Below are 60,948 nucleotides of genomic sequence, written 5' to 3' on the forward strand. Positions count from 1 at the left end.
CAAATTGTTGATTGAAGGCGTCACTTCCCACTTTGTGATTTATCAGCGCGTTGACTACAAACTATAGCCGTTCGAATTCTTCCCACTCTCTTTAAATGCCGTCTTACGTCGCTGCTCTCTTTCGCTACCTTTCGCTAAGTCTCCCTTTTGCATGACCAAAAATTTAGAATTTCGTGTATTTAGAGTCGTGGGCGATGAAAGTTCACTAATTGGCGTAAAATGTTGTGACTTTCATCGATCCACCAACACTGTTTGTTTTTCGTCTTCTCACAGCCTTCCTGCGATGGTGTAGTATGGGGCGAGTTGCTGATTCTCTTTCGTCAAATTTCGTTTTTCTTATAAAAATCACCGCTGATCTATGCCGTGATTATTACTATTGTTCTTATTATGGTCGCCTGCATAATTATAGGCGAATTTCTGGTTGATCTTATGCGAATGTTCGGAAGTTTCAAACTAGGCGAAGAGATTTACCGCTGTCAATTTTCATTCGATCGTATAAAGATTCCTGTATGTCTTCAGATATTTCGTTCTGCTTCGTTTCCCTTCTGCTACAGTGTTGATGTTGTATTGGTGTTTCTAGTGCCAGAACCGTCTTGAGATTATTTTAAGCTGTTAAATTGAGAGTTAGTTTTAGCGTCTGCTCACTCTCTGTAAATTTCTCTAGAACCGTGAACACAATGTTTTCAAATGTGCGCTGGGCGAAATCCTCCGAAACTGCCACCACTTTATTTGTTATGCGGTGCACTTTTTATTGGTATTGCGTTGCACCACATATGAATGACTCCGTTTCTGTCTGTTGACTTTCATGATAATGCGCAGGGGACTCAGTAAGTTCGGTTGAAATTGTCTATCAATACTTTCTACTTTTCCAAGAGGGAGTGGGAATTCACCGGGCACGGTTTTTCATAAGTTTAATCTTAACCTAAACCTATTTCTGCTGACCAGCCACACTGGACTTAGAATTTCTTGATGTTAAGAGAGGAAAGCTGAGTGACACAATCTAACAATTTGGTTTCAAGTAACTCTGGACTAAAATTGATCAGAATGAACTCTGGACCTATGTTGAATAAACTCCGCCTCCTTGAGGACGTCTACTTTACTCTTAATGGTTCAATCTGCTCCCACTTTGTAAAGGACAAAATCAAGGTCAATTTGCTGACCTTTTCACTTCTTAGTCTATCCTCTAACTCCTCCTTCCTTTCCACATCTTGGAGGAGAAACTGGTATCAGTTCTTACTTCAATTTACTTGGTCTCATGGCAATTTACGGTCTCATGGCTCATCACTTTAAATTATAAACATCGTCTCTCTCTCTCTCTCTTTCTCTCTCTCTCTTTCATAATCCCAATCAGTGAATCTCATACTTATTCACTGCTATTTCATTAAGTGCAACACCTTGCGCACTCACACTGTTTCAAGCACTTAAATCTTGATCATGAGCAGGAAAGCACAAATTCATGCATCAGATACCTCTCTGTATCTAACCGTGTAAACCTCCAACGTCGACACAACTGCACCTGCACATAGTTCGTCAAAGTCGTCACAAACGTAACAGGAGCTAGGTCCACCTAACACTGGGCGTCCCCACCCAGGTACGATAACTGTTCAATCGAAAGTTCAGTAAGGGCCAGCTCCAAAATCATAGCAAACCTTATGCACTAGATACAAAAATTATTTGTCTCATATGCACGATTGTTATTCTAATACACAGTTCATTGTAGAAGCATCACTTCACATTTTGCATTCTTGATGGTCTAAATATTCTGGGCGACTTACCTTTGCTTGCAAGCCCATCACTTCTTCATCTTGTTCCTGGCAATCCTAACCATGCTGAAACGGCTTGCGGTGCACAAGTATGTTGAATCGCTTACAAATCCTTTGCGCCAAGAGATGTCTCCCAGCAATGACAGTTTGTAGGCGTCCTGCCGACATCTCTCAAAAGATCCTGGATCCTCTCATGAGGGTGCAGGTGTAGAAACTCTGGTAATGTATAGACGGCCCCATATCTAACGTGTATCCTTGTATCAGCTGAGGCTCATAGAAGTCATCTGTAAGGCACTGCTGCGAGGAAGTGGTGTATAATGTAAGTTGGTCGTAATGGGCAGTCAACCCAAAAGGTACCTAGTCTACTACTTCATCCATACTATTACTGAATCATTAAAACCACTAAGGAAAGGTCGTATGATAAAACTGTGGAGACAATTCCAAGTTACTAACTGGAATTTCTGAAAATCAGCCCTCTGCTCGGAGTAAACTAACTTTTAGAAACACCCATAAAAATTCTTCCCAGTAAAATTTACCTGAGGACCATACTAATATACTGAATTTATCAAAGGCAATTCTAAACATCCGAGAGGTAAAATATCTTGCAAGGTCATCAAAGTTTTACCCTGGTTAGCAAATACTGTCGATACTCGCTCAATTCTCAACAAAATAGCAATTGACATACTAGCAATCGCTCCTATAATCATAACAACTACAATTACCAATGGTGCAGCCCTCTTATTCCTTCTAGAAGAGAACTGAAAAATCTAAACACATAAATTTGGAAGCCATATTAAAGTCTTCCTAATCCTATCCTGAACCCTAATTGATTTTCCCCAAACCAATAACAGATCAGACAAATTCCGTCCAGTATACAAATTAACCCCCAAATATTCTAAACAACAGAACTTTATTCGGAAATTCTATTCTCAAAGACATTGTGAGACTACTACACATGTAAATTCTTCGTAATAACACAAATGCCTAACCTCACTACAAGTGGCCATGCCGCTCCTAGAGTCATGTGGTCGAGACTTCATCATAAAAACAAAAGAAAGAATCTCAAAGATACCCGATCTCGAAAGGAAAAGAAAAAAATACGCAGAAAGCAAAAAAAAAGAAATTCATATATCACTTAAAACCCTGCGGTATTTTGCATTAATTTCGACTAAGATTTTTAACACATAAGAGCAAAAACTGAACTCAAACAATTAAAGATTTGTATAACTCTATGGACAACGTCCTCCCCAGTTAAAAAGCAACAACATACATGCATTTAAAACCCTTCTTCTTCGTTTAGCGTGCTTTTTCCCATTTTTTATACGGGGTAAGCACGATGCCTTCTTTTGAAGGACTTTGATTTGGCGTTAGGGTAAATACATAGCCTCCGATCCAGGCTGCCCTGCCTGACACCGTAGACCCGGTAGCATGTGTATGTATCGTGCCAATCTAGCTCCCCTTTCTCCCAGCAGCGAAGAGACATGGCGGTTTAGGCCAACAGTTCGAGGCGTGTAGGTGTCTGTTGTATTTTTAGAAGATGTTGGAAATTAATTTTTGTTTTGTGTGTATGATGGTCTGTAACACCCATTTGCTTTCAGCAAATCTATCCAAGTGATTACATACATAATCCCGGGGTGACTACACGGATAGCAAAGTGTCCGCCCTCTGACCGGCCGGCTGTGAATTTGAACCTGTGACACAGACTTCTTATGAATTCCGAGTCTGCTGCTCTACCGACCGAGCCATCAAGGCTCCATACCCATTTAAAACCATTAAAAATAAAGGGAGAGAAAAGAAAAAAATTACCATACCACAGTACAACACAGGAATTAACCTGTATTTCCCATTCACCTGTCTTTTAATTTTAGATGTGTCAGCCGAGACACACCCGTATCCTCATCTAGAACAACAAATCAATTCCCCTTCTTTGTTTCCACAACACAAAAAGGACCTTCAAATTTAGGACCTAGCTTATAGTTCAACTGATTCCTGACATTTATTTTCACAAATACCCTATCTCCCACAGCAACTATAGCTCTATCTAGCTTTTGCTGACGGTATGCATCTTCATTTCAAGTTTCCTAGCAAGACACACATATCTCTCTTTTGCCTTTGACATGAGCGCTGTCGTTTCATCCCCGATGGAATAGGCAACAAATCGAACCTTACGCTGGATTAACCAAACAGCGCTTCATTGGAAACATTCAGTGAGTATGCTAACCAAGGAATTAATGCTATGCTGCACCTGTGGAATATATCGATCCCAATTTACCTCGTTTCCCCCTATGGTCATCCAAAGAGCTTCAATGACCTTCCTATTTACCCATTCACACAGCCCATTAGCTTCCAGTCTATAGGGGATAATAGTGACCTGCCAGATACCCATTACATCCACAAGACACTCTAACATCTTGTTCATAAATTCCCTCCCATTATCTGTAATCAGAGCCTCAGGAATCCCTGCCAACAAATATATCCATTAAGAATGCGACTGCCACCTCTTATGCTGTTTTATGCTTCAACAGGAAAATCTCTACAAACCTAGTTAACTCGTCAACAACCACCAACAGGTGCCTGTGGCCATAACTAGATTCACAGAAATTGCTTAAAAGGTCCATGTAGATTTGGGACCAAGGTCTGCTAGGAATTGGGAAGGAACCCAGTTTACAGGAAGAACTTGATGACTTACACGTACAAACTGAACAACCTCTCACAAAGTCTTCCACTGATATAGTATATTCTTCAAAGAATTGTCCTTGTATATTCTTATATGTTTTCTCAATCACCAAATATGGACTGCCAGACCTGCAGTGATCAATAACCAGTTCCACCATTTTTAAACTCCTAGGAACAACTATTTGTATCTATCACCCTTATCCTCAGTATTCCTCAGTCAGTATCTAATCTTCCTAACTAACAAATTACCCTCTAATTCAAGCCCTGCAAAGGAAACACAACCATACCCCTTCCTAACTAATTCCTCTAAGAAACCTTTGCATCTGTAAACCTCATCTTCATTCTGCTTAGCTTCCACTAAACTAATATCCCAGTCTATGCAATCTCCAGATACATAACATGCATGAGTAACATCTGTACCAGAAAAACTTCTACTCAGGGCGTCTACTACAACCTAAGCTTAGCATCTAAATCCCTGATTGTCAGATATCCACCTAAGCTCTTTTTGGGGAAGATCTGGCTAATTTAAGGTCAACAATGGCTTATGATCCGTAAGAACCCTCTGCATAGTGCCCCATCAATAACATTTCCGTTATCAACCGAACCTACAGCAAAGCCCTCTTTACATTACCACTACCAACCACCTTTATTTCATTACTACCCGTATCTTAAACTTCCCATAGCAAATGCAATCGGATGGAGTCTTCCATCAAACTTCTGTATAAGGCATGCCCTCATACCATCATAACTAGGGTCCATTACCAACGTGAAAGGACATTCCAAATCTGGAAGTTTCAAGACTGAGGGGATTCATTAAGGCACCCTTAATCTTCTGTCCATCTCCCATAAATTGCACATCATCCTCAGGACATCTGTCAAGGAGATGCTAGAATGAAAAAACCCTCTGAAACTACGGAAAAATCCAGCCATGCCTATGAATGACCAAATGTAATTTCTTATTCTTGGGAGTAGCAAAATCCACAACTGCCCTAACTTTGTCATCATTCATTTTAACACCTCCTTAAGGCCAGCATGACCCAAATATACTATCTGCCTCTTCAGATAATTACACTTAGCTAATTTTATCTTCAAACCCAATAACCTAAGCCTCCTAAAAACCTCCCTAAGAACCTCTAAATGTTCCTCTACCGAATCAGTGGCAACTAAAATATTGTCTATATATGAATAAATGGACTTCCCTAACAAGCTATGCAAAACAGTATTCATTAGCCTAGTAAATGTCATCGGACTGCCTGATAGACCAAACGGCATCCGAGTGAACTTCATGCCCCTTTAGCAAAGAGAAAGCCGTGGACTCTCGACTCTCCTCGCTAGGCAGTACTTGCAAATACCCTTGCATCAGATCAATTGAAGAATAAATATTCTTGCCCCCAATCTCAACAAATAAATCCTTAAACCTTTTGTTTGGGGTAGGGATCAGGAATGGTTTTCTCATTCAACTTCCTAAAGTCCACACAAACTCGGACTGAACAATCCTTCTTAGGCACTGCCGACAACGGGAAATTAAAAGGTGAGGAACTGGGCCTAACAATGCCTTCCTCCTCCCACTTATTAACCTCTTGCTCTACCTGTTCTCTAATCTTAAAAGGAATCCTATATGAAGGAACAAAAATGAAGCCCAGTCTTGTCCCTCAACTGAACCTTGTGTTCTAACACATTTAAGTAATCTAACTTATCCCCTTGAATGACACTATGTCCACAAATTCAGCCAGAACATCTTCCACACCCCAGCATACTCTTTATTATCAGCATTGGTTAAATGATCCTTAAAAACCTGCCTTCTAGCCTGTAAATGCTCTTCTGAAAAACTACAAAAATCCCTGACAATAGCAACTGAATTATCTTCATCGACCCAGTCAACAAAGTCAATTGCATAAGTGCCCTTCTGATAATTGTGAACTGAGTCATTACAGTTTAGCAATTCCACCCAGGTATCCCCTGAACTCGATACCTTGTTTATAGAACCCGTACACACTACCTGCCTCAGCTTGTTGCTACACTCATCCACACATATCTGTCTGGGTTTATGCACTCCTTTCACTCAAACTTTCACCATAGCAACCATACCAGGACCAAGAACCTCATCATCCGACAAAAAGCCCTTATAACACTTCTTACCCACCGACACCTGTTCAGCATCCACCTGCAGATTCTCATGTACACCCAATCCATCATCATCCACTACACTCGCATTCGCCCCTCATAAGGCACAAACACACCAGGTACTCCCACAGTTATACCACATAACCCTGTATGAGCCAAGATTTTTCGCCTCCGGCATGCTGGATGACCCAGTAACAACGTATTCCCCAAAGCAGCCCCTTGTATAACCAAAAATAGTTCTGTAAAAGTTCTACCCCCAAGAGACAAATCTACATCTACGTATCCCAAAACCCTAACCTATTTGCTTGAAAATCACATACAGTCTCTTTAGCAGGTCTCAAAGAACGATCGGAAAACATCGATCGGAACAACTCATAATTCATCAAATTAATAAAACACTGTATCTATAAATATATTTATCCATGCTGGACCTTTTCTTGTGGCTTTGACCCTGAGGTTCCCAGAAGTCCTATATCTCAAGAAACACCCATCCAGTTTTCCCTTACAACTGACTGGTCTTTAAACAATGCTCGCCGATCATAATATCCCCTCGAAAAATTGCTTGAGGAACTTGCTTACCAGGGCTCACAAAATTCTGACATACAGGCCTGTGAGAGAGGTGCGAAATAATGAGCAGGAAGACAAGTACTGCTGGTTTATTGATGAAGCGACCCACTTATAAAGCGGCGTGCAGACGTCTGCGTATAACGACGCGTTTTGTTTCCTCATAACAACATTTTCAAGCCTAAGAGAGACATTACAGTATTTTAATAGTTAAAAGATTATACAGTCATTATTGGCTGACAGAGCTGAGTAAAGGTGACAACAAAAGAGATTGTTGATAAAATATTTAAAATGATTTACAATAGCATATAAACTGCTTAGTGGATAAAACAGAAATTGAGCGGTTTACATTATAAATGAATTATTGAATAATTTATATCAAAAGCAAGGTATAAGGTGAACTGTCAAAGTTAAAATCTGGTTTCCTAAAAAATATTTCTATCGACTCAGAGATTCTCAATAATGATTCTTCATTAAAAGTACCAAGAACACTAAAATTTTCTGATCTTCTACCTGTATTCATTCCTCTATATGCTGTAAAATCAGTGATCTGGTTGGCTTGGCCAGCAAGCAACCACAAATGCCATAATATTCTGAAAATCTTGCCCAGACGAACCTCTTTGACTGGCGTAATGAGTATTTATGGTCTCTGTGAAAATATGGGTGATGCCTGACAAAAGTTCTGAAGGTAATTTATCCTTACAATTTATAATCACTTGAGTAATACAGTTTGTTGGTAAATATTAACTTGGAGTTAATGTTGGAAAGCTATATTTGAATATATTTTTTAATTCTCTCGTAATGTATTTAAAATGTAATACAGATAGATTAGTGTTCTTGGTACTTGTAGTGAAGAATCACTATTGAGAATCTCTAAGTCGATAAAAATATTTTCTAGAAACCAGATTTTAACATTGACAATTCATCTTATCCCTTGCTTTTGATATATATTATTCAATACTTCATTTATAATTAATACTGTTCAGTTTCCGTTTTACCCACGAAGCAGTTTATATGCTGTGTAAATCATTTTAAAGATTTATCAATTATCTCTATTGTTGTCACTTTTGTAGCTTTGTATAAAATCACCCAACTATTTAAATACTGTAATTTCTCTTTTAGGCTTGAAAATTTTGTTATGGAAGAGAGCGACAAAATGCTTATGGAAATAATATATATATATATATATATATATATATATATATATATATATATATATATATATATATATATATATATATATATATATATATATATATATTACATATCTTTCTTGGGTTTATGGTTTTACAGGCCGGCAGCGAGCTTTTATTTAATTGGCATTGGGTTCTGACCTAAATAAAGGAAATCGTAAAAATAAGAAAGGGGAGGAATTTAGGAGCTGGCTCTATATAGGGAAATGTGCAGTAAACACTTGGGCTAAATTAAAATTATATTTACAAAAGCAAGTATTTGAAGAGAAAATGGTAAATGTTATATGGACTTGTCCATGAAGATCCTTCTAAGGGGAGTCTTGATTAAAGGTAGGGCACAGGCCAAGATGGAGTCCACTGCAGTGGGTCCCTCTGCAAGAGAGATTTACACATTACACGCCAGTAAGGAACAATTCAACACAGGAATATGACTCGAGTTTCACTGGGTGCCAAAGACTCGGAATGAATAAGCCACTTTACTTGAACAAAGGACATTGGAAATAGCATGGGATAAACTGGCACAGTTAGAAATGAAATGCTGGTACTCAGGGCTCTAAAGGGCAGAGCTTTCGTGACCAGAGGATCTTTACTCACTTTACCTTGGGAGCTGGTCTGACGAAAATAAGGACGAGGAAGATCACACATATGGCGGTTTTCTCGAGGATGACCAGAAGACTGAGTCTGGAGTCAGAGTCGGACAGGGATGGAAGGTGAGCTCTCCAGCGAGATTACCATCACGCCCGCGTGGAGGACTCTTACTGCGTCTGCATGTCTTATGCTTCCACAACTAACTCGCACTAATGTAGCTATCGCACTAGGAGCACGCGGCTGGGGTAGGGGCCGTGTACAAACGCTGATTCACCAGCCAGGTAGGCAGCGATTTGTTGCCCTGGGTTTCCTGTGGAAGTCAAGACAGTTCGGGCGGCAACTGTATTTAGAAAGTCCATTTAAGAGAAGATTGGATTGGACCTAATCTTCTTAAGGGGTAAATATTCTCTGGCCCCTGTTATCTGAGTCATCTCAATATCTGTTCCAGGTAAAAAAAAGGTTGAATCGGAGTGTTGATAATACGATCGGCCATGCAGTTCTCAATAAACAGGGAGGTAAATTAGGTGGGGAGGTGCACTGTGCGAGACTGCTGAGTTATTATGCTTCCCATGGAAGAAACATAACGAGCCACTCATTCAGGCTTGTATGTTGATATCCAACGATCTGCAAAGCTGATTCTGTATTCTTCTCCCAACGGAAATGGAAACTTTTACTTTACTCTATCCTCATACAAAATGAAATACTTCATCATTAATACTAAAGTACTTTAACATGGACCAATAATTTCTTCAAGTTTACGGTATACGTTACTTTAAGATTACGTGGACAAGATAATTTTGAGGCAGGAGGCAAAATTTACGAATTAATTTACATATAAGTTCCTTAATTCTGAATAAACAAGGCATGCGGTTAGTACAGTCTGCCTTGAAGAGGCTGCGTGAATGATAAAACAGTGTTTATATTTGTAAGTGACATCCTCTTTATGTGATACTGTAATGACGATACATATTCGCATTGGTAATTGCTTCGCTAATAGTTCAATGCATCGCCAACTTCGACAGTTGATGGCTGATCCTCACACTGAGGTGTTTGACAGTTGTAGGTGCACAAGAGTATTCACGAGTTTTAATTCGCTAACCTTAAACTACGCTAATTTTATGCATCCACTGCCCACACTCGGGTACAAGCTATAAATAGACACTCACTGTTATGACAGGGTGGGCAGACAAAAGACGTGAGGTCTAGGACAAAACAGAGTTCCTAGAAGGAAGGAAGGGAAAAAAAATAATAATAATATAACAAAGAAAGGAAAAATTAACCGGATGTTATGAATGAAAACGAGACCGCATATGAGCAGGACATGTACTCTCAGAGCTTACGAAAGGGCATTTAAAATCACAAGGGCAAGAAGTCTAGGACTCGCAATTCATTAAACAGAAAGATAAATAAATAGCTAAAAGTAATTAATCAACCAGCGAAGCTGAAACAGGTGAGATTTATTGTGTTGAGTGGAATTTATCGTCCTTCGGCTATAAATTATGGCCCGGACTATCACTTCAGCCCCAGGGCGAGAAAAGTGCACCTGAAGGGCGTGACTCCTTCAGGAAGAGCTGACACGCATGTCCTGTGCCAAGGTATGGGCGCAAGGGTGTGCCACTTCCCACTCTGTTATTCTTAATGATTTATACATTTGCAGGGAATGGTATCGTATAGTACTCTTATTGGATAATTCCCAAGAAAAGTTAAATAGGAAATGATAAGGATAAGTTCCTGAGGAACGAAAAGAAGATACTGGAGGGCTAACATCCTTCTGGATTAGGATGCCAGACCTTCGAAAAATGAAATGGTGGCACAGGTGACGGGGGCTCTAGAGCTCTTTGTACTACCTGGAAATTCCCACGCCCGTGTGTTCGCCTCGAACCTTTCCTAATGGGACAGTCGTCCTCGGCTACTTGATGGAGGCCCGAGACCAGAGGCGGCATGGAGTGCCTGGGCCTGCTGTAGCGACAGCGGGCGCGGGAGTTTTCGTGCCGGTTCTACCATGATCCGTCGCAGCTCTTGTAGTTCATCAACCAAGTAAGATATGGCAGAATCCTGACTTACATTGCGCGTCGGCGTGGACTGAGGGCAGAGGAGGCCGGCGGGGCGGCGTGGCCCGGCTCACTGGTATCAATGACCAACTCAGGCACAGGTTGCGAGGCCGCACCTTCAGGTGGGCTTCCGCTGGGGTCGAGAGGAACCGTCTCTCTTACCGACGCTGGTAGCTGAGCCAGGCCGGGAGAAGAGAGGGGGTCCTGAGTTGGATCCTTGGCATGGAGATCGGGGTGGTGCTCTGGTGCTGGCACTAGGGCAGAGTCAGGCACTATCCAGGGTTTCTTGTGCTCGTCGGTCCAGGACGGACAAGCGCAGCTGCTCGGTGCATGCAGAGTGGCACTGGCAGGCATTTGGCATCCTCGGGAGAGAGAGATCTGATTGGGGCCCTGGCACTTGGGGGCAGGACCGGGCACTGGGAGTAGATTAGAGCGTCCGAGGCAGCCACTGTACATCATCTCCAGGTGGCACTTGTGGGGACGGCTGCCGTCCTCCTGGGACCAGAGCGCCAGTCTTGACGGAGGAGAAGCGGGGAGGATTACTCGTGCCAGAGAATGATTTGGGAATGTGGACCCCTAGATTGCTTCATTAATTCTGTGGGGACTGAAAGTCCTGTCCCAGGATGACGTCATAGCCTCCGGGAGATGGCTTGCTACTCTGGATTATAGGTGTTGATTGGTGAGGTCTTGTGACTCTCAATTGGACCATAAGGAGTATCATTTTAAACTGATTTACTCCCTCGATCATGATAGATTACAAATCTCAGCGATAGCTCCATAAGACTCTGTCCCTTTGGATGAGGAAGATTGCTCGCCGGGTCCCGAATGCCGTGACTTCGGCTTGCGAGTGGCTGCCTCATGGAGGGGCCGCATATAGAACACCAGTGGGAGGGCCTAATGATTTGGGATTTGTGGCGGCCCAAAGCGTGACAAGTGTTGATTATTATTGTTCAGGCATTTTTGCCCATGCAGGAGAATGGCCATAAACCTTACGCCATGCAGAAGGTTTGGCTAAATCTTTCGCGCAGCCTGTGGAGGGCACAGGTGGCGAGGTTGTAGTGGTTTCCAGAGAGGTGCCGTTTTCTTGTTTCTGGCACTGTTCAGGAAAGTACCCATCTGCTTTACCCAATAATGGCAAGTTAGGGCTTGCCTGATTTCCATTTTTGTAGAATTTGATCCTCCGAGGAGGACCAGGGGATTTATCTTCACGCCCATAGATCCTTGAGTGGTGAGTCTCCAACATGTCTGCTATCCGACAACACTGGGGTGCAGTTGAGGGTTGCTGGAAAAAGGAACTCTCCACTGCATGGTGGCGAGGGCAGGCGCGTGGCGTAAGTGCTCAAGCAAATTTCAGAGTATCGAAAGCAGCCTCGTGGCTCCTTCGAATCGAGCCATTTGCTAATGCCCGCTCAGATGGTACGCCCAGTCCAGACCAAGTATGGCCTGCTTCTCTTAATCACTCTCTCAACGTCTCCTCCACCGCCAGAAATCTCGTATGCCTTAGTAACTGCTTGGCGCCTTATTTAGTTTCCTATATCTTCTGCTGAAAGGGCGTGGTAGGCAATGAGGCCTTTCTGCCCAGGAATTTAGTGAGAACAAGGGAGAGTTCACGGGAAGAAGTGCAGCACTCAGGACTAAGTTGACCCTTTCAAGCCATACTTCAGGCCTCAGACTCTGTCTAATTTGGCATGAACGAGTGAGCTTGGCTGAGGGCACTCATTCCCACCGCAGGAGGGGGAGTGACGTTCTGTCGTTCTAGCATCTGGAGCTCATGGGCCCGCTGTCGCTCTCGATCTTCCAATTCTCTCTCCTCCCGTTTTTCTTGGGCGATTCTCTCCTTTTCTCGCTCTTGCCGTTCTTTCTCCCATTCTTGACATTCTAAGTCTTCTAGTCTCTCTTGGGCAATTCTTTCTCTCTCTCTCTCTCTCCTCACGTTCTTTCTCCTTTTCCTGCCGTTCTTTCTCATTCTCCACCTCTTGGACAATTCTTTCTTTCTCCTGGGCGATTCTCTCTTTTTCTCGCTCTTGTCGTTCTAACTCCCTCTCTGCCTTGGCATCGTCCACTCGCTCTTGAACCCAGTCTCTCAGAACTTGCCCTGATAGTCCCATGTCCTTTCCAGTGGACATGTAGAATTTGAAGTGCTCATTTTGTTGGGCTCTGGTATTAGCCATCTTGAAATAATGGTTATACGGACTGGACTTTCTAACAGATCAAATACGTCTGAAAAGACTCCAATTGCAGGAATCTAGAGCACTCAATTCTTCAGATTACGAGACCTGAATCACGTCTGAATAGACAGTTGATGAATAAGTCTGAGGAGACTTTGCTAAAATTTAATATGTCTAGGAAGACGTAACTGGATTTTATGTCACACTCGGACTTGGCCGGCTGTAGCGTGAAATTAAGGAGTTGTTCTAACGAACGAGAATGAGCAGTCCCGTAAGGGCTTAGATGTATGTGAAATACACTAATATAATGTCTCAAAGACTTAATTTTGGGTTTTCCGCGGGAATTAGAAATTCATGTATGCGACCATTAATTTGGAGTCTCTCAGGACTTAGAATTTGGTTGAGGAATTCTCGCCATGTGCAACGTAGAATTTTAGTAGGAGTCTCTTAGGACTTGGAATTTGGTTGAGGAATTCTCGCCACGTGCGACGTAGAATTTTAGTAGGAGTCTCTCTTAAGACTTCAGGAATTTACTAACAGGAAAACCCTAAAAAAATTTTGTGAGAATGAATGAAAAAGGTTACACACTTATGAGGGCAGGGTGGAGGGTAAGAGTCGTCTGATACTCACCAGGTTATTTTGAATTCTGTGAATGAACCCATCTATTTATAGACCATTAATGGACTAGAATTTCCCGGGATGATAACAGTAAAAATGACCTAGATATTTCCCCTATAAGCAGAGTTTACATTTCGTGTTCCTAACACCTAACTCGATTTTTAACTACACTGAGAGAAGTATCTTCAACAATGCAAGTTGATCTTTTCTTGTCCGCAGTGGGAGTTTATTCCACGCCTAAATGTGCTCTTGATCGAAATCACTGATAAAATTATCGCGGAGGAATTTAGCACCTTCTCGAAGCAAAAGAATATGGCAAAAGATTTTTAACATAGAGAATTTCGCAGTATTCCTCGAAGCAAAGAATAGTTATACTGGTTATTTCTAACTACCTATCCTGAAAGGCATGCATTAAGGAAATTAATATGGCGGTTCTCTTCTCTCAGTGAATACATGCGTCCCTATTTCTAATTCCTAGGAACAGTCACAATTGTAAAAAAAAATTTGCTAAGATAAACACATTACTTACGTGGAACTCTCTTGGTCTGTGCTCTTGATAACAGTTTCGGAATTTGTCTCACACCCAGCTTAGCTTTGCTAATAGCCGATCTGGCAAGTTGCAAATGCAGTAAAGCAACACTAGAGGAACTGCTAACTCTGGGTATAAGATCCTATGGCCAGGTCGCCATTTTTACATATTTCCCCTGGAGTTTATGGTTTTTACAGGCCGACAGCGAGCTATATTTAATTGGCCTAGAGTTCTGACTTGCATAAAGGGAATCGTAAAATAAGGGAGAGAATTTAGGAGGTGGGCTCTGCTTCATAAGGAAATGTTACACACCAAACATGGAAAGCTAAATTAAGGAGTATATTTACAAAAGCAAGCATTTGAAGGAAAATGGATAGAAGTAAATTGATAAAGGGCTTGTAACGCCTGAAAGATCCTTCTAAGAGTCTTGATTAAAGTAGGGCACAGGCCAAGATGAGTCCACTGCAAATGGGTCCTCATAGAAAGATTTTATTACATCAGTAAGATAATTTAACACAGAATATGCATTATTTACTAATATCCCTGTTGAGAAACTATTGAATTCAATTTTAACAAGCTGCTCTCTGTTCCTGATTCTACTTTAATAATTTTAATCGCACGAATTTTAAAACTTTATTTAGAACTGCAGTGCTGGACACTGCATTTATTTTTAATGGTAAATTATTCAACAAGTAGAGGGCATACTAAGGTTCCTCTGGCCCTACATTTGCTAATATCTTTGTGTTCCTGGAGGAGCGCATGCTTGATAATTGCTCATTAAGGTTCTATCCCCTTTTATTCCATGTTTGTTGACGATACGTTCGGCCTCTTTAAAAGTGAATATTTAGTTGACCTTCGTCGAATATGCCAATACTACACCTGAGCATAACGTTTACTATCGAGAAAGAGGCGAACGACCGTCTACCATTCCTGACGTTCTAGTTTTTAGAGAACACGACAGTTTTAATACCACGGTTTTAGAAAGAAGACTTTTACTGACTTGGTACCAACTTAGCTCTGCTTCGATAATTTTAAATCCAACTCGTTTCGTCCTTCAGGGCACCTGTCCTGACGTCGAACTGGAGCCTTTTCTTTAAAAAAGGCAATTTCTTTTTAATTGACTTTTTAATAATAACTGTTTCCTGCAAAGCTGGTGTATAGGATATTACATAAATTACTTAACAAACATTTCATTACAAACCAGCAGTTTTAACTGTCCAAAAATTAAATTTTACGCAAGCTTTCATTTACCATGACCCCAAGTTCCACAAAAAGTTCACTCAAATTATTCAGGATCATTTTATGCCATTGATGTCACTCTTTAATCCTAAGAACCCTTTCACTCATTGGTTCACTCTTTAAAAACCAAAGATCAAGTTATCACCTTATATGTCATTCGGGTATCATTTACAACATACTTGCCCTGAATGTCAAACAGGGACCTATGTGGATCCACCAGTAGACCTCAAGGTGCGTATCGATTCTCATTGTGGCGTAAGCCTGTACAGGTAGTACATATATGCAGATGAACCACAGAGGAATATGAAACACTGGGAGTAAATTCAGATGGTTTCTTCTGTCATATGTAAGACATCTACAGAGCTAATGCATAGTGGTAGAAACTTAAATTATTTATGCGAACAAATAGACAACTGGCAAACTGAATATTCTCACCTGACAATTGGAAAAAAAAGGGATGAGCAGTAAACCAATTAGTATCCGAGGTTAATATTATATTATTCTATTTGTGCATGCTTTGTGCATGCAGGAGACCACGCCTGTTGCCTTCACCCATATCAACTAACTTTTCAAAATTTGTACATTTTACATATTTCTTTGAAATTAATAGATCAATTTTTTACATGCCTTTACTGAAGTTTATATTCTTGCAAGGGCTTTTTATTAATCTGGAGTTGACATTCCCATTCCACAGCATTAGTGCGACATTGTGACACCTCAGGTGGTTGAGAGCCCCAGGAAAGCAAGTGCAGGGGCACTAAAGGCATTAACTTAGGCCCCCTGTTGAAATATAGCTTAATAAAGGTGGCAAAACTGTGAAAAAGGAAACCACCACTTCAGGCAATTATGTCTAAATGTAAAGATCCGAAGATTTGCTAATATTTAGACATTAGAGCAATATCTCAGTAATAGTAGATGTGAAGCAAATGCAGTTAATGCAGTCATTCTGAACATAACAGATTACCTATGTATAATTCTGCATTTAGTTTTCGGGTAGATTCAGATATAGTTCCAGTTTTGTGAAATGTTCAGAATCACCAAGTACAGAGCTACCTATGCGAAAAATAAATAAATAAATAACTCAAGGAGCAAAACAATGGTGAAAAGTCAGGTCTCTGCTACGCCAAGCAATACTTTCACTTGGCAAGGAACTGCCATCGGCTGCAGACTGTACTATCCAATTTATTGAAACAAGTTGTATATTTTTAGAAAATATTAAGACCAACAAAGGTCCTAGAGCACTAACCTGCAGAGCGCCATGTCAACAACAACTATACATTAATGGTCACTTGAGCAATGGCTAATATGGTCAAGTGAAAGCTTTTACTTGCCAGCCACGGCCTTGGCAACGGAATGCTATAGAATGGGTGACAGAAATACAAAAGAACTGAGAAGCATAAAAGACAGGGAATACTAACCATTATTTCTCCTTTAGTCAAGTTACTGTAAGGTGTAATTACTGTATGCTCAGTTAACGATTAACTACATTTACTTAACAAATAATAGCAATAATCCACAAAGAGTTATGCAACTGGCACACGTGTTAATACAATATATGAAATGAAATTTTTATAAATATTCAGCGGTACTGGAGAAAATGGAAATCCCTTGTTTCGTCACACGTGGAACACAGATGGGTGATGGTGTATGAGCTAAGATGGTCTTACATCACACACGATAAAAACATACTTCCGAAAGAGAGAGGTGTTGAATTAACTATATGAACAGCATACATTTAAGCCCTAAATATACATCATCAAGTTACCCTAACTCCTACAATATCGTGCCCGAATGCTTAAAGATTTCTCTAACCACTCAAGCAGCACATGGACGGTAGGCTACAGCCAGGCAAAAGACGCCTTGGTATCACTTCCAAATCTTGAAATGAATTAAGCATGCAAACAGTGGGAGTCTTTATGCAGAAGAGAGGTATGGTGGTGGGACATACAGTGATAAAGGGAGAGAGAGATAGCCTACATGTGGGAGACCATGGGGGAATTTATGAAGGTTTCTTGATAAAAAGTAAGGGAAACAGAATACAGTCGAAGGAAAATGGGCCACCGAATTCCCGTGTACGTTTTAGACTTACCTTGGGTATCCAAAATTATCACTCCTTTATGAGTTGGGGTCCCAGAGTTGGTGTCACGTAGTACTAGGCAAATAGCGGCCTCTGTGAGGTAGAGTGGGAATAGACATGCACTCGAAACAGCTCCTAGTAGCAGAATACCTAGTCTCCCTGGGCCATGCTTCTCTGGACTGAGCGGGGATCGCCTCAGGGCAACTCACAAAATGGCGGTGGCTGCATCCATAAGCCTAAAAGCACAGATACAGCAGCACAGAGAGTGGGTAAAAGGAGGGGTCATTGAGAAAAAGGAATGCTGGTTTGGACGCCATTGCACTCCCATTGTACTGGTCAGCCATCTTACGTGAATTCGGTCACTAGGTTAAGCCCAATACCCGTAAGAAAGATGAAGAGCCCTAACTTTGGAAATATGTGTAATGTTTTATTGTTCCTTTTTTTTATGTTCTTTGTTATATGTTTGCATAGATTTTAGTCTTTCTCTTCTTACCTTGGTTTCTTTCGAGGTGTCTTCAGATCGCCATTGATGTGCTATCTTTGTATATTTATTCCCTTTTAAGTATTGATATCTCTCAGAAAGGCGTATAGAGACGAGATCGGGTAATTTCTTCACTTTAATTAGTACTTAGTATTATAAAGATCAGTACAAAATTAACAAGTTACAATGATAGAAACGAATCACTCTTGAATCAGTCTATATGGGGAACACAGAAGCGATTGGGAGAAGTACTCTCCTTTGAAGGACACAGTTCTAAACTCTCCTCGTCTCCTCGTAGGTCCCTCAACTTCCTATCTGAATCTCCCCCTCCTTCTAGCCTTATTGGAAGGATTAATCAGCAAGGCCTCCCTTCAAGTAGCTGATTGGAAGGACTGTAGTGGGTATGATTCAAATCTCTCCTTAGAGGACTTGATAGGAGGTGATCTTAGGAGGGTGTGTGAAAGACCCCTACCACACATAATTGATTGGAGGTTGAAGAAGTACATCACTTGTGCCAACCCCCAAATTCCTGGAACTTCCACGAAAACACCTTCCTGAGAAGGCGGGCTATAGAATCAGCTGTTGTAAGCATTTAGACTGTGCTGACTCATGTTTTGGTTAGCTTCAATCGCGAGGCCATTATTTCCCATTTTTACGACTGTTTTTATGGCTTAAACACGATATACTGCAATGTAAACATCTCACGTATTGATAGCATGACACAACAGAATTTGGCCGTTATCACTGTGTTCTTTGCCTCTCTCTTTATTCTTATTTCTCTCCTTCTCTCTCTAACTTTTCTCTTCTCTCTCTCTCTCTCTCTCTCTCTCTCTTTCTATTTAATTTCCCTATCTATTCTACACCACAACATATGCAATGCAATAGATTTAGGGTCTATAAAGTCAAAGGTAAGACTTAAACTTACCTGAATAAATCTGTACCCCTAACAATGGGCAAACTTATCTTGGATGTGATTATTAGTAACTAAAAGTATAGATCTTTTAAACTTTATAGTGACAATATAGTGTGCTTATATTATATGCCCTCACACGAGTATATAGGTGTGTTTATATATTTGTTTGTGGTTGTCTGAAAGTCAGATATGTTTGAATATTTTAGCCAAGAGTCTGGTTTACCATTTCATAACTAAATCTTTTTACTTTGAAGATTACTGTCTGAAAAGTTATTCTTTTAAGTATAGCTTTGGCAAGATGAATCACTGAAGAAAATTGACATCTACAACTGACCAGCTGAAGCGAAATTTTCTTTCCTCTAAATATTCCCAAATACAAAAATAAAATTTAAGACAAAACAGAAATATTAGTCTTTGACTGCATTGTGAGACTAATGATGAATTATTATACAAACATTTTACCCTGATGGTATCAGGCCTTATCTATGTTCTTTCCCTCTACCAAAGTTCTTACAGCATTACTCATCACAATACGACTGAAAGATAAGACTAAAAATATAAAAGGGCTTTACCGACCGTTTTCTTTTCAGTGAGCAATTTTGGTTTGTTGCGGTACCTTCACCCGACATCCTCTGTAGGCCTACCTTCCAGTTTATCTTTGTTGACTTCATTCCTGTAGAAGGTATTCACCAGATATTTATTTCTTCTTTTGATACATTTTACCCGTTTATATCCTTTTACAAACCTCCATAGTGTTTTAGCATATTTATGTGTTGTGTTCTGTTTGAGATTTGCAATGATAATAGTGACTCATAAGTTTGCCACAGGGGCTTGTTCTATAGGAATTTGTTAATGTTTTAAAGAATATCATATTCGTGGAATTGTTGTAAATTCAAATCCTAATTAACTTTTGCGATAAATATTCTGCGAATTTTTGCACCCCTTTGAGCGATCATTCTAAAATTGCTTTCACATTTATAACTGGTATTCGGATAAGGTAACTATTCTCAGTATCAGTTATGGATGAACTGCAAGCAGCTTCAAGCATCGAAAGCTCAGAGTAATTTTTAGTTTTGAGAGCATACTTGACTATCCTTTGAATGAAGAGGTTTTAAACATCCTTGATTAAAAGCTCATAGATGTATGGTGAGGTTTTGCCTGTTGTTTATTTAAATTTCAGTTTTTTCAACATAAATAGGCAAATTCATATTTGTATTAAGATAAAGCTTGGTTCAGTGTAGATTATTATAAGCATGCTTATTTGGAGAATCAAATGGCATATAATTCATGGAAAAAGAATAGATATGTTTTAAACATGGAACAATCATACCCATCTAAGAGCTGTGGCTCAAATAATTTATGCTTCAAATGAAACTAAATACAATTTGGCTGTAAAGGAAACTTACAAAACAGGGTCGTACAGTGCATAGGCGTAGGAGAAGGAATTTATTTCGAGGGGGAACACCAAATTTGCCCGAATTTCAGAAGCCCCCACAGTTTTTTTCAAATTGCCATATATCTTTAATAAACACCCAAACAGCTGTTAAATTTTGTACAGTACGTACGAATTTAAAGAAGTTTAGCAAAACCATGTAGCTACTATTCTATTCTTCATTCGGTGTTCATGCATACATCTAATGTGTGTTTTAAAAGTACCAAAACTCTCTGAAATACAACAAAATGCACGGGCAACTTTTAAAATCTTATGCAGCTTACAAAGGAGCATAGTATCAACAGATTATTTTTACATTATTTTTCATGATAATATATGCCATGAATAACAGATCACCAATTACATGCAGAAAAGATATAAAAATACGAATGAAAATCTATATTACACTGGTACAGGTTATAGCGTATTTGGGGATAAATTAGAAGAACATTTTGTCTCTTCCCTTTCGCTGGCCAAATAGATCCACAACGGTGTTAATGTCTACCCTGTTGGCAAGACCCCTTTCAATGCAGAGAAGTCCTAATCCTGAGAGCCCATCTTGGCCCAAAGTAGATCTAAGGTAGGTTTTGAGTCTTCTTAAGCACGAGAATGACTTCTCCACTGAACAAGATGTTGCAGGTATAGTTGCCAGGGTTTTTGCAACCTCACTGAAGCGTGGCAAAGTTTCACACAGAGAATTTGACTGGATATAGTTTACCACTGCATCATTGTGCTGGCTTTTTCTGTTGTTCTGCACTTTTTCCTGTCCGCACTTTTCCTGTCCGCACTCAGATCTTAAATACTACTGATGCTAGAGGACTGGAAATTAGTATGTTGATCATCCACTCTCAAATCATCCAACATACCAAATTTCAGGCCTCTAGCCTCAGTAGTTTTTATTTCATTTAAGGTTAGAGTTAGCCATAATCATGCTTCTGGCAACTCAACAACTCAGGCCACCACAGCCGGCTGAGAGTTTTTTTGGCTGTGGTTCATAGAGCATTATACCGAGACCACCGAAGGAAAGATCTATTTTCTGTGGCCTTGATTATATGCTGTACAGAAAACTTGATTGTGCTGAAGAAACTTCAGCCCATTTTTTACTTGCTTTCAAAATTTTATTACGCCGTGAGGCAGCCAAAAAGGTTTTTTCTGCACTTGTTGAGGAATTGGTAATGTTACTCACCAGCTAAACATCTGAATGTCTATGCTGAAAGTAATCATCGATTCCCTAGTGCCCAACTCACACATTGACGATTCAAGACCGCACACGTCGTAATGGCTGGTTTTGGCGATCATCGACATCAGTCACAGTCCTTGGGCCAAAAAAAATAATTGTCAGCTGATTACGACTCCATGGCGTCATTCGCAATTAACCATAGCGACAGCACTGCGGACATTGAAATGAGATTACGTATGTACGTAGTCATAATCTCATGTCGCCGATGATTTAGGCCATACCCACATTTGGTGGTTGCAACATGATGGCACAGTGCGTAAAGGCATGGTGATGCATGGCAATTCAATTGCAGTATAGTTACATCACATGGTGACATGTGCAACAGCACATGTCACCATGTGCAACAGCACAGGTTCAGAGTGCTTTACATGCCCATGAATTAGTTGGAGACAAATAAAAAATATTGATTTAGTTATTAGATAGTATACAAAAGGTATTTCATATTACATATGTATTTCAACTAGTAAACCAGATAAAGACATTCATAATAATTGTGAACAATATCTGCCTGCTTTCTAGGATCCCAAAGGCATTCCCCACTGTACATCTTGCCCTGCTTAGTCGATAGTTGTAGATACGTTCAGGTTTTGTCAGGCATCGTGCAGGGTATGGTTTCATTATATACTTCTTAAGAGCGAAAGCATCATCTCCAATGAAGAAATAGTCGACTGGGGGTTTATCTTCAGTTTCGTTTGGCAATCTTTCAGGGGCAGGCAGGTTGGCTTCATATCGATCTAGCATTTTGCCAAGTTGTGTCTAGGCAAAGATACCACCATCAGACTCGGACCCTATGCCACCTACATCCACGTACAGAAACTTGTACTCAGCGTCAACAACTGCTAGTAGAATGAGAGTAGAACTTCTTATAGATAAAATAATGAGTTCCTCCAAAGGTTGCTTCTGGATGCTAATGTGTTTCCCGTCTATTGCTCCAAAGGAGTGTGGAAAATTCCATCATTGCTCAAACCCATGTGCTACCTCCTTCCATTCCTCTGGGGTGCTGGGTACCTGCATGACCTCATCTCCATAGACAGCCACAATGGCCCTACAAGTCTCAGGCACAATACTGGAGATTATGTTGGAAGCTTCACGGAATTGGTAGGACAGGCTCTTGAAGGATTCTCCAGTTGCAAGGTAACATGTGGTAATTGCAACATGCAGGCCTAGCTCAACAGGTCTCATCCGGAATATGAGGGTCTTCTTTATGTAGGGTGTGACACATTCCACAATTTCATCGTAAAGGTCCTCCATAATCCTGATAGAATTCCTGTACAGTACTGGATTTTTAATTGCCACTTCTTGCACCAAGTTGTCATAGTATCCTTTCTCCTGTCTGCACTGTAAGTAGGGCCAGACTCAGCAACGCCTTGGTTTTCTATACATCTTCGTTTTCGTTCCTCCAGGCACCTTAGGATTCTTAAATGCAACATGGCATTGTGAGAATCCAAAATGCATTTTACTAATTCAGGGTTATGTTGGTTCTCAGGTATGAGGTGTAGCAAATCCACCTCCTCCATGTTCTTGCTCTGTCTGTGGCTGCAACTAGAATGATCAGCGACGAGTTCACCTGGCACTTTATATGTGGTGGCATCCATGTTCACAACACAGTTACGATGCTGTTGCACAATTGAATTGCCAAGTGGCACTTGAAGTAGTGGGTATTAAGGAGTCTAAGAAACTGGTACTGGGGAGGATGACATTATGGAGATCTACAGCAGGCGAAGGTGGCATAGTATGTATGGGTGTAGATGACACACCAACAAGAACAGTGCTTGGCCAAGTAGACGTGAGCTGACCTGGGCATACATAGCCAGTTGTTGCCCTGTCAGCCGGTAAACTTGCTCCGTTTGAGCGTAGGATGTTGAAGGCATAGGTGCAGGGGGCTGAGACAGAAAAGATCTCATGAACGAATCTTGCTACATTTCCAAAAATGTCTGTCTGATGCTTGGGAATAAATCAAAACTTGCTTTCAGTCTCCCTTCTTTCGTGGCCTTCTGCAGTTTCTGCATCAGAAACACGATCTCTGTCTGCAGGTATGGATAGAAGACCGGGTCAATCTCTCCACAATCCTACGTAACCTTCTTTAGGTGGAGATTCTAATATGCCTCCTTTGGGTTGGATTTAGTCCTGTCCAATATTGCCTTCTTTGCTGCTTCGGCATTTTCAGTCACCTAAAGAAAATTAAAAAGAAATTAGTCATTATAGAATGGTGATTTATTATATAGAAAATCGTAAACAAATCACAGGCACAATGAAAAATCTATATAGTTTAATGATAAGAAAATCAAATACTTTATAAATGTTAATCAACATGATTGTAAATGCAATGTTTTGTTTCAAGATTGAAAATAATAAAATATTTACCTTCTCAAGGACAAAGCCTTCGATTTGCTGACATTTCTGGTCAAACTTTTTCTTCTGGGGCCTCTTTTCCTCGATGGCAGGGATGGTCGTCACCTCGTCATCGTCCCCACCAGCAGACAAAAGTTCAGCAGGGTCCTCAAGAGGGGCAGCAGCAGCAGCAGCGGACTGTAGGGAAAAAAGGAAAATGGATTAATAATTTTCGAAGCAGCATATATTACTTTGGTTGATCTGTTTATCATTAGTGCAACAAGAAAACTTATATTATGAAATTTAACAATATTGAAAAACAAATTTACCATATGAAACCGATACAAGGCAGAACAATTTTCTGCCATACTTCTTTCAATCAAGGAGTCTTGGGCTTCTTCTGATGGACAATGCGCTTCCTGAAGAATTTAAATTCCGAGAAAATCCACTTCTCCCTTTCCGCCAGGTCCCTCATTGCTGACTGGCCCCCTTTCCCCTTTCGTCAGACGTCCATTCCTGGTGCAGATCGACTTCAACCAGGTACTTAGCTGAGGTCCTGTCAAAGGCGGGTCGAGGGACTTGGCCTTCTCATCAAGGAGCCGCATCTTCTTGTCCACTTACTTGAAGTCAGTGAGCCCCCTGTCATACAAAAAGGGGTGCTCCTGCAACCATTCCCCCAACATCCTCTCATGGTCGTCTGTCAGGAAGACGCATGGAGTTGTTTATCCTACGCTTCTGAATTCCTGACCCCTCGCCGCCCTTCTCTGCATCCATCGTAAACATATACTCGTCGTCGCCTTTTACGTCATCCTCAGACATGACCTCGGCATCCTCCCCGAGTTCCAAGGGATTCAATTCCTCATCCTGGTCAGTTGGGGCCATTGAAGTTGACAGAGACAATTAGCTTTCTTCGGAGGCTTGATGAAGTGCCTGCTGACCGGGCCACAGTCAGCAGAAGCAGAAGCGGGGACAAAGAGCCCTGCAACTGGACGGCTGCTGCAGAAGAGGAAGGAGCATCCTGAAGAGGGGAGTCCTTGTAGGGCACAATCTTCATCGTCTTCTTCCGCATCTCCTTTACAAGGGCACATGGCATCCTGACGGTTAATCCAACAAAGGGCATCACAAGGAGAGCAGCAGAGGTCACAGTGAGGTCTTTTGTGAAAGACTGGTTGACCTCTCATGTCAGCCGCAGACACAGCTGGTCTGTCTCTTCTTTCAGGATATCTGGAAGCCTGTATATCCTGAGGAAATGTTTTAATTCAGTTATTCTTCCATGTTTTGAATACTGATCCCCATTTGGTCTTCAGTGGCTGACCAAAAAAAAACTTGAAATCTACTGAATGTCTTATCCCTGGCTTGACATTAACCTCTGGCATTGCCGTTCGAAAAGGCCATTGAGCATGTTGTATCCACCACACAGTACTAAATTACTAAGCATGTAGCTAATTCTAACAGTCTTGCCTTTCCTTTTATGAGATTGAGTACCATCATAGTTTTCTAGATTTCTTATTCCTTTTGTGACCAAGTTATGGAATGATTTCTTTATGCTGTAGCTGAATCGTTGGAAGTTTTGTTGTTCATGTGCAGATTTTCGAATTACTATAAGGATAGGCTCCTTAGGTTAACGAGTTCCCCAATAATGCAGATAAAGTACGTTAGCACATGTATGATTGTTCCCATGAGGAACCCGATTTAAGAGTTGATATAGATAGGTACATTTCAATTGCCTAGTATTGAAGGATAACTGGTTCAAAACACTGTCTCAGTTGTGTAATCATGAGGACATAGTAGTTCAAAATGCTTAATTGAAGGCACTTATGAAAGGACTATTACGATTTTGCATTTATTGCAACAAGTCAACATTAAATGACAGTGTAATTATTCCCAACAATAAATGACAGTGCAATTACTCACAACAACAAAAAGGATAAGTAAATTCGAATCAGCGCGTGCCTGCCATTAATCACTAGTCTAAATAAAAGCATGATAACACGGCCCCATCCCTTGGACAATGAACTAATAAATATTAATAAACAACTAAACTGATGGTCCGAGGAGAAAAGAGGTCAAGGTGGCTCTTCCACCTGCCTTTATACCCGCAGGGTACGATAGTTGCGACATGGAAATGGCAAATATCAAGTGAGGATTGACTTGTGACTTTACACAACTAAAGGACAAAGGATGGGGCTTTCTTACAAGTACACATACGCAAAGTTAGAATCTAGGATCATCTGGTGAGCATGATTTAATCGTGGTTTCGCAGACAAATAGCACATGAAATTGGCGCTAACACACATGATTTTGGCGCCAACACACGTGATTTTGGCGCCAACCTGAAAGTTATGTAGTTTTGATGCAAGAAAAATATTCAAAACACATGAAGTAAATTGGGAATCAATTAATACAACCATACTACTTATCAAAATTTCCTCAGTGATACATACACAATCTTTTAGGAAATTCAACTTCATAAATCTACGACAATCTCGCTTAGAGATGGGAGATGGCTAAATTGGCGCTATATTCAAATATTGGACAGTTCAAACTGGATGCACATTTCAGGGTTTATATGTTATTTGCCTTGTTTATTTTTACTTTGTTACTCATCTTGTGTGTTGCTATTTATTTTATTTATTTTTCTTTGTTATTTCTCTTCCTTTACTTCTAAATCTTTTTATCCTATTTAATTTATCATTTTTACTTGGTTGTTCCCCCTTATGGGGCCATAGTTTTAACTTTCTGGGCTGTAGCTTGTTTTGTAAAGTGACCGCGTCATCCAGAGAAAACACTAGTTTTCTTCATGTTGATAATCACATATGGAACAGGTACAGAAGTCTCTCTCTTTAAATCGCTTTGTAACTGTTTTCGACAATTCCTCTGGCGATCCATGAAAAAGACTGCAAGTTTACATGCACAGAGAACGGGAATATATCAAGAAGACGTACTTGATGCGACGCATCTACTTTTGCCTTGTACTGTAATCTCATGCAGAAGTATAGAAAGTAGAAAAGCTCAGTATACAGATTCAAAATTCCATCAACTAAATTTACGGAGAAGACTTTTTTTTGTGTTTTTAATTAGGCCCAGCATCCATAGAAGTCTGGTGCACACTTGTTACGTAAATCAAGAAGCACAATTCACTTTGAAACTATCAGTTCACTTTGCTAGAAAGTTATATATATATTTTTTTTTAAATAAGTCTGGATTGGACCAGGTTCTTGCCCTGAATTCTACTAGATACTTGAAAAATAAATATGCTTCTGTTTTTCTGTTGCTCTCCCTTTCTGTAAACTGCAGAAAATTTTCAGTGACCTTGCACTAAACCCTAGTGATATTTTCTTTTTTTTTCAGAAAAGATTTGAAATATGGCATATCTGGTAAAGAAGACGATTGACACAGCATACCGGCAGTCACTGTGAGTTTTCGCTTCAATTCAGGCATGAAGAGGGCCAGTCCTATCGGTTTTATCATACTGAAACAAATTCATAATCATTTATATCGGATCTGATATTTCAACCGACTGTTACTGTAAAACAGACAATGCGGATTTAACACATTTGGAGAATTCTTCCGAATTCGAAGAGATTTTCCCTGGGCAATGATAAATCCTCCCTGAAAATATCATCAACGTCAGTTCATAAGTTTTGCAAATAACCAAAGCAACAAGTTCATTAGGTTATTTCCCTTGAAAAGCTTGGTTTATTATATAAAATTCTTTACCAAATGATTTCAATTATAGTTGTCCTTTGATACTTTTCTAGAATTATCACAAGCTGCTATGTCATCCAACTTCTAGTAACTCTACGCCAAAATTCATCTATTCCAAAAAATGGATTTACAATACCAGTGTTGTTCCACTGCAGTGCTTATTTTATGAGGTTCATATTTCGGAAACAATGAAAAAATTATAAGGGGTGTGCAATACTAATTCATGCCTTCCATACATTTCAATTTTCAGAAAAATTTCAGGATGCGCTGCAAGTCGGACATTCTTCACAAGAAACTTCATACCGGATCAGGCTAAACCTTCAGATTGTATACCGTTAGTTTAATATTATCCACTGTTGTTTTTGCATAAAACCTTGGTGTTTTAGAATAGTTCAACAGTAATAAACATCTCTAATATTTTTAAAAACAGTCTGCTGAATTCGCTAGTTTTTGGTTTATAAGATAATCTCTCTATATCTATTTATCTAGATATATGTGTGTATGTGTGTGTGTGTGTTTCTATAAGTACATGTTACTAGGTGACAACGTAGTGTTCAGCACATTCAGTGCATAGATGATCGCCTGATGGTCTGTGGAGCTCAGTGCAGAGTGCCTGAATGAAAGTCACCTTAAATACAGCTGTATCAGCAACACATGGCCAGAAGTGCTCGTCAGCTTTTTGTCTCGAATGTTCTAGAAGCTTTTATCCAGTTAAGATCTGAAGGTGTTCATATGTTTGTCGGTAATGAAAAGTAGCTTATAGGGCAAGTGTTGGGAGCTTTTGTGAAAAGCCATACACTCCTTTCAGAGGAGCCAAGTGAGAAGGACTTGGAGGGCTCTGGACCTGGTTCTTTGCTGGAAAGGTGAGTGTAAAGACAAATAGTAATTTCACATTTTTTTTTACTTATCTTTTTGCTATCATTTCTTTCTATCTGGCATGATGGTGTAAGTGTGAACCAAGTGGGTTTCAATTCTAATAGGAAATGATTTCTCTCTCTACAGGTGTTTCATGTTCATGGCTAGTCATACATGTTTATGGATAGTCGTGCACCTGCACATACCCATAGCCACTATGGAAAATGGCCACTTAAGTGAACTGGTGATATAAGACATGAAAAGTTAGAATGGAGACAGAATAGGATTGGGCAGCTGAGATGGGAAGAATCATGCTTATAGTTCTTGTGACTAATAAAACGTATGGGGAAAATTCATTTACCTTTTCTTTCCATTCTAGTATTATGCTTATTTTTCATTTAACCTGTCATATGTTAGATTTGCTGAATAAAGTATTTTTGTAAACACGGTTTGATTTATACACACTAGTTGTAGGATATTTAGCCCCTGAGAGAGAGAGAGAGAGAGAGAGAGAGAGAGAGAGAGAGAGAGAGAGAGAGAGAGAGAGAGAACTGTTCAGATCATATCTACCAACATATTCGGGTAAGTCTGTTGTTTTTGGTCACAGATATGTCTGGTGGCAGCAGTAAAACAATTAGTTTTTCACAGTGTTATGAATTCACACGGAAGAATGTATGAATGGTGATAGTAGTTGGGATTCAGGTACATGGAGACACTGTAGAAATAGGATTTAAGCATAGCTGGGGAGTTGAGAGAGGTTGGTAACTTCTTGCTGAGAGGAACACTGCGCTCTGCATTTTTTTTTTTTTTTTTTTAGCTCGGATGCAACCGGGTGGTGGCAACTGTTCAGTTTAACTTAGTTGGTGTCTTAGGAAAGTCGTTTATCAAGTGCGTTAGCACGGATCTAAACATAATCGTATAATTTTGGGCCCTAGATTACAAGTGCAGTTACGATTTCATGAATGTCAGTGGTTGCAGTGATATAGAGGGGAACAGTAAAAGTCAGTTATTTTAATTTCAGTTTATTCAGAAAATTTCTTTCCTCTTTCTTTTTTGTTTTATCGAGTCATTTTGGGCTGAAACATATCCTTATGTGTATGTAATAAATGGGTTGTAATGTGTACAGGATAATTATAACATGTGGTTTCTCTGCATGGAGACAGCAGTAAATCGTGTGGTTTGCAATTTTTGCATGGAGACAAGCGGTGGCAATATCGAAGGGTGAATTTTACTTCTGAGATTCTTCTTCTTCTTTTACTTTCTTTTCTTGTGGGGAGATCGCGTTAGTTAACCTTGTTCATCAATGGGGTGGGGTATAAGAAGTGATTCTTTTCCATAGTGCTTTGTTTTTCTTTTGGAGGTTATTGTGCAATGTTTTAATCTTATATGCTTTTAAGGTCATGCAGAGTTTTATCGGGGGGAGGGGGGGCAGGGTCGTTTTCATTTAGGTAGAAAGAAGAAGGGGAGAGGCAGCAAAATGGCAGGTGGGGATTCAGGAGACAAATCATTGACTCGTAGGATTACGATGTTTACGTCACCTATCCAACCCTTTGCGGGCTCGATAATTGGAAGTTTGAGACAGCCAGTAGAGATATTTATAGCAAGTGTTGATAATCAATTAACTACCAAAAATATCACAGATGATACAGATGCATTTAATGAAGCTAAAGGGTTTCTTGCTTTAGATATTGGATACGTCGGTAAACGCTGTCGCAGGTGTGAGTTCAGAAAATGTAGTACTTGGGAGGATTTAAAGAAATTTCTAAGAGCCACGTATGGGGCAGATGAATGTGAAGATTTGGTTCGAGATATGAAAGCATTTTATAAAATTAGGAAAGGCCAGAGTTCCATGGTCGATTATAGCTTGCAGCCACAGACTTTAGTGGGGAAATCGAGAGGCTCGGACTGGTAAATGGCGATTCTATTTCATTAGAAATTTTTCAAAATTACTGAATTTCTTGTGGTTGTTAAATGACGTGCCAGATGCGATAGTTAACAGTTTCGATAGTCCGATAGAAGCTACTTCTGAGGAATCTTTTATCTTTTTCCAAATCAGGAAGCACATGTCAAAATGCCCAACGGTAGATAGCACATTTTTCAATGGGATGCCTAAAACCTTGGCAACAGGCCAAAGGAACTTCCTGCAACGAGAATCAAACTTTGCCTCTAATAGTTTTTGCAGTAAAGTGGAGAGTGATAGAAAATCTACGAATCTTACTCCACAATTTCGTTGCCTTCGTTGCAATAAACAGGGGCATACTAAGAAATATTGCCGAACCAGACATTGCGGCATGTGTAAGAATCCTTCAAATAATTGGTGGCTTTGTCCATTACTGATAAGGGGTAATGATAGACCAGTAAGTCAGAATTTTGGGAGTAGCTATAAGAAAGCCCTCAGGAAGGATATCCAAAGAAGCCCCAAAATAGACAGAATTTTTTGGAAAGGACAAAATGCTCATGTCATATAGGACTTTTGGGAGATACAGGAGAACGGAAGCCGGTGGTGAAGGAAGCCGTGGCTGGGTCTAGTCTTCTCATTTTTGTGGATACAGGAGCAACAGTCAGTCTAGTGGACTTTGACTTTTGTCAGTCGAAGTTCCCTCGGTTTCACCTAATGCGTTCAGAGGATAAAGTGCGTGATGTCCAAGCTCATAAACTGTAGGAGCAGCAGATATTTGTTTCTCGCTAGGGAACCAGTTAGTACAGGAATCAGTTTTGGTGGTGAGAGGGGTTAACTTGGGAAACAAGGTTTTACTGGGCCATCCAGTGTGTAGGAGGATTGGCAGTGAAGGAGTTATAACTGTTGGTGAAAACTGGTGGTTTTATCCCATACATAGGTACTGAGGAAATGGAGGAGGGTGTATGTGAAATGGGGAACAATGCTGGAATAAGTGGGAATAATGAGGAAATAGGAGGAAATTATCAATCACAGGGAGACTGTGAGCCTAATGATGAGGGAAAGAGAATATATAAAGGTGTTTTAATGGAGGATATAATTTTAGAACCAGGTATGGTTGCTATAGTGAAAGTAAAAATGAGGGATATTAAAGCGAATAAACAGGTGTGTGTGGTGGGAGGCAGTGAAAAACTTGAAGGTTTGGTGAGGACAGTTTCAACAGACAAGGTGTTAAATAAAGGGGTTACATGGGTGGAATTACTAAACTGCAATAAGTCAGTTAGGAGGTCTCAGAGAAATACTTATGTTGTGGATCTGGAGGAATGGAGCGAGGAGATGGATTCAGTGGCAGCAATATGGGCGCAAAATGAATTTTCAGAGGCTGAAATAGAGGTTAGAAGGGAGATACTTAGACATCATTTGGGTGCGGCAAACTACAAAGAATACATAGAGGGGTTAGGTGAGGTTTTGGATGGATACTCAGATGTTATTACTCTTAAAGGAGATAAACTGGGGTTGATGGATGTGTTAGAACACAATATACTTTTAGAAGAGGGGATTAAACCTTTATATGTCCCATCATATAGAATACCTTGTAAGGTGAGAGAGTGGGTTGAACAAGAGGCTAACAAGTGGGAGGATGAAGGTATAATTAGACCTAGCTCCTCTCCATTAAATTTCCCTTTGCTAGCAGTACCAAAGAAAGATGGTTCTATATGTGTATGTGTGAATTTCAGGAAAAAAAATTAGAAAACAATCCCAGACAGATATCCAGTGGCAAGTTTGCAAGGGTTTTTGCAAGTGCCATTGAGTGAAGAGAGTAGAAAGTTGACAGCATTTTCAGTCCTGAAAGGACACTATGAATTTACAAGGATACCTTTTGGTTTGTCAGGTGTTCCTATTACATTTACGAGGCTAGTAAACACAGTCTTCCATGGGATGTTGGGGAAAAATGTATATATTATTGTGTATATCGATGATACATTAGTTGCTACGGGCTCTATAGGGAAACATTTAGAAGTACTTAGGGAAATTCTCAGGAGGCTTGGGGTGGCAGATCTGAAAGTTAAACTAGCCAAGTGTGATTTCCTGAAGAAGAATATTGTATATTTAGGACATGTCATTTCAAAAGAAGGTGTACGAATGAATGATGAGATGGTTAGAGCTATTGCAAATTTTCCTACACCCATGAATAAGAAAAGTACTCACTCATTCATAGGCATGGCAGGGATTTTCCGTAGATTTGTGAGAGGTTTTTCTACGTTGTCGACACCTTTGATAGAGATATTGAGGGATGTCGTGCAATTTTCATTGAATGAAGCTCAGCGGGTAGCTTTTCAGAAAGCCAAAGAGGCTTTAATAAGTCCTCCAGTTTTGAAGTTCCCTGATTTTTCTTTAGCATTCATGTTATTGACGGATGTCAATCAGGAAGGAGTAGGTGCATGTTTAATGCAGAAATCTGAGGGTAAATTTCATCCAATAGCTTTTTACAGCAAGAAGTACAAAACACGTGGAAGTAATGAAAGGTTAATGACGATGGAGGACAAAGAGGCTTTTGCAGTAGTGTTTAGTTTGGTTCATTGTAAGATGCTGCTTTTGGGGAACGAAGTGGAAGTTCTTACAGATCATAAGCCATTGTTGGATCTTTTTAATAAGCCTGATCTTTCTCCTAAGAGGGCTAGGTGGTTTTTGACAATTAGAGATTTTGGTACTAAACTCAAGTACATTGAGGGTAAACATAATGTGGTGGCAGATGTTCTTAGTGGACATTTTGGGGACACAGAGGATAAACATGTGTGTAGTGCAAGTGGTGAGCATGTAAGAGGTGCAAAAAAACGAGCAGGTAAAAGAGAACTGCTACTTTTTTTCAAGATCCAGGCAGTTTATATAGCGGCAGACTGGCGCCGTGCCGCGAAACACAATGAGATCGTGAGTGACCTGAGGTCGATAATAATTAACAATAATATACAGTGAGCAAGTACACTTTACAACATAAAAACAGACAGAATTCAAATATGGATATAATCTTGAGGCCTGTGAACGAAGAAATACAAGATACACAATTGACAACAGGTGAACAAATATATACATAGTTTAAATGATTGAATTCGTGTGACCTGGCATGTTAGGCGTGACCAATTGTACAGGCGAAGAAAATGGGACGCCACCGTAGAAAACTTGCTCAGTGGAGACTTAGCGAATGACGCGTTCAGTGGAGACTTTGCAGACGGCTCTGTAGGTGCCTTTACAAATACTCACCCCCCCCCCAAGATGTGGGACGCGTCTGATCAGTCTGCGTATCTGCTGGGGCGCTGAAGGGTGCCACAGCTGCGTGAGGACAATGGGGGAGCACCCTGTGCGTGAGGCTGCCTGACTGCGGGTGAGGGCAGGCTTTTTCGGGGACGTCCGCGCACCCGCTGCTTTCGGGGGCCTGGTTGCGGCGAAGGATGACCGGGCAGGGGTTGCGCTGTGGTGACGTCTGTGTCCTCCTCCAGGAGGGCGGGCTTGACCCTGTCTATCAATACCCAATCGTTCCTCCCAGAAAGTGCAAGCAGGAACGCCTTGTTGTTCCGCTCCAGCACGCGGAAGGGGCCCCTGTAGGGTTTGGTCAGTGGCAGGCGGACGGCGTCATCCCTGACGAAGACGTGAGTGGTGGATGCCAGCCACGGCGGTGTGAAAGTGGCCGACCTGTCGGTATATGTCCGCTTGCAGGGGGTGAGCTTGCTGACCACGTCGCGGAGCCTCTGCAGCGATGGGTTGTGGTGATCTTTTGTCACAAGTTTGCCTGGGACCACGAGGGACTCACCGTAGGTTTTCTCAGCTGCGGATGGGGCGCCGTCGGCCGTGGGGGTGGTCCTCAAGCCAAGGAGGACCCACGGCAGCTGATATTTCCAGTACTCGGTGGTGCAGCGGGCCATGAGAGATGCCTTCAGGGACCTGTGAAACCGCTCGACCAAGCCACTGGCCACTGGGTTGTAAGCTGTGGTGGTGTGACACGTTGTCCCCAGCAGCCGAGCCAGGGCGGACTATAACTCGGACAGGAAAGCTGAGCCCCTGTCTGTTGTGATGTGGTCCGGGACGCTGAAGCGGCTGACCCAGCTGGAGAGCAGGGCCTCGGCACAAGCCCTGGCGGTGGCTTCTTGCATTGGTGTGGCTTCAGGCCACCTCGTTGAGCGATCTACCACCGTCAGGAGATATCTGAACTCCCCCTGATGGGGGAAGGGGCCCGACGACGTCGATGTGAATGTGGCCGAAGCGCTGCTCTGGCTGTGGGAACTCGCCTACCCTGGACTGTGTGTGACGTCCTACATTGCTGGTTTGGCACTGCAGGCACTATTTCGCCCAGGTCCTGGCGTTTTTCTGCAGTCCATGCCAGACGAACTTCCCTGACAGAAGCTTGGCCATTGACCTGCCAGAGGGATGTGAGAGGCTGTGAATGATGTTGAATACATGGCGGCGGCGGGAGGCTGGAACTAAGGGGCAGGGCTAGCCAGTACTGATGTTGCAGAGGAGACTTGGGCCTCCAGGGGCGAGGGGCACGTCCCTCCACTTCAGGGACGTGACGGCGGTGCGGTAGGCTGGGGTTTCTGGATCTGCGACTTGTTCCCTGGCTAGGTCTTCGTAATTTACCCCGAGCTGCATGGCGTTCAGCTCGACTCTGGAGAGGGCGTTTGCCACAGGATTTTTCTTGCTGGGAAGGTACCTAACGGAGCAGGTGAATTTGGTGATGGCTGAGAGGTGTCGCTGCTGCCTGGAAGACCATGCGTCCCCCTGCTTAGTGAAGGCGTGAACCCACGGCTGGTGGTCCGTGAAGATTGTGAAGGGTGTCCCCTCCAGGAGGAACTTGAAGTGCTGGACTGCTCGGTACACTGCACAGAGTTCCCTGTCGAAGGTGCTGTAGCCGGCCTCTGCGGGGTTGAACTTCTTGCTGAAGAAGGCGATGGGCTGGGGAACGCCATTGATGACCTGCTCCAGGACAGCACCACACTTGAGGTCCTCCTTGGATGCCGGGAAGATCGATTTAACGGCCCCCGTGTCGACCAGCATCATCCTGCCGGAGGCGGTGTCGCGGACGTAGAAGCCTAATGATTCTGGGACCCTGGGTTTTTTGGCTGCCATGGCTGTCTGTCCTGCTGGCCGCCGCCTCCCCCGTTTTTTGAACGGGCGAATGAACAGGGCGGTAGGCAGATCAGGGCATCTTTGTCTAACCCCTTGTGGTAGTGGCACATGCCCGGGGAACTCCACTTGTTGTGGGGCGGTGGGTGCCTCCTGGTGACGACAGTGACTTCCTGCTCCGCACCTTCTTCCTGCTGAATGGAGTTCACTGGTAGTGTGGGCCCTGTTAACCACTTCGTTGCCTTCACGCAGTCTGTCAGGTGTTGCGCCGTTTGGATGAGGATGTCGAGGGGCATGGTGTAGGGTTGAGGAATCTGGGTGCGGACCTCCGGGAGGAGTTGGCGAAGGAAGATCTCCCTCGACAGGCTTACTTCCTGCTGCTTTCTGCTGCCATCGAAGTCTGGGAGTGAGAGCAGGTTTTCGATCATGCCCCATGACTCCATCGCGCTTAAATCCTGCTGCGGGTTGACGGCAAGGTTGATGGCGTGGGCGGCCCGCTCGGTGATTGGTAGAGAGCACGTCTCGAGGAGGGCCTTCTTCAGGAGGTGGTATGTGAGGGGGTGTGTGGCGGACACCCGCTGGATGAGTTTCCTATAGATTTCCTCCAGCAGGGCGTTAAGGACTGTGTCAGCCTGCAGCACTTCGTCAGTAAGGTCCGCTATCCTGAACTGGCTCTCGACTCTATACAGCCACGTCGTTGGGTTCCCCTGCGTGAACGGTGGCAGCTTTATGGACAGGGCGGCTTGTGACTGTGCTGCCGGGCCGGGGAGTGTGCGAGGCGTGGGCATGGGTGTGGAGGAGCGTGAGAGCCTCGGTGCAGGGGTGGGCATGGGTGAGATGGGAGGAAGGTAGACATCCGAATCCGCAAGGTTCACGGTTAATTGCATGAGGGAGGGGATGTCTGTGTCCATGCTCGCTCTTTGCCCTCTTAACTGGAGTGGGGTACTCGCGTCAAAACGCACTCGGAAGTGTGCTATGTGCGTCCGTTAATGACGCTGGTGATTTTGCTGACGAGAGTCAGCACGCCCAAACGTTGGTTACAGCACCGCTGTTAGTCTGCTAAGGGCGTAAGTAAGTTCCTGGAGCCAAGACTGAGTCATCGTATGGGTCCGCTAATGGCTCCAGGACTACTCCAGGGGTCACCACTGCAAGAGGTGCAAAAAAACTGAGCAGGTAAAAGAGAACTGCTACTTTATTCAAGATCCAGGCAGTTTATATAGCGGCAGACTGGCGCCATGCCGCGAGAGACAATGAGATCACAAGTGATCTGAGGTCAATAATAATTAACAATAATATACAGCGAGCAAGTACTCTTTACAACATAAAAACAGACAGAATTCAAATATGGATATAATCTTGATGCCTGTGAACGAAGAAATACAAGATACACAATTGACAACAGGTGAACAAATATATACATAGTTTAAATGATTGAATTCGTGTGATCTGGCACGTTAGGCATGACCAATTGTACAGGCGAAGAAAATGGGAAGCCACCAAAGAAAACTTACTCAGCGGAGACTTAGCGAATGACGCGTTCAGTGGAGACTTTGCAGACGGCTCTGTAGGTGCCTTTACAAGCGTGCAGATTGGGAAATCAATAAGATGGAGATGAAACAAGATGAGGATGAGGTTTTAGCAGAAGCAAAGGCGTTCCTTATAGGTGAATTAGTGAGAAAGGGTTATAGATTGCCTTGTTCAGGTTTAGAATTAGAGGGTAATTTGTCGGTGAGGAAAATAAAATATAGGTTGAGAAGTAGTGAAGATAATGGGGATACAACACAAATCGTGGTACCAAAAGAGTTGATTCCAGTAATTTTGGAGATTACACATTGTAAATTTGGTAGTCCACATTTGGGGATTGAAAAGATGTATCAGAATGTCCATAGTCAATTCTTTTGGAAACATAAATTTTCTTCAGTGGAGAAACGTGTGAAGGAGTGTTCTACGTGTAATTCATGTAAACCAGCGAGGGTAAAGTTGTGTAAACTTGGGTCTTTTCCTATCCTGAGTAGGCCTGATCAGAGGGTGCATATGTATCTGCTAACAAACTTTTATGAATCAGGGTTTGGTCACAAACACTTGTTGGTGATTATAGATGAGTTCACGAGGTTCATGGAGATTTTCCCGTTAAGGAATAAGATGGCAGAAGACGCTGCGGTTATGTTTTTCAATAAATATATATGCAGATACAGAGTATCAGAGAGAATTTGTAAGCAGAACATTGGAATGTCTTGGAGAAATTATGGGGATAAAGAAAGTAAATAATCTTCCTTATAGGCCAGAAGCAAATGGGTTGTGTGAACGAGCTAATAGGAAAGTGCTCAAGGCTCTTAGAGTAACAGTGGGCGGTAATGATAATAACTGGGATAGATATTTAAATGTAGTCAGACATAGCATAAATACAACGGTTAGTGACACCACTGCTATGTCACCTGTGGAGGCATTGTTTAGTTATCCAGTTCGAGGTGCATTTGACTTGTTGCCAATCCTTTCACATTGAGATGATACAGTTAAATTGTTAACTGCTACAGCTAAAAAAAGATGTGCACATCTTAGAAGTAATCTTGAGTAAAAGACACAAGCAATGGTCATGAGTAGTGATACAAAATCAGACAGCGCAAGAGTTGCAGTTGGGGATGAAGTGTTCTTGAAGATAAATGTCAGAAATGAATTAAATTACAGGCTGGGTCCCAAGTTTGAAGGGCCATTTCGTGTTATAGAAGAGGAAAGGGGTGTTTAATATTTTTTTTTTTGGTTCTCTTCGTCGGGTTCAGCAATTATTTATGGGTTTTTCTTTCTCTCTCCTCTGTTTCCAGATCAGATGCAGAGATTTAGCATGGCAAATCTTAAACAAAATTTGTCAAATCCTTTAGCACATTTGAGGCGCCCGGCGGAGCAAGGGCACAAGTGCCACTACGGCCGAAATTGAGTTAGCAGTACGACATTTTTCCCCAGGCTTCCCTCTATGCATCAGTACATCGTATGTGACCGTAGGGTTGAAATATTATGGTCTAATATGCCATTGAACACGTACTTTTTCACCTTTACGGGATGTAGAAATTTCTGCCAACAGACTAGCTTGCATAAGGGCGCTTCTCAACTGTCCCTTTAAACCTGGGGTGGTGAGAGCAGTAGGTATGGGGGAGTGAGCATTGCTGTCTCTCTTCAACTACCTCCCGCTTGGACCTGGCATCCAATGAAAACGTGCACAGACTGGGTTCACGTTTCTATTCGCTTGCTGCTGCTCTATCTTGTATGACGGAACACAGAGACACCTCATCCTTTCTCTTATCACATGCTCTTCTGTTATCAGATGCTCTGATATTTTTTTACTTCTTATGAGTATTTTCTTAGTAATTAAATAGTTTTTTTACCATGGCTGATAATGTTAATAACAGTGATCACCAAGAGATTGATATTATTGAAGGTGAAGTTATCAATAGCGATCAAGTGAAGATATTAATGAGCCTCGTTCTTCACATGGTCGTAAAAGGAAGGCCATCCTGAAACTTGGAAAATGAATATCGCTAAAAAACTTCGTAATGAAGGTTAGGCTTATACTAGCCGAAAGACTCTTAAAGAAGTAGAAGCCCGTAAAACTGGACCTGCTTGTGCTGATGGGTGTTTTCAGAAAGTTACTATGCCTGTGATAGAGGCATTGTTTAAAGATTATTGGGGCATGGGGAACTACAATGCCCACACATCATATTTGCACCAATTAATGGCTTCAGTGACAATAAAACGTCGAAGGAAACCCGCAGAGGAAAGTTCGCGTACACAAAGAATTTTGTATAGTGTGATATATGGAAATAAGCATTACAATGTGTGCAAAAAAGCTTTTATGGCTATATTTGGAATAGGGGATAAGAGGGTACGTGTTGTTTTAAAGAAATTGACATTGGGGAAAACAACAGTGGCTGACAAGCGGGGAACAAACGCAAGAGTATCAAAATTTTCTGGGGAAAAAGCAGACCTTGTGCGTGAACACATTAAGACGCTGCCGACCTTGAAATCTCATTATTATCGCGCAAAATCTCGTAACCGCATGTACATGGAATCGAATCTTAGTGTTGTGAAGTTGTATGATATGTATGTGAAGTTTATTAAAGATGAGCACCCAAATGTGGATATTGTCTCTTTTAATTATTATAGTAATGTGTTTAGGACTGAATTTAATATTGGTTTCATGCCCCAGTTGTTGATACATGCAGCACCTGTATTTATTGTCAGCAAATATTTCAAAATATAAACAAATGGGTTGTGAACAGGCTCATTTGGATGAAATGCAACGTGAGTTGGATGCATATAAAGTGCTTGCAACACAAGCTAGAGCTGCGCTTGATAGCTTTAGTACTTCAGACAATGATGATATTATGGCGTTATGTTTCGATCTGCAACAAACATTGTCGACACCCAAGCTGAGTACTAGCGTTGCTTTTTATAAAAGAAAACTGTGGACATACAACTTTTGTGTTTTTAACGTGAAAACTCAGAAATCGCACCCAGTACTTCAATGACCTTGACACTCAAGAAGGAGGAAGGCTTAATGATACCCCTGAAGAAGAAGAGGTCCCGGTCATAGATGTTGACGTTGATGCCCTGGACATGAATTTCACTTGTGCTAATGTTTCTGGTATTATTGTCATTAATTTCAAAGAATTTTATTTTTTTATTTACCATTCATCTAAAAAATTTTAAAGCCATATTATTGATCAAAATTCAGGAATTACAATCAATGCTTTTTTTATTGCTATTTAGCTTTTTTTTGTATTGAGCTTTCTTATTTTTTATTATTTATTTATTTTGTGTGTGTGTGTGTGTTTACCATGACTTTTTTTCTTAAGTGTTATAAAATCAACAATTAAGGAAGGGCCAAAGAAAGTAAAATCAACCGTAAAAATCGTTATTATCGAGTAAAATAATAAGCTGGTACTCTGCTTTACCTTACATTTTATACTATAACGTAAGTATAATATATAATAATGGCAACACTTTGGGATATATGGTACACGGATAAATTTCCTTTAAAATGACGAAAACTAGATTAAAATCGTATGGTTAATTTCAAAGATATTGATGTTTGAAAACTTTAATTGCGTTTTTCTCAGTTTGTAAAAAACAGCGCTTGCGCCCTTGCTCCGCTGGGCGCCTCATTTATTCTCAGAGATTAAGATTACAGTGGACGGAATACAGGATAGAATTACAGAAACACTTACGTGGGTTCTGGATACGAAACCAAATGATACAAAGCTTTCTTGTGGTCAAAATAGGAGGTTTAAAAGGGCATCGGTCGCTTTAGCCATAGGGGTAACTGCAACGTTCATAGAAGCTGTAGATGGAGTAGCAATTATAAGTCTAGTGCATGTTGAGGCGTTGGAAGCCAAAGTAGCTGATCACGGTAGAGTTTTGGAGAAATTATGTAGTAGTAACGCAGAGTTACGCGAGCTGTTTGAGGGTTTAAGAAATACATATTTGTTGTAATTCGCTGTGCAGAGGGTTAGAGGTGACCTAGACTTGACAATAGCTATAACTACGGTTCATACTATAGTTTTGAATATTAAGAAAGAGACCGAAACTGTTAAATAAAATTAAATATCAAGTAAAAGCGATAATAGCCACATCAGAGGGGCATATTTCTGAAGATATTTTCCCTATAGGGGTGTTAGAGTCAACTTTGAAGAATGAAGCTTCAAAATTTTCACTGGTAGTGATTTATATAGATATTATGGAATAATAAAGGCATATTTGTCAGACAGGGGGTTGACTTGAAATTCCAACAAGTGATAAAGAACTGTTTCGTAGTTATATAGTAAGGCCTTTTCCTAGTACATATAATAATACAGTAGTGATGTTGGAGGGAATAGAGACTATGTATAGTATAGGTAATAAGTATCAGTCGTCAGCTATAGATTGTAAAGCCAAATGTTTGTTGGTCTATAATAGATATGTTTGTGGTAATAAGGGTTTTGCTCTAAGAGATATAGCTTTGGGGGTTGTGAGTTTCCATTAACACATGACATGACATGACACCTACAAAGTGTAGTTTTGTACTAGTTTCCGACAAGTATATAGTGGTCCCCATGCAAATATCCGCAGCAGTCTTTTGTAGAAGCTGCAGAATCACCGAAGTCTGCGAGAACTCTTCAACATCATTATTTTTGAGTCGCGGTTGTATGACGGAGAATGAAAGATAGTTTCTACGGAGTTCATCGTCCTCAGTAGGAGAGTTTATAATTCGATGGCGAACATTTTTCTGCAACATACACGTTGTCTCCACGATTTAGTGGAATTACCGACAGCACAGACACTACGATGTTGCCAGCGTTGAAGGAGGATGATGCAGATATTGACCATACAGAACTGTTACATAATCACAAATTATTGCCGGGTGTTCTAGCTGCATTGCTAGTAATTATTGTGATAATAAGTGTTGCCATTTTCTGAGATGCAAATTTTTGTGTGTTTCAAGAAGAAGCAATCTCCAAGCATTAAAATGGCAGTGACACATGAAGCTGCAGAGTAAATGTGGAATAAGCATGATCTGTGTCGAGGTCGACACAAGGTGGTGGCCTAGCCTGGTTCTATAAGTACGTGTCACTATGTGACAATGTAGTGTTCAGCACATTCCAGCACGTAGGTAAATGCCTGATGGTCTGCGGAATTCAGCACAGAGCGCCCGAACAAAAGTCACCTTTAGATACAGCTGTATCAGCGACACGTGACCAGAAGTGCACGTCAGCGTTTTGTCTTGAATCTTCTAGAAGCTTTTATCTGGTTAAGATCTGGATATGGGTGTATCGTGAAGGTGTTCATACGTTTGTCATTAATAAAAAGTGGCTTGTAATGTAAGTGTTGAAAGCTTTTGTGAAAAGCCATACACTCGTTTTAAAGGAGCCAAGTGAGAAGGACTTGGAGGGCTCTGGACCTGGTTCCTTGCAGGAGGGGTAAGTGTAAAGACAAATAGTAATTTCGCATTTTTTGTGACTTATCTCTTTGCTATCATTTCTTTCTGTGGTGTGATGGTTTAAGTATGGACTAAGTTGGTTTTAATTCTAATGGGAGATGATTTCATTGTAGTGGGAGATGATTTCATTTTAATGGGAGATGTTTCACGCTCATGGGTAGTCATAAGTGTTCATGGATTGTCGTGCACCTGCACATGCCCATGGCCACTATGGAGAATGACCACTTAAGTGAACTGGTGACAAAGGACATAAAAAGTTAGAATGGAGATGGAATCGTGTTGGGAGGTTTGAGATGGGAAGAATCCTGCTTATAGTTCTTGTAACTGATAAAACTTTTGGGGAAAATATTCATTTACCTTTTCTTTCCGTTTTAGTATTATCCTTATTTTTCATTTAACCTGTCATATGTTAGATTTGCTGAATAAACTATTTTTGTAAACACTGTTTGACTTATACACACTAGTCGTAGGATATTTAGCACTTGAGAGAGAGAGAGAGAGAGACAGACAGACAGACAGACAGACAGAGACGGACAGAGAGAGAGAGAGAGAGAGCGAACTGCTCGGATCATGTCTACCAACCATTATATTATATATATTATATATATATAATATATATATATATATATATATATATATATATATATATATATATATATATATATATATATATATAATATATATATATATATATATATATATATATATATGTAATATATATATATATATATGTGTGTGTGTGTATTTATATATACTGTATATATGTATTATATACACACACAAATATATGAATATAATGTAGGTATGTGTACAACCAAAGTTTGAACTCATTTACAGCAACAGCCCAGCACCAGCCACAGAATTGAAATGGTTGTTTCCTGCTTCCAAGGACGCTGAAGAAATATATCACGCACATAGATATGGCTCAGGTCTGACTGGTACGTGTCACCGCTACAATACAAAATTGCCATTGCAGGAAGAGCATGTCATTGACATTTGGCAAATGTTATTATACGTGAAACAATATTGTCTTTAAGAGCATTAAGGAATTTATAGAGTAGTTGAACAGAAGCCAAATAAAATAAATGTATATATATATATATATATATATATATATATATATATATATATATATATATATATATATATATATATATATATATATATATATATATATATATATATATATATATATATATATATATATATATATATATATATATATATATATATATATATATATATATATATATATATATATATATATATATATATATATATATATATATATATATATATATATATATATATATATATATATATATATATATATATATATATATATATATATATATATATATATATATATATATATATATATATATATATATATATATATATATATATATATATATATATATATATATATATATATATATATATATATATATATATTATATATATATATATATGTATATATATATATATACATAATATATATATATATATAATGTATATATATATATATATATATATAACCAAAGTTTGAAACTCATTTAAGAAGACGACAGTCAACAAAACAGTTGCATATTTATTTGAAATTTCGGTTGTTTCATCAGTCTGTAAAATTGAAAAATACACAAAATTCTCTAATTTAAAATAAAAGCTAAATTAAAAAAACGCCAGTTAAATTCTTTAAAATTACAACATACATAAAAAGGCTCAGGTCAATGAAAGACGTGACCACAAGCTACAATACAAAATTTGATACTTAGGCCATTGCAGGAAGAGCATTATAACAGTTTAAAAGAGCCCATGACGTTTAACATTTGGCAAAGGTTAGTTAAATAAAACAATTGTCTTAAGAGCATTATCTATATTTATTTAAGTTGATTTCTAATGCTAGAAAATTCAGGATTAGTTATATAGCCAGTTCTGTAGCTAATATAATAACGGACCTGCAATATATGAATATAATATATATATCTTGGGCATTCAAATATTGTAAAAATATTGGACTTCATATATATATAATTAAAAAAAAGGATAAATTGAGTTTTAGATATTTTTCAATTATTTGTTTGAAAAGATCATATATAAACTGATATATATATATTATAGCCATATATTGAACTTCAGAACTGGCTCAATATATAATATATTATAAATCATTTTCTAGTTAAAATCATATAGATAAAAACATTTTTATATATATATATAAACAATATTTAACGATATATATATATTATCATATATTTATATATAACGTATATATCTCCTCTATAAGTATATATGGGCATGCGTGAGCTTGTATACTTCGTCTTTCCCTATATTGATCAGGTAGACTATAAAAAATATATCTTTTTATTTTTATGTATGTTGTAATTTTAAAGAATTTAACTGGCGTTTTTTAATTTAGCTTTTATTTTAAATTATAGAATTAATTTAGACTGATATGTGTTTAAGTAACATAAACGTTTAAATATGCAACTGTTTTGTTGACTGTCGTCTTCTTTGGATATATATATATATATATATATATATATATATATATTATATATATATATATATATATATATATATATATATATATATATATATATATATTTATATATGTATGTAGTTCCTCGTTGGACGAGTCGGTAGAGTTCTCGGCCAGCATTCTGCTAGGCCCGAGTTCGAGTCTCTGGCCGGAGAATGAAGAATTATCAACCTCTGTGTAACTAACAACGTGTTTTCTTTCAATGGTAATTTTTACAAACAAAAATTTGGCTGTAGCATGGGAAGTCCCCATCACCCCTTCTAGCAAACTTGTACATGGAATTTTTCGAAACAGAACTTTTGTCGTCTATCAAACCCCATAATATGATCTGGCTTAGATACGTAGATGATATCTTTACTTTCTGGGACAATAGCTGGGGGACTTTAATGAATTTTTAATTGGCTAAATTCGCTAGTTCCGACCATAAAATTTAAAACAGAATGGGAAAAGGACGGAAAACTGCCGTTCCTAGATGTACTGATCATAAGAAAACAGAACAGGTATGCATTTACAGTATATAGAAAACCCACCTTCGCTGTCTCCTACATTCATTTCTTAAGCTACCACGACGTCTCCGTAAAAATCATGGTAGGGTGCAACTTATTCCTCAGAGGACTTAGGATATGTTCAAATGAGTACCTGGATAAAGAATTTAACACGATCCGCCAACACCTAACGCAACTGCTATATCCACCACACATTATCAAGAGGGCTATTAACAAAGCGAATAAAATATACTATAGGGGTCCCACTCACAACAGACAAATAGATTTCAACAACAAAATAAAGCTTCCGTATGATGAAAACATCCAAAAGGCCTCCGAACAACTCAGGCCTAACAATCCTTTCATTTTCCATTATCCCAAATCCATCGGGCGTTCGCTCATTAACGTATACTTAAATAACAAAAGGGAAGAAGCCGGAGTTTACAAGATACCGTGTAGTAATTGTCAGGACATCTACGTGGGCGAGACAGGTAGATCGCTCTCAAAGAATAACAGAGCAAAAGATCAGTACGTTACGCTTCGGAGAGTTCGGGAATTTTCCTACATATCAGAAATACAGGGCATGACATTAACTGGAGTGGGGCGGAGTTGGTTTTCAAAAGTAGCTGTCCGTACAAAAGAAGGATGCTGGAATCTGCTATCATCAATCAAACCAACAATATGAACCTGTCAGGAGGACATTGGAAATCGGATGACATCGACACCTTAATCCTCAAACCCCTCCTGAGGAAGATGACCCAAGAAACGCGACTGCCAGATCCATCGCCAAACGGGAGCTAATGAGGCCAAAAACCACTAGGGAATTTGGTCATTCTCCTCCTTCTTAAGAAACGCCACCTCCATAACATCGGAGGCCTAGGGCCACACCTTTATGTTTTTGTATATATACCATTGTAACTTTCCACCTGTCCATATTCTACCAGTGAACAGGGGCTAGTGCAGAAGGTTTCAACGTTTAAATGGTGCCTTCTTAATTCATACATGGTTTCAAAAAAGTTTAAATAGTGTTTTATGGGCCTTCTTATATTCATATTACACTGTAGTATTACAGGAAAAGATATATATTATATATATATATATATATATATATATATATATATATATATATATATATATATATATATATATATATATATATATATATATATATATACATTATATATATTATCCTTGGTTTTAGTTTGAAATATGCTCTGTGAGACAGGCAGCAACGATTTAAGGTAATTTAGCCTTGTGATTCTGACTTCGTGGGTACAGGAAAATGTAAAAAAAGAGGAAAACAAAGGAGAATTTCATACGAGCATAGGGCTCTTGTTACTGAGGGAAATATTACGTAAAACACGTGGGCAAATTTAAAGGAGTGTATTTACATAAATGATATCAGTACGGGAAAGAGGAACTCAAGTAGATTACTATCCTGAAGGAGATTCCTACAGGATTGAATGAAACTGGGGGATTCCAGACACAGTCCGAGAAGCTTCCACGAAATAGGATCCCTCTGAAATGAGAGATATGCACATTATACGCCAGTAATGAAAATAGACAAAAGAATAATGAATTCGAGGCTGCACTGAGGGTGCCAAAGGAGTAATAAAGAATTAATACTGCCGATGCAAGAGGCGCACGGACATTATTTCTGGCTTTCTCTTTAAGCAAATTTTACGAGACAAAAGCGTGAAATTTCCAGGCACTTTCTCAGTTTTTCCGAGGCGCGTGAATCCGTGGATGACTTGCGATTTCGAGGGCGAGACAATGCAAGGGCTTCCGTAAAGGGCAAGAAATGGGGACTCCTCGAAACTTCAATGGCAGGGGCACTTTACCAACGGTGGAGCAGTTTTTGCGGTCGAGGGGCACGAGGAAACGTATACTTTGGAAAGGGCCACGTGGTTGGGATGAAGGGGCATCGATGGGGCCAGGTGTTGGGGACGTTTTCCATATCTTCAGCCAGTGGTGAGATGCAAGGGCTTTTGCCGGGGTAAACACAGATGTTTTGACTCATTGCACCTGCTGCGAGGTTTTGCCTGTGGGGACACCTCCAGATTATTTGGGAAAGATCTTTATCAAAAATGGGAGCCTTTTAATCTTTTAAACCCTTGTTTTAAGTCGATAGACAGATGGTCTATCGATCGGCCGGCTGGCAGTAAATGAAACACAACAGAACAACCAACAACAACAAAGGAGGGGGGGAGGGGAGGCAATTTGCTAGCGAATTCTTGCTAATCATAATAATAATATATATATATATATCATGGTAGGTTGAACTCAGGAAAATGTAAAGAAATAGAACGAGATACGTTTTTATTACACGAAACATATCAGACAAACGATAGTTCAAAATAATTTAAACAAATTTAAAAAGATAAAAGATGGAAGCAATCCAGTTTTGCTTTAGTAAGGCACGTCGTAAAACAAACTGGGAACCTGGGAACTTAGACTTGAACCAACACTGAATAGCATATATTTCAAAGAATGACATACAAATACAATATAGTTTTCCTTTCAAACAGAGGAGCATAATATACATAAACACTCAGCAATGGGTGTATAACCCATGGCAACGTCAAAGTCAGCTGGGTGTGACAGTCGATACATCAAGTAACATCCAGTGACGTGTTTCTTCGCCCAAAAATCCCAGGCTCTTCACAGCGTTCTCTAGCGGCTTTAACTACTGTACATCTATTCGACTTACATTAGTTGTCACAACATTACTGCCACTAAACACTTTGAAATACGAACATAAGTTGGTAGAAACTATAGCAGTTACCATTACTACTTATGATGATGTAATAACAATGAGTGAATATTGTCGTCTTGAGATGGAGTGCCACAACAAGATACCCACACCTTGTAGATCTCTACGAACGAATCCATCTGAGAAATTTCAGTTACTTCTTGCATATACTGTACAGTGTTATTAATTATCTCAACGTTTTAGTTTTGCAGATTTAACACATATGATATAATTTGCACTGTGTAGTCATATTCTAGAGTAAATATAACGAGATTATGTGTTTTAAGTAAAAAAAAAAACACACGAAGTAACAAATGAAAATCGTTGCTTATCGTCTTTGTTGAGCGTACATAAGTATGATCGTATGAAGACTGAAATATACAGAAGAGGCTCCCTTTTAAGCAGGAATGTATGCATCGGAATGTATAATAGAAGAGGTAGTTGAGTGAATGGCATAATTAGGAGAAGGCAAGAGGAGACTGTATTGGATGAAGTAATATCGCAGATAAGAGCGAGAAGAGTTCACAGTGAACAAATGCACTAGTGGGATAAAGGTCATCAGGATATAGTCAACTCTTCTATAATGGAGTTTTGTTTCAGAATTGACATAAATTATACTGATGGGATATTACTTTTGTAAAAAAAAAAAAAAAAAAAATTTTGTGTTCTTAAAGAAAACAAAAAGGTAATTCTATGAACACAGAACAGAACAAGGGTTCAGGGTGCCCTAAATATTAATCCACAGAGCATTACAAAATGAATTGTTAGACTCCTTCCACTGACAGTATGGTAAAACAACTGCACTCAGCATCTGGATTGCTTTTCTCTGAGATGCACCTTATTTTTCTTGGACAGTGAATGGAAAATTAATAAAATAAATAAAGTGTGGTAACTTGTAGGCCTTCACTAAATGATGCTGAAATCGAGGGGAAACAAGGCAACTTCATCTCATGACTTGAAGTTGATTCCACTGCTTGGAAAGAATGGAATTTTTAATGTGAAAGCAACTGAAAGTGAAATATTTCTGCCCAGTCCTACAGCACAGAACGAAAAGAAAGGGAAGGAAGAAAATTATTGGCTGAATTCTGTAAGGGAGCAATGAACTCGCTGATAGAAGGAAATATTAAAAACCCAGTTACAAAAGTTTTGCTCACAGGGAAACTGTGTGTATGACAGATCAGAGACTGAACAGTATTGCCACTCTTTAAATTCTGACGGTGGAATACTATTAATCTTCCTAAACTGAAGTAAAATCAGAACGCTTAAAAAAAGCTGCCACACTGAATTCACTTAGGTCGTAGCTCCACGGCACTATTTTCCACCAGATATAGGAAATTTTAAGCAAAAATATTTAGGTTGGAGTAGCGCCAAGGAATGTTGGTACCAGACATGGAAGTAACAGAAATTGTTGATGTGATGGAGAGGCTGGTGGTAAATGTTCTACGTGCACAAGAGACTAGGTGGAAGAGAAAGGGAAACAGATGGGTTAGGTGATAAGTTTAACTTCATTATTGTGGGTTACAGATGGAAAGAAACAGAGTAGGAGTTAGAGTCAGTAGAGAGGGGAAAGAAAAAAATGGTAGAAGTAAAAAGAGTTAGTGACAGGCTCAGAATCGCAGTGTTACTAGTAAGGGAAGATATTGTTAATGTAATTTCAGCAGACTCACCCTGCTGGGCCGTCAGGAGCATGAAAAGGAAATGTTTGGGGAAAAACTTGAAACAGTAGTGAGAATAGTAAAGTATAGAGAGAATAGTAAAGTATAGAGAGAAAATAATAATTTTGGAGTTTGGGAAGAGTACAAATGAATATGAGGAGGCTCAAGGAAACCAAGGATTTAGTCCTTATGAATTGCTGTTTTGTGAAGGCAGATAGTCATTTAGTAATGTATGGAATTGGTGGAATATACGGCCAAATAGACTTTATGGTTAGGAGGGAAGGCAGACTTCAGTGTAGTAAATTGTAAAGTAATTCTTGGCGATGCACGTGTGAAACAACATAGGTTGCTAGTGATGATATCAAGATATGAAGCAGGAAATCCAACAAGAGCTCAAAGGGAAAAATAATTGATATATGAGATCTTCAGGGAGAATAGTGTGAGCAATGTAAGAAGTATGAAAGAGAAAGATAACTTTTAGGAACATTTAAGAGAGAAGGGAGCTGGTACAGTAGAAATATTAGGAATGATGTGAAAACGTGTGTGAAATGTGCAGAGGAAGCCGTTTGGTGAATAAGTGGTTATGGAGTGTCTAAAGGGGGCAAGACTTATTACTGTAATAAGATGTTAAAGATTCAGTTAGGTGGAAGTCTAGGACTATAAAGGATTGAAGGACTGGAAGGGGAGACATGTAGAAGGTGCTGAGGAACAATATAAAGAGGAAAAAGAAACTAAGGTGTTAAGCATAGGTATTGGGAAAACTACAGAGAGCTAAACAAAAGTTTAGGAACAAGGGAAGGTGAAAAGGGCATTTTAGAGAACATCAAACTCAAGGAAAAAGCAAAGACAAGAACAAGATCTGGGTCAGGTGCCATAAATAATATAGAAGGATATATCTCGCGAAAGTGTGATGACGTAAAACAAAGATGGTCAGATTATCATAAGCATCCTTTAAACAGAAAATGAAAGAGGAGATCTGAGCGAAGAAGGAGGGCGAGGGGCTTGAATTGAACATACAATCTATAGAATTAGAGAAGGCCATAAGTAAAATAAAAAAAAAAAAAGACAAAGCATCAAGTTCTACCGAGGTGCAAATTGTAATGTTGGCGATACTGGTTAGAAAGTAGGAAGGATGGATACTGGAACTGTTAATAGCAATCTGGTAAGAGGAAGAAGGGAGAGAATGTGGAGAATGGTAGTTATAGAGCAGTGGTTCTCAAGTGCGGCCATGGTGGCCGCATGCGGCCGCCGGGCAAATTTAATGCGGCCACCAAGGGAAATTTAGTCATCCAATGGAAAGAGAATTCAAATAAGAGAGAGAGAGAGAGAGAGAGAGAGAGAGAGAGAGAGAGAGAGAGTTAATTTTGTTATTATTATTATTATTATTATTATTATTATTATTATTATTATTATTATTGTCATCCCTTAAGTTTAACCAGAGACCTGGGTTTCAATCTGTATGATACTTGTTCCATTGTTTACAAAGCATATCATACCTGTTTGGTGGTTGTTCATACGTATGACACGTGTCCTTCAGTGCCGTGGATTCGTGACATGCTGTCCATACGCTTTGTTATTATTATTATTATTATTATTATTATTATTATTATTATTATTATTATTATCTCTTTAACTTTAACCAGAGACCTGGGTTTCAATCTGTATAATACCTGTTCCGTTGTCTACAAGAATCTTGAAGCATCTTTGAGGCTTGCTCTGGAGGAGAGAACAGTACAAGAATTACCTTTTTCAAAACTGTTATCTGAAAAATTAATATCAAGACTGTTTTACTTGAATAATGAATAATAAACTGATTGCCTGCACGAGAATTTCTTTTTAAATCATACCTAAAAGATTAATATGAAAGTTATTGTCTGCATTCTGTTTATATTTTTAAGATTACTTGTAATTGGACATTTCTTGTAGGTACCTATAATGAAGCCATTTATGGAGGATGGGACCTTATTGCCACATCTTATATTGATTGTACTTAGTGCAGCCACCAGCAACATCTCGTGGCCGCCGATGCGGCCGCTAGAATAATCTGCTTGAGAACCATGGTAATAGAGTATTGAATAAATAGAACACTTGTTGAAGATTATAGAAAGAATGCTTGAATAAAGATTACAAGAAACAGTGAGGAGTGAACAGCAGTGCAGTTTCATAGATGAAGAGATAGGAATGAAGCTCTTTTCATAATAAGACTGTTACAGGAAAAGAGGTTGGAAGGTAATCGGAAGTTCTGCTGTGCATTCTTAGAACTAAAGAACAAGAGAGGTAGTGTCTGGTGTTTAGAATTGAGTGCCAGAAAAGTTGGTTAGGCTAGTTGAAATGAACGAGGACAGCAGTATTAACAGCCTGCGGCAAAACCAAAATATTTGAAGTTAAAGTTGAGGGATTAGGAATGAAAATCTATTGAATGATCTCGTGATAATGGCAGAGACTGAAGAAGAGTTACAAAGAAAGGTTAGAGAGTGATGGGGTGGTATGAAGCTGTGGTGTCCAGCAAGCAGGGAGGGGATAAGTTATTCATATAAGATACAAGAGTCCTAAATTTAAAACAGATAGAGAATTTCAAATCCTTACGGTCTACTTTAGGCCAGGAAGAAGGGTGTGAAACGGAGATTGAAAGTAGGATAAAAGCAGCTTTGTGGCACTGGAGTTAAGTGGCAGGCATACGGTGTGACAAAAAAAATCAAAATAAACTGTGAATAAAGATCTATTGCACTGTAATTAGATCAGTGACAATGCATGATTCTGAAATATGGTCATTAAAAAGTTGAAACAAATACAAATGAGGATGCTGCAGTGGATATTGGGTATCTAATTGCATGAAAGGCTAAAAATGAACAAAAATAGAAGTACCAGCGTGGTTACAATCACGGATATCATAAGAGAGTCGAGACTGAGATGGTGAGGGTGAGTGAGGAGGGAGTAGTGAAGATGTCTTGGATGGCACATGTTACGGGTACAAAATACAGAGGAATACAAAGAATTGGGTGGCATGGTAACATGAAGGAGTATTTAGAGAGGAGGGGCTTAGCAGAGGAAGATGCTTTTGACAGAAATAATTGGAGAAGATGCATCAAGACAACCAACCATTTAGCGTAGGGATAGCAAAGGGGATGAAGAAGACAATTCTACATATACCAGTAACCAAATTAATGCCAGTCTGAATGTTGAATTAGTTGCTCCTTTGAATTTGTAGTAGACCAAATATTAAGTGTGTGAGGTGAGTCTGTGTGGCTATATATGTGTAGTGTGATGGTCTGTGGTGATGTGGTCTAGAACCCAGGGTGCTACCATCATGAAAAATTATGGGAACACAAACTGAAACTGGAACTATAAAACTAAATTAATGGTAACAAAGTAAATTAGAAATATGCATGCTGAAACTATTGTTAGGAACAATCGCTTGCCTATTGTTCCCTTGGTGGATTGTTGCCTCCTTTGTTTTCTTTGTTTTTCTTGCTGGCGAGTTGACGTCTGATGGATGGCGTCAGACTTTGTCAGTCAGGTTCGTAGCAGCAACGAGCCAGGTTCTGGAGGGCAGAACGACCGATGGTCCAGGGCAGCAGCGAGCCAGCTGGAGTAGCAGCAGCAGCAGGTATCCATACCTGCGAGTCAGATCCTGGCAGCAGAGCAGCGGAGAGTTTGTTGAGGACGAGATGGTTGCCGTGTCGGCTCTGTCATGGTCGTCGTAATTGGAGGAGGACGTCAGTACGTTTCTTGAGGACGAGATGGTTGCCGTGTCGGCTCTGTCATGGTCGTCATTGGAGGAGGACGTCAGTACGTTTCTTGGAGGACGAGACGGTTGCCGTGTCGGCTCTGTCGTGGTCGTCCGATGTTGAAGAAGGACGTCAGTACTGTTCCTTTAGGCTGCTTAATTACGTATTTGTTGTAATAGTTATTTTACAGGTTTTCCGTTATTTTACAGTTTTTTTTCATTATTCTTATTATGTTTTTTTTGCTGCCTGTTATTTTTATATTTGTGCTGCCTGTGAGTTATGCAATTATTATTTTTAACTGACTCTATTAAATGTATTTACTGTGTTGGCCAAGTTATTTGTTTATGGATTTAGTTTTTTTTTGTGCTACTCTGGTAATTATTGATTTGGTTCATGTTTAATTGATTTCATTTTTGTATTGATTCATTTTTGTACTGACTCTATTTTATTTATCTTTGTTTTTTTATATTTGCTGCTAATGTTATGTAATTAATTCATTTGTAGTAATGTTCATTTTGTTTTTAAATTGAACCTTGACTCAACTGTACATTATGTAAATAACTTAACTTTGTAAATAAATTAATTTTAAGGTAACTTTTTCGTTTTGTTCTGCTCCTCCCTCCTTTGTTTGTCACCTCTCGTCAGTCATTACAGCCCAATTGCTTGTTTATTTTAAAGAACCTGTCGATCTCGAGAGGCGAGATCGTAACACTATGTTTACATTTATTTTCATATTCCCATAAAATTTTCCTTAGGTAATATTGTCTTTTGAAGTATAATGAAATCTCTGGTTTTTTTTCCAGGAAAATTCCCAGTTACAGTTGCTGTATAAAGGAAAGAGACAATCAGCTTTGGATATGTCAAGATCCCAATCCAAAACTTGATTTTGAAGTAAGTACAGTAGTGCTTACAGTGTTGTATGTTAATATCTGTCGTGGTCGTCGATGTTGACTGTCATAAACAATGTACAGGGTGTCCCCAAAAAAATGTACTCAGTTTGTCTACCCACAACTCACTGACTTTTCATTTCTTTTCATATTAAATTGACCCTAATAATGGCAGAAGTACGACTAAGTTTTGAAGAAAGAAATTTCATCATAAAGTGCTACTGGAAGCTCAAAAACATCATGGAAGTGCAAAGACAATTTAGAAGACATTTTCACAAAGATTCACCAACGCAATACACCATCGCTCGCATGCGAGATAAGGCTGAACCAGATGGAACTGTGCATGACGTCCATAAGGAGCATTCAGGAAGGCCACGGTTACCTATCAGCCTGCAAAGGAAAAACAGTTGCTGGAAACCCACCACCGAGCCCCACAGAAGTCTGTACGTCAAATTCCTCTTGTGACAGGAATCACAGAATCAAACGCCCATTGCATTTTCAAGCGACTTCATTGCAAATGTTACATGATGTTTTCAAGTAGCACTTCATGATCAAATTTCCTTATTCAAAACTTAGTCATACTTCTGCCATTATAAGGCCATTTTAATATGAAAGTAAATAAAAATTATATATATATATATATATATATATATATATATATATATATATATATATATATATATATATATACATACATAAACATACACACGTATATATACATGTACATGTGTATATATATATATATATATATATATATATATATATATATATATATATATATATATATATATATATATATATATATATATATATATATATATATATACATACACAAACACACACACGTATATATATATGTATGTACATGTGTATATATATATATATATATATACATATATATATATATATATATATATATATATATATATATATATATATATATTTATCATATACTTTGTTACACGTGACTTTTATATTCACAACTATTAAACCACAAATATCATTTAATACCCATTTTACTATTTTTCAGGAAAACTTTTACTCATTAGAATCCCCCCTGGTTGTAAGTTATTGCCGTGGGATGGTGAACTGGATATTGAATTAAATTTGTGGCTTAATTTTTGTGAATATATACAGTATATATATACACACACAAAACACACACATAAGACACACCTTGTGGCACACACACACACACACACACACACACACACACACACACACATATATATATATATATATATATATATATATATATATATATATATATATATATATATATATATAATCAGGGAAAGTGTTGACTTCTAGCAAGACGGATACGTAGAACAATAGGACGACGAAAAGGAGGTGATACATATTCAGCTTTATTTACAGCCAACGTTTCAAAGCATGGCTTCATCATCAGGGCTAAAATACAAAAATAACAACAATTAAAATCAATACAAAAGACTCAGTAAAATCATTAACGTTAAAATATAGATATTAAAACCGAAACATAAAAGTTAAAACCAACCTAACGCCTCAAGAAAGAAAATTGAGTGACCAAGAAGGGCACCAAAAGGACGAAGAGAACTCTTAAGCAATAAACAGAGGGCAAAAGAAGACTGACTATTCAAAGATGGAACCAGTTGTTTGATGGTTAACGACTCGAGGATATGGAGAGAAGTTTCATCAGCAGCTTGCTCTAAGATTTCAAAATCGTCATAGCAAATATAAGCTTTGCATTGTTTAGAATGTTCCCTTATGTTAGAAAACTCCTTCTTACTCAATGTACACCCTGTTCTATGGCTAACGCCACGATGAGAGTCAACTCGCACTTTCAGCATTCTTTTGGTGGATCCGACGTAAGTCCCGAGATTACATCTCGGGCAAGTATACTTATAGACCACCAAAGAATGCATAAGGTTAGGAACAGTGTCTTTAAATCTAAAAAAGAGCCAATTGTTCTTGGATTACTTAGAACAGGTTTGGGATTGATACAGTAAAAGTATTTCTTTAAAATCTGCCTCAGCGTAGTTAAAAATTTTTCATCGTTCGTAAAAGGCAAGGAAACATAAAAATCAAGTTTAGGTACTGTAGGTACAGGAATTTTTGGTTGAAATTTATTATTTTAGCCCTGATGATGAAGCCATGCTTTGAAACGTTGGCTGTAAATAAAGCTGAATATGTATCACCTCCTTTTCGTCGTCCTATTTGTTCATATATATATATATATATATATATATATATATATATATATATATATATATATATATATATATATATATATATATATATATATCCTCCTGAACATATATAGCATAGTATTGTAAACAAAGTATTGTCAATTGAATCAAGAATAATCAATAGAGGGAATATGAATTATTCTCTGAATGACTATTCTGTTAAAACTGGAATCACAAACAGAGAAAAGGTTGTTACCAGCCGATAAAAATAGCATTCATTATAAAGATTCGATCCTTGATATTCTATTCAACAAGAATACTAATCAATTACCCAAGATGCTTCTTCAAAACCATTGTTTATAATAGTGAAAATGCCCTTTTCTTTTGTAAACTTTCAACAAAATAAAACTTACCTTAAAAGTAACAGCTGTGATACTTGCACTAACGAATAATACCTATCTACATTCTACAAATTTAAAACAAACTCTGAAAATGCTGTGCAAGGATATATCAGTTCATTCGAGTCAGGGAGCTCTTGCAAAATTTTGTCGTCAGAATACTCAAAAGATGAAAGCAAACACCTAACAAAAAAAGCAGAATATATATATATATATATATATATATATATATATATATATATATATATATATATATATATATATATATATATATATATATATATATACATATATATATATATATATATGTGTGTGTGTGTGTATATATATATATATATATATATATATATATATATATATATGTGTGTGTGTGTGTGTATGTGTGTGTATATACATGTTTTCAGATTTATTTATTAGAATAGTAGATTCTATATATACTTATATATATAAATATATATATATATATATATATATATATATATATATATATATATATATATATATATATATATATATATATATTTTGAACATATTATGTTTTACTATATCCAAGCTGTCTTGTTATGGGGTGTAATGTTACTGTACAACCTAGACAAAAATTTTTACTCAAAAAAGTAACATTTAAAATTAAGTTTATAATTACACTGTTTTTCTTGATTAAATCTGTAACAGGTACTGGAAGAGAAGGATCGTCAAGAAACAATTGAGAGATTCAGCACTGATGCAATAGAATCTGGAGAAACTCCATTGTGGAAAGCTCGTCTCATACGAGTATCTGATGATTCTCCTTGTGTTCTGCCAGAATTAAAAGAGGCTTTTCCATACCAGTATGATCTTATACTTTCTCTCCACCATAGTTTCATAGATGGCTTCACAGCAGGTTTTGGTTTCCAAAAGCTGGTAGAGATACTAAACGATGTCATTGCTGGTCGACCTCCTGACAACCAACCCCTTGCCATGTGTGTCTCTGATGCAGATATCCAGGAACTAAATGCAAAGATCAGGAGACAGCTAGAGGAAGACCCTGTCAAACTTCAAGAACTAAAGGAAGATACACTTGCCTGTAATAACATGCCAGTGCTTCTAAAAGCATTTCCCCCACCAGGGGGAAAAACTATTCTAAGACAATTTCTCATGATGTAAAACAACATACTTTACAAAAGTTTTATGCTTATTGTAAAAGTGAAGGAGTAACTTTCAACAGTGGGTTTGAAGCCCTAATTAACACAGCTTTAGTGGAAATGATAAGAGACGCTGGTGTTCATGATGAATCTCATCAAATAAGTGTTAACATGGCTTTTGACATGCGGCGGTACATGAAGCAATATGAACTACCAATTGTTGGCCTGAACAGGCGTCACCATGCACACAGAATACAAACTCATGTGAATGTTCGAAATCACTTTTGGACATATACTCGAATGCTCCATGACAAGCTTTCAAGGCTGATAAAATCTGGAGAAGTCATGCAACAATATGTTGTGCGGCAAATGACCATGCCACAGGTTTCCTTAGATGACTACTACAAAGGTAACCCACCCCTTGTTCGAGACTATGTCCTCTCAAATGTTGGTGATTTAACAAAAATGTTACCAGGTGAGGGAGAACACTTGCAGATGACAAATTCATTAATTTTCAATTCAATTCATAAATCACCATATATGATGTTACTACACATATTTACATTCCGTGGACACTCGCCTTATAGCCTGGGTTACAACAGGAATAGTATGTCTGATGATACTGCAGGTGAGTTTATGGATAGGGTTGTGAATCTTTTGGAGAACTTTCCTCAGTGAGAAAATGGGTTTTTCATACAAAGTTATAAGTATTGTTTCCGGATGAGTGATTATAATGCAGTGGTGATGTATAATCCAAGCCAGAATCTAAAGGATCATGGTAATCTAAAATACAATTTTCCTTGCATGATTTCTTTTTTTTTTATTGTAGACTCCCTTTTACCCATAGCTGGTGACATCTAAGACTGTCTTTCCTGTGTATATGAATAGAATAGCATACATAATCATTTTAATGTTACTGGTGGCGCGATTATTCACATATATATATACTGTATATATATACATATTGTTAGGAACAATCGTTTGCCGACTGTTCCCTTAGTGGGTTGTTGCCTCCTTTTTGTGTTTGTTTTTCTTACTGGCGAGCTGACGTCTGTTGAATGGCGTCAGACTTCGTCAGTCAGGTTCGTAACAGCAACCAGTCAGGTTCGTAACAGCAACAAATCAGGTTCGTAGCAGCAACAAGTCAGGTTCGTAGCAGCTACGAATCAGGTCCAGGGCAGCAGCGAGTCCGTTGGGGTAGCAGCAGCAGGTATCCTTACCTGAGAGTCAGGTCCCGGCAGCAGACCCATGAAGAGTTTTTGAGGACGAGATGGTTGCCGTGTCGGCTCTGTCATGGTCGTCGTAATTGGAGGAGGACGTCAGTACGTTTCTTGGAGGATGAGATGGTTGCCGTGTCGGCTCTGTCATGGTCGTTGTAATTGGAGGAGGACGTCAGTACGTTTCTTGGAGGATGAGATGGTTGCCGTGTCGGCTCTGTCATGGTCGTTGTAATTGGAGGAGGACGTCAGTACGTTTCTTGGAGGACGAGATGGTTGCCGTGTCGGCTCTGTCGCGGTCTTCGGTACTATAGGAGGACGTCAGCACTGTGCTTGAGGACGAGATGGTTGTCGTTTCGACTCTGTCGGGGTTGTCCTGCAGTGTTCCTGTCAAGCAGCTTGGGGCTGTTTCGACGGCTCTTTTGAGTTCGTCAGTGGATGTTTGTGTAACTCTGGCTGTAATGTAACTAGTAGCATGCTGCTTACGTATTTATTAAATTGTTTATGTAGTTCATATTATGCTGCTTGTGTTTTTATTGTTGTTTTTGATTTATTATGCTGCCTGTGTATTAATTAATTTTGCTGCTCAAGTGTTTATTGATTTGATGTTTAATTACTTGGATTGTATTTTGCTGCAGCCTCTTTTATTTTTTTAATGTAATTATTCAATTTTGATATTGATGCATTTTGGATGTAAAATTTTCTTTCAGAGCCATTTTTAGTTATGGAATTTTTGGTAACTGACTCATTTTGCATATATTAAAATTGAACCTGACTCGCTGTATATTGTGTATATACTTTATTGTTAATAATAACCTTTTTTGTATTTGTTCTCCTCCTCCCTCCTTTGTTTGTCACCTCTCGTCAGTCATTACAGCCCAATTGCTTGTGTTTTTAAAGAACCTGTCGATCTCGAGAGGCGAGATCGTAATATGTATATATATATATATATATATATATATATATATATATATATATATATATATATATATATATATATATATATATATATATATATATATATATATATATATATATATATATATATATATATATATATATATATATATATATATATATATATATATATATATATATATATATATATATATATATATATATATATATATATATATATATATTTATATATTTATATATTTATATATTTATATATTTATATATATATATATATATATTTATATATTATATATATATATATATATATATATATATATATATATATATATATATACTATATATATATACAAGTATAATCAGTAAGCTACAAACGTCCTTTAATATCCAATTATTCTACCTCGGAAATAATATATTTTCATATAAGTTACCGAAGAGGAATTTTTTATTGATAATAAGTTCGTCGAGCCCATACGACGAACTTTATCGGCCCTAAGAAAAAAACAGGATCTAGATGGAAATATTATTGGGGCTGCTCTGGCTAATCGACA

General features: G+C 39.0%; 1 protein-coding gene across 1 annotated transcript; it reads left to right on the forward strand.

The window, feature by feature from the left end:
- The first annotated feature begins 19,572 nt into the window (after nucleotides 1–19,572).
- Nucleotides 19,573–60,297, forward strand: LOC136847476 (uncharacterized). Its single transcript, XM_067119212.1, is given in 7 exon segments — nucleotides 19,573–19,666; nucleotides 27,339–27,402; nucleotides 27,946–28,029; nucleotides 43,367–43,534; nucleotides 54,495–54,582; nucleotides 57,817–58,272; nucleotides 58,275–60,297. Coding segments are annotated over 6 exon segments (1,515 nt in total). The 5' UTR covers nucleotides 19,573–19,666; nucleotides 27,339–27,352; the 3' UTR covers nucleotides 58,944–60,297.
- Nucleotides 60,298–60,948: the final 651 nt, after the last annotated feature.

The sequence above is a fragment of the Macrobrachium rosenbergii genome, chromosome 16, assembly GCF_040412425.1.
Source record: "Macrobrachium rosenbergii isolate ZJJX-2024 chromosome 16, ASM4041242v1, whole genome shotgun sequence".
NCBI classification, from domain to species: domain Eukaryota; kingdom Metazoa; phylum Arthropoda; class Malacostraca; order Decapoda; family Palaemonidae; genus Macrobrachium; species Macrobrachium rosenbergii.